The following is a 69,355-nucleotide window of genomic DNA, read 5'->3' as shown; positions in this document are numbered from 1 at the left end:
CCAAGAGCCTATTGCTTCCTTTCCTACACACAGGGTGAGGGTACCACAGCCTTCCCAGATCCGCTGCGCTTCGTTCCACATGCAGGTCTGCTGGGAAATACCTCCCTGCCTGACCACTGTGGCCTGTTAAATACATCCCCAGGAGGCTTCCTCCTAGCTCAAAAGCTGCAAAATGTGTGTGGGGGGGTATTTTCCTGCCCAAATAGAGATGCAGATACCTTTCACCCAAGCTCTCCTTCATCTCCTGCCCGCTGATGAGGATCGAGTGCCTTTCCTCCTCCATCTCTGTATGCACAGCCCAGGGTTAGCCTACTGCCTGCCCACCAAAAGCTGGTGCGTGCCACATTGTGCTTGTTTGCACACCTCAGGAGAGGCTCAGGGAGCGGTTCACTGGTGGCTTTTGAGCGGCAGACAGGCACTGCTCCTACCCCTTGGCAGGAGAGAAGGCTTTCACTCTTTGTCCTTTCATTTCTTGCATGTTCCCACAGACGCCCAGTGGCAGCTGTCTTGGTGCCTGCCCCCAGCCCGTGGTGTTTCCTTGCTGCACGTGCCACAGAGGTCACCTCTTCTTACCCATTTCTCATTTCTTCCTGCCTGTTACACCTTTCATGACTGAGACTTTCAACCCTTTTCCTTCCTGTGTCCTGCTGACACAGTCAGGTTAAACCTACCTTGGTTTTTTGCTCTGCCTTTTGAGTTTGCTTTGCTGAGAGTCCACCAGAGTCAAAAAGAAGCAGCCTGTGTGCTTCCTAGGGTGTGTGCAGGTCCCACGTTGGAGGCCACTGCTTTAAACTGCCTTTAATCTCTCTTTCCCAGTTGTACACACAATTTGGCCAGCCCAAGATCTATTCTAATGCTTCTAGAAGTCTCTTGCCTTCATTGTTTTCCTCACATGAGGTCCTTGGTTTGCCATCGCCGTGTGAGGAACATCTCAGTTGTGTTTACTCCTGCTTTCTCCCTGTGCTTCTGCCTGACATGAAGCTTTTCCTTTCCCCTTTTTTACCTCTTTATTTTGTTAATCCTTTGGCTGCCAAGCACACTGAGTTTTTTCCTGAGGTGGAGGTCACCTAATTCACCTCCTGAGGTGAATCCTGGTGCCTAGCTGCGTGTTTTCATCAACTAGCTGACGTGTTGTTTATCCTGTGTGGGGTATGCCTGCAGGCCCTGCCTGCTGACACCCTGGTGGGGAACGGCTTTTGGGTCCCAAACTGGCATTCAGGAGGTTTTTGGGGTGATTTGGAGTGTGGTGTGCTTTTCCTCTGCCATCATCGAGGCCTCTTACAGCAGCTTGACGTCTGCATCTAAAGCAGCTCCAAGGTGCCACGCACCTGGGAGACCTTGCCTGGGTTTAAGTGCATCTATTTAAGGAGATGGGGCTGAACAAGGTGTTAACCTGCTGGCTCCCAGCTCTGCCAGTATAAATGCCTCCATTGATGTAAAACTGTTTATACCAGAAAGCAGTTACAATGCTGCAAGTGTCCCTCCCGGGGACTACTTCTATTTAAACAGCTGGGTTTAATCCCAAACTTTAATTGGTGCGAGCACTCCAAGCGGTCCCTTTCCAGAGGAAGGGAATTTCCAGCCCTGCTTTAGCTTCCCCAGGTGGATGCTGTGTGGATGCTGCTGACTGGTCAGGAGGGAGGAGCGTGCTGCCTTTCCCACACTGAAGTTTTGGTGCTGGTTTTGTTGACAGGGTGAGAGAATTCCTCTTGTGACCGGGTGGTTTGGAGTGCTGGGGGGGGTGGGGGGGAGTGTCCTTATGTATTTGTTCTGCAGTACGTAAGAGAAGTAGTCAGGGAGTGAAACTGAATCCTTGCCATGTTTGTTGCAACAGGAGGTTAATCATAAACTCTGGCAACTTTTAAAAGGGGTGGTTTCCTTCTGTGGTGTCCTGCAGCAAATGTCTGCTGTTAGGAGGGTCTGGTCAGCTGTTGGCAGAGAGGATCAAAAGCAAACACCGCTTCCCCCATCCTGTGTGAAGTTAAACAAGCCTCCCAGCGTTCTCTTCAGTTGCATCCTGTGACTTGCTTGAAGGAGGCTTTTCATTTTGGTGTCCTCCTTTGTGGCTGGCCAGAGCTGTGAGGTGAATCAGTGGTGGTGGGACTGACGGGGAGAAAGGTTTGGGTGCTTTGGGCTCGTGTTGCTTGCTCCACCTCTGGTGTTTTGCTGGCGTTGTCTGTGACATCTGGTCAGCTCCTTTTTCAGTGGGCTTGGAGAAGGTGTGTGGGGTGTTCCTGTGAGAAGATCATAGTATCGTAGTATCTGTCAGGGTTGGAAGGGACCACAAGGATCAGCCAGTTCCAACCCCCCGTGCCATGGGCAGGGGACACCCCACACTAGATCAGGCTGGCCACAGCCTCATCCAGCCTGGGCTTAAACACCTCCAGGGACAGGGGCCCCCAACCACCTCCCTGCACAACCCATTCCAGGGCTTTCACCACTCTCATGGGGAAGAACTTCCTCCTCACCTCCAGCCTGAATCTCCCCACCTCCAGCTTCATTCCATTCCCCCCTAGTCCTATCACTACCTGAGATCCTGAGCAAGTCCCTCCCCAGCCTTCTTGTAGCCCCCTTCAGATACTGGAAGGCCACAATGAGGTCACCTGGGAGCCTTCTCTTCTCCAGACTGAACAGCCCCAACTCCTTCAGTCTGTCCTCACAGGAGAGGTGCTCCAGCCCTCTGCTCAGCCTCCTGGCCCTTCTCTGGACACCTTCCAGCACCTCCAGATCCCTCTTGTAATAGGGGCTCCAGAACTGGAGGCAGTACTCCAGGTGGGGGTCTCAGCAGAGCTGAGCAGAGGGGGAGAATCACCTCCCTTGCCCTGCTGGCCACACTTCTCCTGATGCAGCCCAGGATCTGATTGGCTTTCTGGGCTGCAAGGTGCACACTGAGAGCTCCTGTTGAGCTTCTCCTCCCCCAGCACCCCCAAGTCTCTCTCCTCAGGGGCTGCTCTCCAGCCAGTCCCTGCCCTGCTGCTGGGTGTAGCCTCACCCCTTGAAGGCAGGGTTACCCACTAGCTTCAAGGAGAAGACAGTCGCGCCGTGCCAGCAGCGATGCTCTGGCACGTGAGGAGGCAGGAGATGTCCCCTTGACGTAGCAGGGGTTGTCTGTTGACATTCTTCTCTCTCGCCTGCTTATAAGTAGGTTATTCCCTGCTCAAATTATGCAACTGTGCAGACAGCCAGACTTCAGGAATTCCAAATGCTTCAACGTGTCAAGTGCTGACTCCTAAATGCAGTGCTCCGGTTGCAGAGCGCCTGCCTTCACAGTCTGTCGCCTGAAAGATGACATCAGCCTTGGAATCGCGGGGGGCTGGAAAGGGGCAGCCACAAAAGGAACTGCTTGTTCCTTTGAAGAGGAAAAAAAAATATCCCCAGCCTTGGGGGAGGTTGCAGGGAGCAGAGCTGGGTGGGAGATGTTGCCTCTGCCTTGCAGCAGCTTTGTGTTTCGCAGCCGCTCTGAGGCAGGGGGGGAAAAGCAAACCGAAACCATCGATTGGCGTAAGAAGTTGAGGCGCCTGGCTCGTTGCAGCTGCTGCTGCTGCTGCTTTGAAAGGTGCATCTAGATTTAATTAAATAGTTGTATGCTTATTGCTGAGTAAACACAGGGCTCCATTACCCTTAACTTGCCTTGAAGATCAAATTGATTCTTCTAATGGTGTCACTGGATGAAAACAAATCTCTGGTCCCTCGCTTCGTGCGAGGCACCTGAATGAAATGGTGGTGGTAAAGGGGATGAACTGCCAGCCCCATCAAATGGCATTTGTGTGTGCAGGTTGGAAGGAGAGGAATTGGAGAGGCTCAGCATTTCATTTTAGTTCTTACATTCCATTTAATCAAGTTAAGGAAGTGACTCAAACTGTGCATTATTTGTGGATAGCCTGCCTTTAATGTATTCCGCTGTCGAGCCAGGGAATAATTATTTCACATGAACAGGTTGATCAGAGGGATGTGAAGGATGGGATAATAAGGACTGCAAAATGTCTGCTGGGCTCAGCATGTGGGCTGTGACAGTGGCCAGAAGTAAATCATTAGGGGAAAGAGGAAGAGCAGATGTGGACAGCGAGCGCGCTGATCGTTCCTCCACACAGCTACCAGCAGGGAGGGTTTGGAGGTGGCCTGAGCTGGAGGGCTTGTGCTGGCAGATGTATGTGACAGTGCCTGGTGGACCTGTTGCCTAGGGATGTGCCCAGGCCCTTTGAACAGCTTTGACCTGTAGCTTCTGCGCTGTGCTGTGCCGCGGCTCCCACAGCTGGGGCCAAAAGAATTCCTGGAGTTGGGATTATTTATGGGGTGGTTTTTTTTCACCCAACAAATGGTAATTTCATTGAGTGCCTCCTGGCTTTTTTTGTAGTATGAGAAAGAATCAAGTCTCTCTTTCCAGTCACCATCTCATTTGCAATTTTATAGATCTCTCTGTTCTCAGTTTTCTCTCTTCAGTTCCCCCCCCCCCCCCCCCTTTCTCAGTCTATTTAGTGCATCTGCCTCCTCAGGCTGTTCATCCTCCCTTTCTTTATCCCCTTTGAACTCTGCTGCATTGTTTTGAGGTGATCTGACCACATCATTTGTTTGCTTTCCTCAAGGCTGAGTAAGGGGCAGGTTTCTCAGAGCATCCAGAGGCCTTTCTAATAAAGGGACAACTTGTAGCTCGTCTGTGAGAGCATTACAAACACTTGTTGTGTGTAACAGGTGATATTTAAAGCACAAATGAACATAGGAGTTGTAGTGAGAGCTATTTTAGTGAGATACAGAGAAGGAGGTCTTGGGTTATAAATCTAGCTACAGATGGTAGCTGAGAACTGCAGTTTGCATTTGGCTATTACCAAGAGCACTTGGTAACACTCAATTATTGTCCTTGCTACAGTTAAGCCTTTTGGAAGCATGAAGATGCCATGATTTCCTTCCATGAGGGTGGTGGAACACTGGCACAGGTTGCCCAGGGATGTAGTTGAGGTCCCATCTGTGGAGATACTCAAGGTTAAGCTCAGCAAGGCTCTGAGCAACCTGCTCTAGTGGAGGATGCCCCTGCTGATTGCAGAGGGATTGAACTAGATGGCCTTTGGAGGGCCCTTCCAACCCAAACCCTTCTATGGCTCTATTAATGAAGGAGGCCCAAGAGCCCTGGAAATCACTGGGTGGGTTTGGGAATAGCTGATGGGTTAAGGGGCAAGCTGGTCCCACCTGGGCAGATGTTTGCACAGTGTTGCAGCTCTTCAGGCCTGGCAGCTCCTGTAGTTTTCTTTCAGTGTTTTGGGTTGAAGTGGATCAGTGTCCCTGTTAAGAAAGAGCTACCCCAAGGAGTTCCTGTGCAATGTTAGTCAAGATGCTAAAGGCTTGAAAACCTCAGAGCTCTCCTTTTTCCCCAGCCTGAGCTATGGATCTGATTCAGCAGTAAATTTGCAGATGACACCAAGCTGGGGGCAGGAGTTGATCTGCTGGAGGGCAGAGAGGCTCTGCAGAGGGACCTGGACAGGCTGGACAGATGGGCAGGAGATTGAACACATCCAAGTGCCAGGTGCTGCACATTGGCCACAACAACCCCATGCAGTGCTACAGGCTGGGGTCAGAGTGGCTGAGAGCAGCCAGGCAGAGAGGGACCTGGGGGTGCTGGTTGATAGTAGGCTGAACATGAGCCTGCAGTGTGCCCAGGCAGCCAAGAAGGCCAGTGGCATCCTGGCCTGCATCAGGAACAGTGTGGCCAGCAGGAGCAGGGAGGTCATTCTGCCCATGTGCTCTGCAGTGGTTAGGCCACACCTCGAGTCCTGTGTCCAGTTCTGGGCCCCTCAGTTTAGGAAGGAGGTTGACTTGCTGTAACGAGTCCAGAGAAGGGCAACAAAGTTGGTGAGGGGCTTGGAACACAGCCCTGTGAGGAGAGGCTGAGGGAGCTGGGGCTGCTCAGCCTGGAGAAGAGGAGGCTCAGGGGTGACCTTATTGCTCTCTACAACTACCTGAAGGGAGGTTGTAGCCAGGCAGAGGTTGGTCTCTTCTCCCAGGCAGCCAGCACCAGAACAAGAGGACACAGTCTCAGGCTGCGCCAGGGGAGGTTCAGGCTGGAGGTCAGGAGGAAGTTCTATACAGAGTGATTGCCCACTGGAATGGGCTGCCCAGGGAGGTGGTGGAGTCCCCATCACTGGAGGTGTTCAGGAGGAGACTTGACAGGGTGCTTGGTGCCATGGGTTAGTTGCTTAGGTGGTGTTGGATGATAGGTTGGACATGATGATCTTGAAGGTCCCTTCCAACCTGGTCTATTCTATTCTATTCTATTCTATTCTGCCAGTCCAGGCTTGGCTGTGCAAAGGCAGGCAGTTAGAAAGCCTCAGTAGTTCCTGCTCACCTGATAACGTGACTTGTGGGTAAACAGAAGGATTTTGAGCTTTTGGGGGCCCAGAATTGCTCCTTTTAGGCATTTATCTGCATCAGTGAGTCATGAGGAAAATAAAGGGTACACAGAGAGCTCCAAGGGTGATGACACAAGCACATTCCTGCTCTGCTTGAACTTGTTCAGGATTCTTCAGAGCTGCTTCCTTTGGAAAGGTGGCTGCTTGTTTGTGTCTGTGACACCTTGACTAGCTGGCCCCAGTCCAGGCTGTCTGGATCTGCCTTTTCACCCCTTCCAATGCTTAATGTGCATTTCATTAAGGTGTAGCTAATCTGGGATTAGAAAAAAGTAATGAAACAAAAATGAGGGAAGGAAAGCTCTGATCTGTGGTAGCCAACCTGGGCCCTTCCAGCAGCAACTGGGTTGACAGGTAGGCTTTGTGCCCAACTGGTGACAACCAGCACTTAGCCAAATTTGGCTGTGAGAGGCCTGGTGATGGTTGATGTGCTGTTACAGGCTTTTGTTTCTGGAAAATGAGGAGACAGTGACAAAAATTAGAGCCTGGTGCACAATACAGTGGGAGGTGCAGCTTGGGGGTGATAGCAGGGGGGTGAGGGGAGATAGAATAGAATAAACCAGGTTGGAAGAGACCTTCAAGATCATTGCATCCAACCCATCATCCAACACCATCTAAGCAACTGAACCATGGCACCAAGCACCCTATCAAGTCTCCTTCTGAACACCTCCAGTGATGGTGACTCCACCACCTCCCTGGGCAGCACATTCCAGTGGGCAATCTCTCTCTAGGAAGAATTTCTTCCTCCCCTCCAGTCTAAACCTCCCCTGGCACAGCTTGAGACTGTGTCCTCTTGTTCTGGTGCTGATTGCCTGGCAGAAGAGACCAACCCCCACCTGGCTACAACCTCCCTTCAGGTAGTTGTAGAGAGCAATGAGGTCTCCCATGAGCCTCCTCTTCTCCAGGCTAAGCAACCCCAGCTCCCTCAGCCTCTCCTCACAGGGCTGTGCTCGAGGCCTCTCCCCAGCCTCCTTGCCCTTCTCCCAAGCATCTCTAGGTTGTGCTTTCAGAGCAAACCACTGTTCAGCTGCCTGGCTCATAGTGCAGTCATGTGCTTTTTCAGAGGACTGGTGAAAAACAGCAATTGCAGGACAGTGAATCTGTTGAGAAACATCTCAATCCCCTCTGCCTGCTGAAGTCCACACGCTCATTTTTATTGGGAGCATAAATGTGGCTCACTAGGAGAGGACCTTTTAGCAGTTGCTGCTCATATTGTTCAATGAGCCTCACTTTTAAGCACTGTCAGAGGATTTGCAGTTCTGTGGAGCACTAACCTGAGATTCCAGCAGTGAAAAGTTCAAAGTGCTAGAGGCTGGGGAAAGCAGCCTGCCTCTGGTTTGCTCGTTCAACCATGCAGAAGCTATATTGGGCACATCAAGTTTATGCTTTGCACTGCAGCTTCAAAAAGGCAACAAGTTAAATCTGGGGCCTTTGAAGTTAGTTAGTGACTGGTAGCATTCAGGCCTCTGACAGAGCTGAGACTTAAATGGTCACAGCAAAACTGGAAGGACTCTGTGATGAGGAGGGGAAAACAAGACTTGAGGTGGGGAGGGGGAACAAAAGGCAGGCTGTGAAAATGAGAGGAGTTGCTTGCTTGTTGTGAGGAGTCAAGAGTAGCCAGGCTGTTGCACCTGACTGTTCCTGAAGGTCTTTGCTGGAATGGTGCAAAGGTGCTGGATGAAATTCTCCCCATGCAGATTCATAGAATGGTTTGGGTTGGAAAGGACCTTAAAGATCATCCAGTTCCAACTGCCCTGTCATGGGCAGGGATACCTGCTCAAGGCCTCACCCAATATGCCCTTGAACACCTCCAGGCAGGGGACACCCCCAACCTCCCTGGGCAACCTATTCCAGTGTCTCCCCACCCTCACTGTAACGAATTTCTTCCTGATCTCCAGTCTCAGTCTCCCCTCTTCCATCTTAAAGGCATTGCCTCTCATCCTATCACTGCAAGCCCTTGGGGAAAGTCCCTCCCCAGCTTTTCTGCAGCCCACTCCAGGTACTGGATCTTCAGTGTTCAGCTGAAGGAGGTTGGTGGAGCCAGTTGGGTGGAAAGGCACAGAGCCTTTGGGGACCATGAGATCTCTCTTCCTCTATCTATAAATGATTTCAAGAAACATCTTCTGGCCTTTCATGACAGCAGTCAGTGGCGTCAGCTCAGCCATTTCCATGCAGCATGGACTACTGTACTGCCCTGATTGTTGTAATCTCTTCTTTTAATTAGATCCTGAGATTAAGAGCTGCTGCCTTGCTGATCACTGCACTTAATGTGTGCCCTTTCACTTCCAGCTGCTACATGGTTTTTTTAGCTGAAAGGATGGCTGGTGCAGTCAGATGCTCTGAAGATTTAAGCAGAGTTTACTTCATGGACAGAGCTGCACAGAGAGGAAAAGCACCCCCCCAAAAAACACACCTAAAAGGCCTCTTGAGAAGCTTGCAGGAGGTTGAAATCACAGTCTCACAGTATAACTAAGGTTGGAAGAGACCTCGAGGATCATCGAGTCCAACCTATCACCACAGACCTCATGACTAAACCACGGCACCAAGTGCCACATCCAGTCCCCTCTTGAACACCTCCAGGGATGGGGACTCCACCACCTCCCTGGGCAGCACATTCCAATGACGAACGACTTCGCTTGGTGAAGAACTTCCTCCTCACCTCGAGTCTAAACCTCCCCTGGCGCAGCATGAGACTGTGTCCTCTTGTTCTGGTGCTGGTTGCCTGGGAGACCAACCCCTTCCTGGCTACAACCACCTTTCAGGTAGTTGTAGAGAGCAATGAGGTCATTCTTGAGCCTCCTCTTCTCCAGGCTAAGCAACCCCAGCTCCCTCAGCCTCTCCTCACAGGGCTGTGCTCCAGACCCCTCCCCAGCCTCCTTGCCCTTCTCTGGACACCTTCAAGTGTTTCGATGTCCTTCTTAAAACTGAGGGGCCCAGAACTGGACACAGGACTCAAGCTGTGGCCTAACCAGTGCAGAGCACAGGGCACAATGACTTCCCTGCTCCTGCTGGCCACACTATTTCTAATGCAGGCCAGGATGCCATTGGCCCTCTTGGCCACCTGGGCACACTGCTGGCTCATGTTCAGGCAGCTGCCAATCAGCACCCCCAGGTCCCTCTCTGTTTGGCAGCTCTCAGCCACCCCGACCCCAGCCTGTAGCTCTGCATGGGATTGCCATAGCCAAAGTGCAGCCCCTGGCACTTGGACTTGTTGAATGCCATCCTGTTGGCCTCTGCCCGTCTGTCCAGTGGGTCGAGGTCCCTCTGCAGAGCCTTTCTGCCCTCTAACTGACCAACATCTGTTCCTAACTTGGTGTCATCTGCAAACTTGCTGAGGATTGACTCAACCCCCTCATCCAGATCATCAATGAAGATGTTAAAGAGCTACTGAGAAGCAGATGCCCCAAAAATGAGGTACTAAGAGCCTGGCTGTTCTGTGGGCCTAGCAGTTTGCTGTTCCACTGAATTGAAGAGCGTGGAGATCTCCCTCCAAAGTCCCTCTTAACTAACGAGCTCCCAGATGATAGCTCCAGCCTGTTCCTAGCAGGTCAGAGGTTTCATTTCACACTGTTGGGTTTCCCATGGATTTGGTTCTTCCCAGGGCTCCAGTCCTCAGTCATTTGCCTTTTTTTTTCCCCATGTGTGGTGCTGACGAAACCTCCTCACCATTTCCTCAGCATTTCTGGAGCCGGTGTCTCTAGGGAAACACTCCAAGATCATTGCTGCAACAAGTCCCAGTGGCACTTCACAGGTAAATTCTTTAACCTGTTACTTCAAGTACATCAATTACTCCTTTTCAGCCAGCTCCTTGGGTGCAGCCTGGCTATTCATCTCCTCCTTTTCACTCCTAACTCCATGTGGCACGTTAGTCAAACACTTTAATGAAGTTCTCATTTCCTCTCTTGCATTCTCAAGTCAGTTTGCCAGCCTTAAGCTTCAGTAAACACAGGTGCTGTCTGCCCCATTTTCTGTTTGTTTTCTTCTTCTTCGGATTGTTTTCATTCAGGCAGATGCCTGCAAATGTGTACAAACACCTCTAATCATGTTATCTTTTGAGAGACCCAAACACCTCTTGTGTTTTCAAATCAGCCGAGCCTTCTGCGCTAAACATTGCAGCAACAAACTCGACCCCGTGGCAGCGCTGCCAGGCGTTCAGGCAGGTGTGCACCACCACATGGTGCCATAGGATCAGTCAGGGTTGGAAGGGACCACAAGGATCAGCTAGTTCCAACCCCCCTGCCATGGGCAGGGACACCTCACACTAGATCAGGCTGGCCAGAGCCTATTCAGTAACCTATTCAGTATTCCTAAGGTTGGAACTCATCCAACCTGGGCTTAAACACCTCCAGGGCTGGGGCCTCAACCACCTCCCTGGACAACCCATTCCAGGGCTTCACCACTCTCATGGGGAAGAACTTCCTCCTCACCTCCAGCCTGAATATCCCCACCTCCAGCTTCATTCCATTCCCCCTAGTCCTATCACTCCCTGAGATCCTGAGCAGTCCCTCCCCAGCCTTCCTGGAGCCCCCTTCAGATACTGGAAGGCCACAATGAGGTCACCTCGGAGCCTTCTCTTCTCCAGACTGAACAGCCCCAATTCCTTCAGTCTGTCCTCATAGGAGAGGTGCTCCAGCCCTCTGCTCATCCTCCTGGCCCTTCTCTGGACACCTTCCAGCACCTCCAGATCCCTCTTGTCATAGGGGCTCCAGAACTGGAGGCAGTACTCCAGGTGGGGTCTCCCCAGAGCTGAGTAGAGGGGGAGAATCACCTCCCTTGCCCTGCTGGCCACACTTCTCCTGCTGCAGCCCAGGATCTGATTGGCTTTCTGGGCTGGAAGTGCACACTGAGAGCTCCTGTTGAGCTTCTCCTCCACCAGCACCCCCAAGTCTCTCTCCTCAGGGCTGCTTTCCAGCCAGTCCCTGCCCAGCCTGGATTTGTGCCTGGGATTGCCTCCACCCCGCTGCAGGACCCTGCCCTTGGTCTTGTTGAGCCTCATGAGGTTGGCTTGTGCCCACCTCTCCAGCCTGTCCAGGTCCCTCTGGATGGATCCCTTCCCTCCAGCTGTCTGCTGCACCACACAGCTTGGTGTCATCAGCAACCCTGCTGAGGGTGCACTCAATGCCACTGTCCATGGCACCCACAAAGATGTTGAGCAAGCCTGGTCCCAGGACTGATCCCTGAGGGACTCACATGAGACAACCTTTGAGCAGTCCTGCCTCAGCTCCTGCTCCACCAGAACCTCTTCCTGAAGGATGAAAGTCCCACTTGGCATGTTTGCAGTCACAGCAGTGTCTTAATGGAAACAGTTCTAGATTGGGCTTCTAATGAGAGGAGTGGTAACGTGTTCTGCACACCTACAACCTGAGCTTTAATCTCCAGGTTTTATCTAGGCAAGGAGCTGTAGCTATGCTTTCATCTTCTTGCTGCCTTCATCTAGCATGCTTGGTGCCTGCACACACAGCTCCTGATGTGTCTGTCAGTGGCTCCCAAGCAGTTTTGGCTACAAGCTGTTGTCAGCTCTCAGCCTCTCCTGCCCCTCAGCAGGGCCTGCTGTTGGCCGTGGTGGTTTATGTTGTTGTGCAGACCAGCTTTCATTGCCCAGAAGCCAGTGGGACAGTTGAGCAGGGTGAATTTTGCTCTGATTTGAATTCCAGCTCTGTGACACTTCCACAGTTAATGATTCAGTGATTTGGCTGTGTGTTGGGTGATCTGCTGCAGAGCTGCCTCATGACAGCGCTGAGTTCATCCACGACCGAGACCACAGCCCTCATTTGTCTCTTGTTTGCCCAAGATGGGAGAGTGAGACCAAAGCCCTCATTTGTCTCTTGTTTGCCCAAGATGGGAGAGGTGTGCAGGTCCTGCCACAGCAATTAAGAGAGGTTTACAGTAGGATTAAATCCTTTTACAGGTTTGAGATCAGTCAGTAGAAAAGTCCCCCAGGCTGCTTCCTGTAGGCCATGATTCTATGTCTATGAGTTGATAAGGGACAAGAATCAAGTGTCATTTGCACAAGGAAATGATAAGCCAGAGTGTGCTGCAAGGATGTGTCTGCTGATGAAGTTAATGAATGTGGCCTTGGCATCTGTGATCTAATACAGACAGGCAGATGACTTCTTAATTCTGCCAGATGCAGGGCTTGGGAGAGCTCCTTTCTGAGTTCCAGGACACAGTTGAGAGGTTCAAACAGTCTGTAAAGGACATGCTGGAAGGGGTGTGGGGCCAAATAGATAGGTCCTGTGTCTTCTTGTATTCCATCACTGGGAAGTTTTTGGAGGTTTGTGGAGGCTTTGGTGTAGACAGATCCAGGTGCACTCATTTCATGGATTCAGAGAATGGTTTGGGTTGGAAGGGACCTTAAAAGATCATCTAGCTCCAATCTCCCCTGCTATGGGCAGGGACACTCCCACTAGCCCAGGTTGCTCAAGGCCTCCTCCAACCTGGCCTTGAACACCTCCAGAAAGCAGACATCCCTGACCTCCCTGGGCAGGCAGTTCCAGTGTCTCACCACCCTCACCATAAAGAATTTCTAACACCCAGCCTAAATCTCCCCTCTGTGCTGGGCTCTGAGCTCCTCTTTAGGCCGTGCTGCTTCATCCTTTCAGCCTGCAGCCAGGTTCTCTTTATCTCCCATCTCTTGCCACGCTGTCAGAACATGACTGCTGAGTTCTGACAGCCAACTTCTTCATTTCCATGCAAATGACTAATCAGGAAAACAAAGCAAGGAGAAGGAAAAAAATCCCTGAGACACGTTGTGCTGCATGTTCTGTGTAGGAACAGCAACTCCTGAAAGCCAGGGATGGTTTAACTAACGATTTACAGCTTTCCCTTTCTTATGACCTCACGCTGCAAGAGCAGCAGCTCTGTGATCTGGTTCATGTTGGTTTTAATAGCCTAGAATAAAGGTAGTAGAATAGAATAGAATAAACCAGGTTGGAAGAGACCTTCAAGATCATCCTGTCCAACCTATCACCCAACACCACCTAAGCAACTAACCCATGGCACCAAGCACCCTGTCAAGTCTCCTCCTGAACACCTCCAGTAACGGCGACTCCACCACCTCCCCGGGCAGTCCATTCCAATGGGCAATCACTCTCTCCGTGTAAAACTTCCTCCTGACCTCCAGCCTGAACTTCCCCTGGTGCAGCCTGAGACTGTGTCCTCTTGTTCTGGTGCTGGCTGCCTGGGAGAAGAGACCAACCTCTGCCTGTCTACAACCCCCCTTCAGGTAGTTGTAGAGAGCAATAAGGTCACCCCTGAGTCTCCTCCTCTCCAGGCTAAGCAGCCCCAGCTCCCTCAGCCTCTCCTCACAGGGCTGTGTTCCAGACCCCTCCCCAGCTTTTTTGCCCTTCTCTGGACACATTCCAGCAACTCAACATCTTTCCTAATCTGAGGGGCCCAGAACAGGACACAGGACTCAAGGTGTGGCCTAGCCAGTGCTGAGCACAGGGCAGAATGACTTCCCTGCTCCTGCTGGCCACACTGTTCTTAATGCAGGCCGGGATGGCATTGGCCCTCCTGGCCACCTGGGCACACTGCAGGCTCATGTTCAGCCTACCATCGACCAGCACCCCCAGGTCCCTCTCTGCCTGGCTGCTCTCAGCCACTCTGACCCCAGCCTGTAGCACTGCATGGGGTTGTTGTGGCCAATGTGCAGAACCCGGCGCTTGGATGTGTTCAATCTCATGCCGTTGGACTCTGCCCATCTGTCCAGCCTGCCCAGGTCTCTCTGCAAAGCCTCTCTACCCTCTAGCAGATCAACTCCTGTCCCCAGTAGACATGGTCTTTTTTTTTCCCCCCCCTTACAGTAGCTGTTTGGTTTCTCCATGTATCCAGCAAAACCAAAATCATCTTGCTTTCCTTTTCTGAGGCAGTTTGTAGCACAGGGAAGCCTGGGTAGCTCTGCATGTTGTACACTTTTTACCTGGAGCTTTCTAGTTTAGAACCAATCCAGCTGGAGGTGTTTGGAAGTAAACAAATATTGCTGAGCTGCTCTTGGTCTGCCTTGTTCTAACAGCAGGGGTTGTGCTGTTTGGGCTTGATAATCCATAGGGTACAAAAAAGTGCTCTGCAGAACCATGAGAGAGGATGGCAAACCAGGCCCTGGGCTCATCATGCTGAAAGCCAGGGGGAAAGCTGTGACTGGTTTTTTGGTATTTGCAGAGAAATGGGGAGCTCTTTCATCAGCCTCATACCTGCTGCATATTAGGTTCCTCTCCACTGAGTAAAGCACTTGTTCTGGCATGTGGAGAGCTGGAGTTTGCTGTGTTCAGCAGCAGCACTGGTTTTATAGATCACAGAATCACCAAGGTTGGAAGAGACCTCGAGGATCATCGAGTCCAACCTGTCACCACAGACCCCATGACTAGACCATGGCACCAAGTGCCACATACAATCCCCTCCTGAACACCTCCAGGGATGGGGACTCCACCACCTCCCTGGGCAGCATATTCCAATGACTCTCTCTGGGAAGAACTTTCTCCTCACCTCCAGCCTAAACTTCCCCTGGCACAGCTTGAGACTGTGTCCTCTTGTTCTGGTGCTGCTTGCCTGGGAGAAGAGACCAACCCCTTCCTGGCTACAACCACCGTTCAGGTAGTTGTAGAGGGCAATGAGGTCACCCCTGAGCCTCCTCTTCTCCAGGCTAAGCAACCCCAGCTCCCTCAGCCTCTCCTCACAGGGCTGTGCTCAAGGCCTCTCCCCAGCCATGAGCAGGGACACCTTCCACCAGCCCAGGTTGCTCAAGGCCTCATCCATCCTGGCCTTGAACACCTCCAGGGAGGGGGCATCCCCAGTCTCCCTGGGCAAGCTGTGCCAGTGTCTCCCCACCCTCACTCTCAAGAATTTCTTCCTCATCTCCAGTCTCAATCTCCCCTCTCCAAGCTTAAACCCATTCCCTTGCTGACCAAAGCTTGATGATCTCAAAGGTCTTTTCCAACCTGGTCTGGTCTAGTCTCTTCTAGTCTCTTCTAGTCTCTTCTCTATTCTATTCTACACTTTGATGCCAATAACAGTAAAAACTGAAAGCCAGAAGAGGTGAATCTTTGGATACCTGTGTGTCAGAATGCCCTTCAAGAAGCTCAGTTGCCAAAACCAGTCCCTAAGTTTTGAAAGATGAATTGCAGGGGAGAGAAGTGGCTGGGAGCCACAGCATCTCCAAGAGGAGGAGTATCACCTCCCTCTAAATTCAACACTCAGCTGAAGGTCCAGTCATGCAAGCCAGTTTAAGACAGCCTGGATCTTGCTGTGAGCCTGTTGATGTTGTTGCTGTAAAAATCACAGCCTGCACTTTCCCTTGAAATGTGGATAGGATAGAATAGAATTAACCAGGTTGGAAGAGACCTTTGAGATCATCCAGTCCAACCTATCACCCAACACCACCTAATCAACTAAACCATGGCACCAAGTGCCTCATCCAGGCTCTTCCTAAACACCTCCAGGGATGGTGACTCCACCACCTCCCTGGGCAGCACATTCCAATGGCCAATCTCTCTCTATGAAGAATTTCTTCCTAACATCCAACCTAAACCTCCCCTGGCACAGCTTGAGACTGTGTCCTCTTGTTCTGGTGCTGCTTGCCTGGGAGAAGAGACCAACCCCCACCTGGCTACAACCTCCCTTCATGTAGTTGTAGACAGCAAGAAGGTCTCCCCTGAGTCTCCTCTTCTCTTTTCTAATGTTACCCTTTCAGAAGGGCTCTGTAGTGCTCACCTGTCACTTCAATTCAGAGTAAACCCATTTTGGCCAACAGTTTGCTGCCTTTGGCCCCCCACTGCTTGTCCCCTTCAGCTCTGAGAATTAAAATGCTTCTACCAGATTTGCGTCACGCAGATCCCCTTTTCCATCATCTGAGCCCTCTTGCTGTCCCCATGAAAGATTAATCCTTCTCACTAGCAATGATGATGTGAGTCAGTGCTGGAACTGCCATCCAGCACTTTGCTGTGCCCTCACACATCATCCTTCATCCCCTGGCATGTTACATTTAAAGCTCTTGCGTTTTTAGTATTACTATTGGAGGAGATTGAATTTGGGGGAAAGCGACGAGATCTGTTAGGATCTGCCTGCCAGCCTTCTGCAGCAGCTCCTGCTGGGCTGCACCTCCAATTTGGGAAGATCTCCTTTTGAGAAGTCTCTTTGCCAGGTGTTTTTCACAAGGGGAAGGGCTGGCTGCTGGTGAAACGATTTGCCACCGCAGGATGCGGAGTACAAAGCAGCTAACAACTGCTTTTTGTGAGCCGTGCTGATGGCAGATGAAGTCAATGGCCTCAAAAGCTTTGGCATGTGAACTTGTCAAGGGTGGTGTGCCAAACCCCCAGTTCTTACAAAACAAATGGCCTTAGCTTGTCAAACACAGTGCTTCTGGAGTGCACAGGAAAAGCTCAGCACACTCTTTTATGAGCCTTCCACTGTGAGAGGGAATATTACTGCTAACAATCAAGAGATGGATTGTAGGAGTTTGGGTCTTCATCTTGCTTGGTGAAATTGCTCTGCCATTAAAGCTCCCAAGTGGAGTTCTCCAGGGCTGCTTATCTTGCTGTCAGTGATTCTTTTGGGGCAGACAGAGGTCTTCCCAGAGCCCTGTCCAAGGACAAAAACCCCCCCTCCAAACTCCTTCAAAGAGAAAACGTCTGAAGATTGTCCTTTTCCGTGGAGCTGGGAGGAAAGGGGCTCAGCAATTTCAGTGGAGAATAAAAGTGTGGGTCCTGAACCAGGTTAGCTCCAGCACTGAAAGCTCTGCTGGTTTTTTTCCTGTGGGTTTAGCATCGCATCAGCCTCTGTTTATAGACTGCAGCTCAGCGTCTATTTCAGGTTTGGCCATAGCAGCGTCCTGCCGCTCGCTTGACACTGGCTCCTTTGTGCACTTGCAGTTCGCAGCCTGCTGTCCTAGAGGAAATGGAAGTGCTGAAACTCTGCCTGTTTTATCTGGATGGCTCATTTCCCTGGGCCATTCACCCACTGCAGCTAAAGGTTACAGGTTTGCATTCCACAGATTCCAGTCCGCCGAAGAGAGCTGCTGCACTTCGACGTCATTTTGAGCACAGAACCCTTGTGTTTGCCCTCCCTTTTTCATAAACACCACCAGGCTTGGCAGGGGTGGGCTGAGTTCAGGCTAGGTTTACTGGCCTGACTTAAAATACCCTCTTAAACAAAGTTTAGAAGGTGCTGTTGAAAGGAGGACAGTTTGGCAGCTGCAGCCAGCAGTGCTGTCAAGTGATGCAAGTGAAGATTTATAGCTGGAGGTAGGACCTTTTATTAGGCCAGCTGCTGTAGGGGCAAACAGATCCCCATTTAGATATTCACATGTTTCAAGTCTGAAAGAGAAACAGCAAAGATGAAGTTAAGTACAGGCTAAGAGCAGTTCCCATGCAATCATAAATTTCCTTATACTAACAAGATGAGCATCTGGAGGGACAAAGGAGTGCTGATACCTGTGTAGCACAGGGGTAAGGTGATCCAGGTCATAGAATCATTAATGTTGGAAAAGACCTTTTAAGATCATCAAGTCCAACTCTAACCCAACTGCCCTGACCACTAAACTGTGTCCTGAAGCACCACATCTACAGCTTCTTGAACACCTCCAGGGATGGTGACTGAAACTCCTCTCATACTATGGATGAGAGGAGCCAGCCTCATGAGGTTCAATAAGAGCAAGTGCAGGGTCCTGCATCTGGGTTGAGGCAATCCCAGGCACAAATCCAGGCTGGGCAGGGACTGGCTGGAAAGCAGCCCTGAGGAGAGAGACTTGGGGGTGCTGGTGGACAAAAAGCTCACCAGGAGCTCTCAGTGTGCACTTGCAGCCCAGAAAGCCAATCAGATCCTGGGCTGCATCAGGAGAAGTGTGGCCAGCAGGTCAAGGGAGGTGATTCTCCCCCTCTGCTCAGCTCTGGGGAGACCCCACCTGGAGTACTGCCTCCAGTTCTGGAGCCCCTATGACAAGAGGGATGTGGAGGTGCTGGAAGGTGTCCAGAGAAGGGCCAGGAGGATGAGCAGAGGGCTGGAGCAGCTCTCCTGTGAGGACAGACTGAAGGAGTTGGGGCTGTTCAGTCTGGAGAATAGAAGGCTCTGAGGTGACCTCATTGTGGCCTTCCAGTATCTGAAGGGGGCTACAGGAAGGCTGGGGAGGGACTGCTCAGGATCTCAGGGAGTGATAGGACTAGGGGGAATGGAATGAAGCTGGAGGTGGGGAGATTCAGGCTGGATGTGAGGAGGAAGTTCTTCCCCATGAGAGTGGTGAAGCCCTGGAATGGGTTGTCCAGGGAGGTGGTTGAGGCCCCATCCCTGGAGGTGTTTAAGGCCAGGCTGGCTGAGGCTGTGGCCAGGCTGATCTAGTGTGGGGTGTCCCTGGCCATGGCAGGGGGGTTGGAACTAGCTGATCCTTGTGGTCCCTTCCAACCCTGACTGATACTGTGATACTATGACTACAAGGCCTTGTAAAAAGCCTCTCCCCAGCCTTCTTGTAGCTCCCTTCATGTACTGGAGAACAACTGAACAACTCTTCCAGCTCCAGCCCACTCACCACCTTACTTTATGTGTGCACATTGATCTCCCTCCCCCAAACACTGCCAAGGGGCCAGGTCTGCTGAGTTGTAGTTTATGGTTCTTTAATCACTCCTGAGCATATGCCCTGTACCTCACAGGCCAATGACTGTTGGCCTGGGCTATCAGCTAATCACTGAGGCATGACAAGATGCCCTTTAGAAACAGTGGTGATCCAAAGACCTCAGAGTTGAGGTGAGGCTGTAATTTTGCAGCCCTTTACCCCCTTTTCCTTGCTGTGACTTAGTGCCAGCCATAAAAGTGCCCTGTGCCACTGAGCAAAGAGAGCTGAACCGTTTTATAACCTGGCTGAGCTTTAGCACTCTCATCTTTTCATGTGGAAAATATTCTCATATTGTTTAAATTACCTTCTAAAAATATTTGATGTTTTTACAGCCTCATTAGCTGCAAAGCAGTGATGTTGTTTCCCCCCTCCCCCTTCCTCAGCCCACCCCTGCTGATTCCTCTGAAAGGAGCAGGCATGTGCATAGGCCCTTGGTGTGGGTAGGAGCCACTTGTTGGAGTGGTGGTGTCAGTGCAAGGAGAGGGGCAGGGCCTCTGACAGAAGCCACTCAGCAGAGCAGCATCTCCCTTTGGTGGCAGGCAGGCTGCTGCTGTAATACATTTCAGTCATCTTGTTGCACATCGCTGCCTTCCGCTGTTTGGTTTTACATTCTGCAACCAGATCAAGGTCAAGGAAGCAAAAGATGAAAGGAGAAAGGGGAAAGGGAGCCAGGAGAGGGGAGAGGCAGGCAGGAAGGGGGAAGCAGGGCCAGGAATGGTTCAGAGCACGGTTTGAAAGTGGTGAGCAGAGCTCTCACATGTAGGGACTGGAGGGATGAGTTCTGCTCTTCAGATGAGTAAAGAAGGAAAAATGGGTTAGTCACAGAGTGGTGGGGGTTGGAAGGGACCTCCAGAGATCACTGAGTCCAAACCCCACTGCCAAAGCAGGATCACCTAGGGTAGGAACAGATCCAGAAGGGTTTTGAAAGTCTTCAGGGAAGGAGACTCCACAACAAACTTGGGCAGCCTGCTCCAGGGCTCCAGCGCCCTCACAGTACAGGAGTGTCTCCTTATGTTGAGCTGGGATCTCCTGTGTTCTAACTTCACAGTATCACTAAGGTTGGAAGAGACCTCAAAGATCATCGAGTCCAACCTGTCACCACTGACCTCATGATCAAACCATGGCACCAAGTGCCACATCCAATCCCCTCCTGAACACCTCCAGGGATGGGGACTCCATCACCTTCCTGGGCAGCACGTTCCAATGGCCAATGACTCTCTCTGTGAAGAACTTTCTCCTCACCTGGAGCCCAAACCTCCTCTGGCACAGCTTGAGACTGTGTCCTCTTGTTCTGGTGCTGGTTGCCTGAGAGAAGAGACCAACCCCTTCCTGGCTACAACCACTTTTCAGGTAGTTGCAGAGGGCAATGAGGTCTCCCCTGAGCCTCCTCTTCTCCAGGCTAAGCAACCCCAGCTCCCTCAGCCTCTCCTCACAGGGCTGTGCTCAAGGCCTCTCCCCAGCCTCGTTGCCCCTCTCTGGACACCTTCAAGTGTCTCCATGTCCTTAAACTGAGGGGCCCAGAACTGGACACAGGACCTTGCACCTCTTGTTCCTTGTCCTATCACAGGACAGCACCAAAAAGAGCCTGGCCCCTTCTTCTTGACACTCCTCAAATATTTACAACCATCCATAAGATCCCCTCTCAGCCTGCTCCGAACAGCCCCAGGTCCCAGTCATTTTTCATAGGAGAGATGTTCAAGTACCCCAGTCTTTGGAGTGTCCAAGAATTGAAGGTGCTGCTTGCCTGCATCATTCTCCTTGTTTCTAGCCATGCATTGGTCCTGTCTCTAAAGCCCAAGCCCACTGCTGCCAGTCCTTGCCAGCGCAGAGCCCCTTCTGCAGGCGCTTGCTGAGCAGAAGCACTTTGGTCTTCTGATGTGCCAAGGAGCTGCTGCTGCCTCGACTGGGAATTCAGCAGGAAGGGTATCCCAAGGCCATTTTTGAATATGCTGTTACAAGCTTTTAGTGTAGATTTTTGGTCTGAGATCAATTAAATGTGCTTTTCATTAGATTGATGCTGGAGAACAAACAGTCTGGATCTTCAGATGCCTCTCGAGGTCGATGTGTTTTTCTTGCACTGAAGGGAGTGTTTTGCTTCTGCTTCACTTCTTCCTCTGCAGTAGTGTGAAATTTCATTTCAGATCCAAGTGGCCCTTACAGTTTCACTCAGACTTCAGATGTATGTTGGTAAGTGTTAGTTAATCTCTTCCCTCAGATGTTTCCCCTCTGTCTGCAAGGGTTTGCGGTATCAGAAGTGAAGTACTTGGGGGGGGAAAAAAGGAAGCTGAGTGTAAATGTCTGCAGAACCAGGTGGGCTCTGACAGCTGCCATTTAAACAGTGCTAAGCCTGCTGAGGTTTCACAGACTCACAGAATGCCAGGTTGGAAGAGACCCCAAGGATCTGTCTCCTCCAACCTTTCTAGGTGATGGTGGAGTTGAAATGAGCTGGCCCAGCACCCTGGCAGGCTGAGTCTTAAAACTCTCCAAAGGAGGGGACCCTACTGCTTCCCTTGGGAGAGGATTCCAGGCTCTGACTGTTCTCATGGGGGGAAAAACATGTCTTCCAGAGTCCAAAGGGGATCTCCCCAGCTGTAACTTAGAATGATAGAATCAACGAGGTTAGAAAAGACCTCAAAGATCATCAAGTCCAACCTGTCACCCAATACCTCATGGCTACTAGACCATGGCTCCAAGTGCCACATCCAATCCCCTCTTGAACACCTCCAGGGATGGGGAGGGACTCCACCACCTCCCTGGGCAGCACATTCCAATGGCTAACAACTCTCTCTGGGAAGAATTTTCTCCTCACCTCCAGCCTAAACTTCCCCTGGCACAGCTTGAGACTGTGTCCTCTCATTCTGGTGCTGCTTGCCTGGGAGAAGAGACCAACCCCCTCCTGGCTACAACCTCCCTTCAGGGAGTTGGAGAGAGCAAGAAGGTCTCCCCTGAGCCTCCTCTTCTTGTCCCCATCACCCCATGCCTTTTCCCTGGGACTCCTTGTAAAAAGGGAGTCTCCATCCTCCTGCTACCACTCTTTCTGTACTGGTCCATGGTGACAAGCTCTCCCTTCAGCCTCGTCTTCTCAAGGCTGACCAAACCCAGCTCTCTCAGCCTTTCTTCATGTGGCAGGTGGAGAGGTGTTGCAGATGTGCAGTGCTCATTGTATCTGGATGGCTCCAGATGACCAGCTTGCACAGCCCAGCGTGCTGCATTTGTGCACAGGGAAGGCAGAGGAGAGGGATGATGTGAGGAAGCCAGCTCCTGGACATAACCAAACCCAGTGGTGCAGTCGATGTTAACCCATCAGCTTTACCCAGGTGGTGTTTGTAGATTCTGTTCATTGGGTGAGTCATGTGCATCACAGAAGACTTTCCACAGAAGCTTGAGGTGGGGAAGGTCAAACATGGTGCCTTGTGTTCCCTTTACAGTGAAATCATTCAGAAGCAATTGAAGTGAGGCCTGCTCCCTCAGGACCTTGCACCAAACCCATCCATTTGCTCCACAGGTGGGAGACAGCCAGTCTCCAAGATGACAGTTTTGCTTCCAGAAGACCAAAGTTGCCTTCCTTATCACATCTATAACAGCAGTTTGCCTCTCTTGGATATAAATCTAAGCTTTCATTTGAGCTTTACAATCCATTGTGTTTTTGAAGGGATTTCCAGGAACTTCTCATCCTAGTCCAAAGCTGTTTATTCAAAGCAGCTTTAGTATCATAGTATCAGTCAGGGTTGGAAGGGACCACAAGGGTCAGCTAGTTCCAACCCCCATGCCATGGGCAGGGACACCTCACACTAGATCAGGCTGGCCAGAGCCTCATCCAGCTTGGCCTTAAACACCTCCAGGGATTGTGCCTCACCCACCTTCCTGGATAACCCATTCTAGGGCTTCACCACTCTGATGGGGAAGAACTTCCTCCTCACCTCCAGCCTGAATCTCTCCACCTCCAGCTTCATTCCATTCCCCCTAGTCCTATCACTCCCTGAGATCCTGAGCAGTCCCTCCCCAGCCTTCCTGTAGGCCCCCTTCAGATCCTGGAAGGCCACAATGAGGTCACCTGGGAGCCTTCTCTTTAGGCAATCAGTGCCTGCAGAACCGTTGGCAGCTGGTGGTTTATGTTCACTAGCTTGAACTCTGTTCTCTGAAAATCCATGCTGTAGTCTCTCCAAGGCTCATGAAGCCCTGGAATGGGTTGTCTAGGGAGGTGGTTGGGACCCTGTCCCTGGAGGTGTTTAAGCTCAGGCTGGATGAGGCTCTGGCCAGCCTGATCTAGTGTGGGGTGTCCCTGCCCATGGCAGGGGGTTGGGACTAGCTGATCCTTGTGGTCCCTTCCAACCCTGACTGATACTATGATCCTATGATCCTATGAAATCCCTTCTCTGGGAGATTTACTTCTTCCTGCACATGTGTAAGTGAACCCAAGCTAATGTCTTTCCCATTTAGAAGAAACATCCAACAAAGTCTGTGAGGTTTTAGAACTGGAAGCAACAGTTTCCTGGCCCCAGAAAACAAAAATGCAGGTGCTGGTTTCAAACCTGCTTTCTTTGGAGCACTGCAGGCGTTTGGGTCGCTCTAAAGCGCGCTAGGAATCGGGTGGGAGCGAGCAGTAGCAGCAATGTGGAAGGCATTGGTGATAGAGGGCAGAGAATTTGATCTGTGTAATGAAAACCACAAGTAGGTCATTGCACCTCTCTGGAGTTAGTGCCTGGCCCGGGCTGGATCCTAGAAAATCCTGGCCCTGGAGGATTCAGCTGGATTTGGTGCGCACGGAGGCGTGCGGCCGCGAAGCCAGCCGCGTTTCGCTCTCAGCGACGCGAATGACAGTGTTGCTCTTTGTTCCAGGCTCCCTGTGCTCTCTCGTATGTGGGAAGAACGCTAGCAGAAAGGTGAAAAGATGGGTGTGAAAACCTTCACTCATAACTCCCCTGCCCACAGTCAGGAGATGCTGGGGAAGCTGAACATGCTCCGCAACGACGGCCACTTCTGCGACATCACCATCCGCGTCCAGGACAAGATCTTCAGGGCGCACAAGGTGGTTTTGGCGGCTTGCAGCGACTTCTTCCGTTCCAAGCTCGTTGGGCAAGCGGAAGATGAGAGCAAGAGCGTGTTAGACCTCCACCACGTGACGGTGACGGGGTTCATCCCCCTCCTGGAGTACGCCTACACGGCCACGCTGTCCATCAACACCGAGAACATCATCGACGTCTTGGCTGCGGCCAGCTACATGCAGATGTTCAGTGTGGCCAGCACCTGCTCGGAGTTCATGAAGTCCAGCATTTTGTGGAATACCCCCAACAGCCAGCAGGAGAAGGTGCTGGAGGCCGGGCAGGAGAACAGCGCCAACTGCAACTTCGCCTCTCGAGACGGCAGCCTCTCTCCGGTCTCCTCCGAGTGCAGCGTGGTGGAACGAGCCATCCCCGTGTGCCGCGAGTCGCGCCGCAAGCGCAAGAGCTACATCGTCATGTCCCCCGAGAGCCCCCTCAAGTGCAACACGCAAACCAGCTCCCCCCAGGTGCTGAATCCTTCAGCCTCCTACCCAGAGTCCAGAAATCAGCCCGTGGACTCCTCCTTAGCTTTCCCCTGGACTTTTCCTTTCGGGATCGATCGAAGGCTCCAGTCGGAGAAGGTGAAGCAGGCGGAGAACTCTAGGACGTTGGAAATGCCTGGGCCCTCCGAGGCCAGCCGAAGAATCGCCGACTACGTGGCTTGTGAGAGCACCAAGGACAGCTCTCCCCTCGTCATCGAAGAGGACGTGCGCGTCAAGGTGGAGAGGCTGAGCGACGAGGAGGTGCACGAGGAGGTGTCCCAGCCCGTCAGCGCCTCCCAGAGCTCGCTGAGCGACCAGCAGACGGTCCCAGGAAGCGAGCAAGTGCAGGAAGATCTCCTGATCAGCCCACAGTCTTCCTCTATAGGTAGGCCTGTCCCTGGGGTTTGGTACCTCTACAGAAGAGGCTTGTGTATAGTGGGGGGAATCTGCTTGGTGGTGTTTGTGCTTTGCTTTAGGAAATGGTCTTCTTTTTCCACCCTCTTCTATGAAATGTTACCTGAAAACCTCGGTCTGGGGGTAGAAATTAGAGCTCTTAAAGTAACTCAGAGAGATTGGTGAATCTATTACAAGAGGGATCTGGAGGTGCTGGAAGGTGTCCAGAGAAGGGCCACAAGGATGAGCAGAGGGCTGGAGCACCTCTCCTGTGAGAACAGACTGAAGGAGCTGGGGCTGTTCAGTCTGGAGAAGAGAAGGCTCCCAGGTGACCTCATTGTGGCCTTCCAGGATCTGAAGGGGGCTACAGGAAGTCTGGGGAGGGACTGCTCAGGATCTCAGGTAATGATAGGACTAGGGGGAATGGAATGAAGCTGGAGGTGGGGAGATTGAGGCTGGAGGGGAGGAGGAAGTTCTTCCCCATGAGAGTGGTGAAGCCCTGGAATGGGTTGTGCAGGGAGGTGGTTGGGGCCCTGTCCCTGGAGGTGTTTAAGCCCAGGCTGGCTGAGGCTCTGGCCAGGCTGATGTAGTGTGGGGTGTCCCTGCCCATGGCAGGGGGGTTGGAACTAGCTGATCCTTGTGGTCCCTTCCAACCCTGACTGATACTATGATCCTATGATACTATGAATCTCCTTTCTCAGTAGTCCCCCTGACATGAGAAAGATACGGAGCTGCTGGACCAGGTCCAGAGAAGGGCCCTGAAGATGATCAGAGGGCTGGAGCACCTCCTCCCCTGTGAGGACAGGCTGAGAGACTTGGGGCTGTTCAGTCTGGAGAAGGCTCCAGGGAGACCTTAGAGCAGCCTCCCAGTACATCAAGGGGGCTCCAGGAGAGCTGGGGAGGGACATTTGACAAGGGTTTATAGTGATAGGATGGAGGACAATGGCTTTGAGCTGGAAGAGGGGAGATTGAGACTGGAGATGAGGAAGAAATTCTTTAGAGTGAGGGTTGTGAGACACTGGAGCAGATTGCCCAGGGAGTTTATGGATGCCTCCTCTCTGCAGGTGTTCAGGGCCTCATCCAGCCTGGCCTTGAACACCTCCAGGGAGGCGATGTCCACAACCTCCCTGGACAACCTGGTGAGACAGGGCCTTGAGTTCAAGCCAGAGCCTTGAGCAACCAGGGCTGGTGGGAGGTGTCCCTGCCCATGACAGGGGAGCTGTAACTGGATGATCTTTAAGGTCCCTCCCAACCCAAACCATTCTATGAACATGTGAACCCCCTTCCACCTCTACTCTCTTGACTGGGGAGAATAATTCTGCCTTTATTAGTCGGAAGGCATGGCCAGAGCTGAGCAGCAACCACAGATCTGAAAGCCACAGAGGGGTGGAATGGTGCTTTGCATCAGACACAAAACCTTGTGCAACTGTGACAGAGAGCCTTTGTGAGACTGTCCAAATGGGTGGTGGAACACTGCTCATCTTCATGCCCCAGACGAAAGGCAAACCACACAGCCATCTCACTGAGAATCCTGCCATGTCTGTGGGGTTTGGTTCTCAAGTTGCTGCTTCAAGTGCTGCCAGTTGCTGAGAGAAACCTTTCCCTTTTCCATGCAAGACAACTTGCAGCCAGTTTTTTGGCTGCTTCTTGCAGGCTCTTGTTTGTGAATAGGTAACACCTAAAGGTTACTATAACAATCCTCTTTGCCCAGGCTGCATTGAATGGCTGTCAGTAAGTCAGAAGATAGAAGTTTTGCAGGATTGCCACTTTCATCACCACCATTTTCCCCTCAGTCAGCTGTTTTTCTTTCAGTTAAGTGGCTTGACCTGCACTCAGCAGAGTTTATTTACTGAAAGACAGTTAATAAAGCCTGTTTTGTTTGAGGATGGTGAGAGTGGCAAATGTCCTGCTCTCCTTCATTCAGATGCTGCATGCTTCAGTTCATGAAATAAACTGCAATAAAGTAAATACTTGGAGCCCAGCAGCCTGCATTTGTTGTTTGGTTTGGGCAGCCTGAGGCTGGGCCTTTGGGTAAAAAAAATCCTGCCTGAATGGCCAGGCCCAAAGAGTGGTGGGGAGTGAAGATCACTTCAGATAGCAGGCAGGCTCAAGTGGTGTTCCCCAGGGCTCAGTGCTGGGACCATTTCTCTTTAGTGTCTTTATCAGTGGTCTGGATGAAGGGATTGAGGCACCCTCAGTAAGTTTGCAGGTGACACCAACCCCCACCTGGCTACAACCTCCCTTCAGGCAGTTGTAGACAGCAAGAAGGTCTGCCCTGAGCCTCCTCTTCTCCAGGCTAAGCAACCCCAGCTCCCTCAGCCTCTCCTCACAGGGCTGTGCTCCAGACCCCTCCCCAGCCTTGTTGCCCTTCTCTGGACACCTTCAAGTCTCTCAGTGTCCTTCTTAAATTGAGGAGCCCAGAACTGGACACAGGACTCAAGGTGTGGCCTAACCAGTGCTGAGTACAGGGCACAATGACCTGCCTGCTCCTGCTGGCCACACTGTTCCTGATGCAGGCCAGGATGCCCTTGGCCTTCTTGGCCAGCTGGGCACACTGCAGGCTCATGTTCAGCCTACCATCAACCACTACCCCCAGGTCCCTTTCTGCCTGGCTGCTCTCAGCCACTCTGCCCCCAGCCTGTAGCACTGCCTGGGGTTGCTGTGGCCAAAGTGCAGCACCTGGCACTTGGATGGTCTGAAGATCTTTTGTTTACTGAAGAGGAGGCTGTTTACCTTCCCTGAGAAGCAGACTCCAAGTGGAAATATAAATCTTTAAACACAGTTTACCAAACTAAGGCATAGTTTAAAAAACTCAGAGATAGCATTTCCTTGCTGGGCAGCTTCCCCAGGTGGCCCTTGTCCAGCACCAGGGTGAGCCTGACTCAGGTTTAATCTCATTGTAGTAGGAGCTTCAGGAAGGTCTCCCCACCACCATGTGATAAGAGATGCAGATTCTTTCCTCATCATAGTTGTACCATCACAGACAAAACAGAAGTAGAAATAATGATTAGGGGGAGTTTAAAATAGCATGGCAAGGGAAAGGAGGAAGTTTTACCTGCTATAAATATCATCCCCAAGCAGCTTAAAAGAGCAAACTGGGTCCCTGCCCGTGGCAGGGGGGTTGGAATGAGATCATAGTATCATAGTATCAGTCAGGGTTGGAAGGGACCACAAGGATCAGCTAGTTCCAACCCCCCTGCCATGGGCAGGGACACCCCACACCAGATCAGCCTGGCCACAGCCTCAGCCAGCCTGGGTTTAAATACCTCCAGGGATGGGGCCTCAACCACCTCCCTGGACAACCCATTCCAGGGCTTCACCACTCTCATGGGGAAGAACTTCCTCTTCACATCCAGCCTGAATCTCCCCACCTCCAGCTTCATTCCATTCCCCCTAGTCCTATCACTCCCTGAGATCCTGAGCAGTCCCTCCCCAGCCCTCCTGTAGCCCCCTTCAGATCCTGGAAGGCCACAATGAGGTCACCTGGGAGCCTTCTCTTCTCCAGACTGAACAGCCCCAACTCCTTCAGTCTGTCCTCATAGGAGAGGTGCTCCAGCCCTCTGCTCATCCTCATGGCCCTTCTCTGGACACCTTCCAGCACCTCCAGATCCCTCTTGTGCTAGGGGCTCCAGAACTGGAGGCAGTACTCCAGGTGGGGTCTCCCCAGAGCTGAGCAGAGGGGGAGAATCACCTCCCTTGCCCTGCTGGCCACACTTCTCCTGCTGCAGCCCAGGCTCTGGTTGGCTTTGTGGGCTGCAAGTGCACACTGAGAGCTCCTGTTGAGCTTTTTGTCCACCAGCACCCCCAAGTCTCTCTCCTCAGGGCTGCTTTCCAGCCAGTCCCTGCCCAGCCTGCATTTGTGCCTGGGATTGCCTCCACCCAGCTGCAGGACCCTGCCCTTGGTCTTGTTAACCTCCTGAGGCTGGCTTGTGCCCACCTCTCCAGCCTGTCCAGGTCCCTCTGGATGGATCCCTTCTGCTGCACCACACAGCTTGGTGCCATCAGCAAACCTGCTGAGGAGATGATCTTTAAGGTCCCTTCCAGCCTAAACCATTCTGTGAACCCATGAAGCCTTAAAACAGAGAGAAGAAAAACGTGCCAGGCCAAAGCCTTCAAAGTCCCAATCTGCTCTTTGGCTTTGGATTGATGTTGAGTTGCCTTTGCACCACTTCAGCTGGCCTCAGAGTCATGGGGATTCACACTTTGCCATGAAGAGAAGCAGCCCTCTTGGTTGTGGGTTGTTTTAGCACAGCTCACATCTACCTAAGGTATGACAAGGCACACTCTGGAGCTAGAAAGCTCTTTTTACCTCCCAGAGATGGATTTCCTTATGTAGTCATGGAAGAACAATAAGTGGAGACAGCAAAATATGTTCAAGCACAGCTTTCTCCTCCCTGAATGTATTTTCCTCCTATAATTGCATATATTTATCTCAGTGTTTTATAGTCCCTGTGTAAAAGCATTCCTGCCTCTCTTTCTGATCCTGCAAAAGCTCTTATTCACTCTTTGGGCAATTTGAGGAATTGTTCATTTGCAATTTATTATATTTGGAAGCACTTTGTGCTCCAGAAGGAGAGGGGGAAGCAGGGCCTGGATAAATAAGTCATTAGGGTTACAACAATAGCTGTGTCTGGGAGGAGGTTTTCATAACTCATTAACACTGCTTCCATTTGAGGGGTGAAGGCATGAAATTAAACCTAAGAGCAGCTGGGCTTAGGATCAGAGAATTGTTAGGGTTGGAAGGGCAGTCAGCAGCAGAACAAGAGGACACAGTCTCAAGCTGTGCAAGGGGAGGTTTAGGCTGGAGGTGAGGAGAAAGTTCTTCCCAGAGAGAGTTGTTAGCCATTGGAATGTGCTGCCCAGGGAGGTGGTGGAGGTGTTCAAGAGGGGATTGGATGTGGCACTTGGTGCTGTGGTCTAGTAGTCATGAGGTGTTGGGTGACAGCTTGGACTTGGTGATCTTTGAGGTCATTTCCAACCTTATTGATTCTATGATTCAGGGATCAGCCAGTTCTTTCTCAGCATGAATTTAAACACACATGAGAGAGTTGTTAGCCATTGGAATGTGCTGCCCAGGGAGGTGGTGGAGTCCCCATCCCTGGAGGTGTTCAAGAGGGGATTGGATGTGGCACTTGGTGCTGTGGTTTAGTAGTCAGGAGGTGTTTGGTGACATCTTGGACTTGGTGATCTTTGAGGTCATTTCCAACCTTATTGATTCTATGATTCAAGGATCAGCCAGTTCCACCCCACCTGCCATGGGCACCTCACACTAGATCAGGTTGCCTTGAGCCACATCCAGCCTGGCCTTAAAAACCCTCAGGGATGGAGGTTAAAACCCTCAGGGATGGAGGTTAAAACCCTCAGGGATGGGGCTTATTTTTCAGTCAGCTTTCAGTGGAGTGTTTGCTGCTGCATCCAGATGGGATGGACTCTGGTGATCTGGGAGATGGCAGGGTTGCTGGATTTTCCAAACTGAGTTTGTTATCTTGGAATAAAATGGGCAAGAAGAGTGGATTCTCTAGTGGTGTTTTCAAACTGCTGGAGGTGCAAGTTCCCTCCCATCACTGGCCCCTTAACCTAGAGTCATGTTAAGGCAGTCTTGCATTTCACTGAGGTTTGTTCTTTACAGGGACAGCCTTTATGGTTGGGTTTATTTTGTGGAGACAGGTTCTCACTGTGCCATTTTACTCTGGTGAGACCTCACCTGGAGCACTGCATCCAGCTCCTGAGCTCTCAGCACAGGAAGGACCTGGACCTGGTGGAGTGGGTCCAGAGGAGGCCATGAAGATGATCAGAGGGCTGGAGAACCTCCTCTATGGGGACAGGATGAGAAAGTTGGGGCTGTTCTGCCTGCAGAAGAGAAGGATCTAGGAAGACCTTAGAGCAGCCTTGCAGTACCTAAAGGGGGCTACAGAAGAGCTGGGGAGGGTTTTTATACAAGGGCTTGTAGTGATAGGGCAAGGGGCAATGGCTTTGAGCTGGAAGAGGGGAGATTGGGACTGGAGATTAGGAAGAAATTCCTTACCACTGGAGCAGGCTGCCCAGGGTGGTTGTGAATGACCCCTGGAGGTGTTCAAGGCCAGGTTAGATGAGGCCTTGAGCATCCTGGTCTAGTGGAAGGTGTCCCTGCCCATGGCAGAGGGGTTGGAACTGGATGATCTTGAAGGTCCCTTCCAACCCAAACTATTCTATGACTCTATGAATCTGGGCAGGGTTCAGTCATCACTTTTTATCATCTCCCATCAGAGGAGGGGGGAGTGTGAGGTGATCAGGTTGACCTCTGCCCTCAGCTTAAAGAGGGAACAAAAAGTTGTTTATCTGGAGGCTCACACCTAACCAAAGCAGAGGACTTTTTCATCAAGGGGTATGGCTGGCAGGGTGTGGGCATCACTTCTGTTTTAATCCTGCACTGCCCAATTCCCTCCCTGTTGTGGTGGCATCTGGCCAAAGTAACTCTGCTTGAGACACCTGGACAAGGGCTGAGCACCAAACTGCAAGCAGTGATTAAGGAAACCCATCTGAGCAGCAGCCACAGCAGGTGATGGAGGTTGTAGCTTTGGTTTAGTGCTGCATTTACCTGAAACTCTCTCACTCCAGCTGCATTTGTTTAAATGCTGCCATGCTGAGCAAAGCTCTGCCCTGGTTTTCTGTGCCTCTTTCCCGTTGCATTTCTGATTTCTCAGAGGGCACTTCCTGTCTCAGCATCTTATGAAGATATTATCAACAAATACAGGTAGATAGATGGATATGAAAGATGTGGAACACAGAAGCAATGTAGTGTGGCAGGATTTAAGTGTTTGTTGCTGGGGAAGTGTTGAAAATGGCTGAACCAGTCCCTTTAGGCAAAGGTAATATTTCCTGTGTTACTACTGGGTGCCTGTTCAAAGCTCTGCTTGCATTTAACAGATTCTTTCCATTTTCCAGGTGTGCCAATTCAGCCTGTACTCAGTTGTTGTCCTTTTAGCAGCTAATCTGTGCAGAGGAGAAGCTGAGTTGGAGAACTTCTGGCTTCTCCCAACCATTTCCCCAAGGCAGTTGCAGTGTCTCGGCAGCCAGAAAGCAGCATCTCTCATAGGAAGAGCATCTCTCTTAGGAAGGAGGTTGACTTGCTTGAAGGTGTCCAGAGAAGGGCAACAAAGCTGGGGAGGGACTTGGAGCACAGCCCTGTGAGGAGAGGCTGAGGGAGCTGGGGCTGCTTAGTCTGGAGAGGAGGAGGCTCAGGGGTGACCTTATTGCTGTCTAAAACTACCTGAAGGGAGCTTGTAGACAGGCAGAGGTTGGTCTCTTCTCCCAGGCAGCCAGCACCAGAACAAGAGGACACAGTCTCAGGCTGTGCCAGGGGAGGTTCAGGCTGGAGGTCAGGAGGAAGTTTTACACAGAGAGAGTGATTGCCCATTGGAATGTGCTGCCCAGGGAGGTGGTGGAGTCCCCATCACTGGAGGTGTTCAGGAGGAGACTTGACAGGGTGCTTGGTGCCATGGGTTAGTTGATTAGGTGGTGTTGGATGATAGGTTGGACATGATGATCCTGAAGGTCTCTTCCAACCTGGTTTGTTCTATTCTATTCTGTTCTGTTCTTTCTGTTCTGTTCTTTCTGTTCTGTTCTGTTCTATTCATTCTGTTCTGTTCTGTCCTATTCATTCTATTCTGTCCTATTCATTCTGTTCTGTTCTGTTCTATTCGTTCTGTTCTGTTCATTCTGTTCTGTTCTATTCTATTCCATTCTGTTCTGTTCTATTCTGTTCTATTCTATTCTTTTCTGAGATTTGGGGAAGCAAGCTTTCTGTGTCCTTGCCTGTCCCCTCTGCAGCCTTGATGAACATCCATTTACACTAAACTGCCCTTTTCTTCTTTGCCTAGGCTCTATAGATGAGGGAGTTACGGAGGGATTGCCCACACTCCAGAGTACCTCTGGCGCTAACGCTCATGCAGATGATGATGATCGGTACGTACCGCTGCAGCAAGTGCTGGGCTGCAATTAGCCCACCCAGCCTGAATGTTTAGCTCTCTGTACATCTCCTTCCCTGCCTTGATCAAAGTACAATCAGTGCCTGGAGGCTCAGATGCTCCAGAAGAATGTGGGTGATGAAAAGTCAGAATTTGCTTACTTGTTGCTGTTGCTTTCCTGTCGATTTCCAGGCAGCGCTGGTGAAGAAAGCTGCTCCTGGGTTTGCTCTTTCTTCATCACTGCTCTTTAGTAACTAATAATAATAATAAAATCTCTGCTGTGAAGCAGGTGTGGGGGTTGCATGCATGCTGAAGTTCACCTAAAGCCACCAAACAAATTCTTTCCAGTGAGGGTGTGGGGAGGCACTGGAACAGGTTGCCCAGGGAGGTTGTGGATGCCCTCTCCCTGGAGGTGTTCAAGGCCGGGTTAGATGAGGCCTTGAGCAACCTGATCTAGTGGGAGGTGTCCCTGCATGTGACAGGGGGTTGGAACTTGATGACCTTTAAGGTCCTTTCCAACCCCAAACCATTCCATGAACCTATGAAAAGCAACAGAACAGAAACAAGTGCCTGGTCTTGGCTTCACCAGACCTTGCTAGTGCCATAAAGCACCCAGCAAGCCTTAAATCTTTTCTCCCAAACCTTCTGTGTGTAGCTTATTACCAAGATGCTGTGTGTCTCTTACTGTAAATATTTAGCAGCCTTTTGCTGTGCTGAGATGAGTGATTTATTAAGAGAATCCCTTATAAGGGAAGGCTGGAGGAGAAGGCTGAGCTAAAATGGGTCTGTTTGGTCAAAGACACATTGCAGTTCTGTTGGAGCAAAGTGCCCTACCTGCAAGTGGCACAGGAGGGTGCACAGAGCTGGGTTGACTTTGATTTCTTTGCTTTTGTGGTGTCTGTAAGTATTGACAAGGTCACTTTTGCACAGCTTTCTGTCAGACAAGTGGGTCCAAGGAGAAGTGGGAACCTTTGGGAGTTGCTCCAGAAACTGTGTCAAGTGAAAAATCCCCTATGGAGATAACTATGGAGAGCTGCACTCTTGATAGCTCACAAAATCTTCCCTGCCATTTCCCTCTCAAACCTGCCCTGTTGTAGGATTAAATCTGAAGGGAAAATAACTACCTAGATAAAACTTTCTTCCCTTCTTTCCCCTCCCCCCCCCCCCCCCCCCCAGTATGACAGCAGAATATTTGCTCTTTCTGTTAACAAACCTCAGTATAAAAAGAAATAACCCAACCCTTCAGGTGTGAGTTGGCAGTAGGAGCACGTTAGAACCAACCCAAGCTTTTAAAGGGATAGCTCTAAAATCCAGTGGCATTCTTCTTTTCAGCAGTGAAGCATGGGAGGAGTGCAGAGCTTCAGCACCCAGCTGCAGCAGGGAAGCTTCAAAACACAGAGAAATCCATTAAAGAGCCTGAAAACTCCCATCAAAAGATCTGCCCCCTGCAACAGAAGGAAAGAATTTGCCTTAGTTTATGCTCAGGTTGGAAAATAATTGGTCTCAGAGTAACAGGATTTGCACATTTGTTTATATAGCAATAAGGGAGCTGACAGTTAGGGGAATTTATGACAGTTTTAGGCTTCCAGAGCTAAAATTTTCTACCAAGTGATTTATCAATTCAAATGAAAGTGCCAAGGCTGCTTGAATCACTTCCTTGTATCAAATGGTGCTTGCAAGTGCTGAGAAGCTTCCTTTGACACACTTGATGTGTGTGTGCCTGTCAGGATGGGGCAGCTCTGACATGCTCTGACAGCCCTTCAAGCCCTGGAGTTTTAAATCCTCATTTCAAGCACAGGCTGGGCACTTCAGCAAGTCAATATGGCTTGTCACTCCCTGGGGGCATACAGGCTTTGGGTGATAGGTTTTGGATGATAGGTTGGACACAATGATCTTGAAGGGCTCTTCCAACCTGGTCTGGTCTCTTCCCCCTTCTCCTCTTCCCCCTTCTCCTCTTCCCCCTTCCCCTCTTCCCCCTTCCCCTCTTCCCCCTTCCCCTCTTCCCCCTTCCCCTCTTCCCCCTTCCCCTCTTCCCCCTTCCCCTCTTCCCCCCTTCCCCTCTTCCCCCTTCCCCTCTTCCCCCTTCCCCTCTTCCCCCTTCCCCTCTTCCCCCATACAGAATTATTTACCAAATGAAGCATTAAGACATGAGACACTACAACAGGTTGCCCAGGGAGGTTTTGGATGCCCCCTCCCTGGAGGTGCTCAGGGTCTTGAGCAACCTGGGCTAGCACAAGGTGTCCCTGCCCATGGAAGGGGGGTTGGAACTGAATGATCTGTAAGGTCCCTTCCAACCCAAACCATTCTATGAGTCTATGAATCATTACTTTATCCTTCTCCATAATCAGTGCTTCATAACCAGCAGGTTGTGTGTCATTTTTGTCAGCTTAATAGGCCCCCAGGAATCTGTTGAGGGTTAAAAGTACTGCTTCAGAGCAAAGCCTGATCTCTCTTTTCTCTGCTGTTTCACACTTGGGCTGGAGCACAGTTTTGTAGCCTAGATCTGTAATTCAGCCATGGCTCAGTTTGTGGCTGCACTAAAAAAACAAAGGAGCAGTAAAGGCTCTGCTGTAAAAGATCTCTCTGATCCCCCTTTCTAAAACAACAGTTATTTACAAAGAGAGAACAAAACTGAGCAGCCTGGCATCCCCATTTGTCAGTTCAGTTCTACACAGTTAACCATGAATATAATCATGATGAAGAGAAGGGAAAATTGCTAGGAGAATGTTTTCAGTGCTCCTGTGAAAACATTTTAAACCTCTCTCTTTATCTGGCTGTTAGAGAAATTCCCTGAGATGTTAGACAGATCTCAACTGTTAAATGCCACATTTAGCCCAAACTGCAAGTCATGAAAAACAGAGTGTGTGTGTGAGGGGGAAAAAGGAAGCAGGGCAGAGAAAAGAGGATTGTGTTTCAAGTGGGATTTCCTCCCTGTGCTCAGGGTCACACAGTTATGTCACCACTAGGTATTTCAGCTGGCTTGTGCTGGAAGGATGGAGAAAACCAGGGTAGTCACCTGAAGCTGGAGAGCTCTTGATCTCCTTTTCATTTGCTCTAAGCAGCCTTTCTCATCATGAAGATGTTATGTAGGGGAAAAACAAACCCAATTTCTTCTAGGAAGGTTTGTCCCCAGCACACTTCTTTCTGTTGCAGCTTCAGAGAAGCTTTCACCAGGAAAGGCTTAGAGGATTGAGCTGGCCTGAGACAGCTGGAAACAAAAGGAGAGCTGTGGCTCCACATTTCTCCCCTAGCTTCAGTGTCTCCTTAGACAGTTCTAGGAGCACAATGCACTTTTGCCTCTTTACAGTCTCTTAATGCAGGAATGAGGGAGGAAGGACTTAAGAAGTGTGTTGCCAGAAGGTTCTTGGAAAGAAATTCTCTACTGTGAGGGTGGGAGGAGTCTGGAACAGGTTGCCCAAGGAGGTTGTGGATGCCTTCTCCAAAGCCAGCTTGGATGAGGCCTTGAGCAAGCTGAGCTGGTGGGAGGTGTCCCTCTCCATGGCAGGGGGCTTGGAGCTAGATGATGTTCAAGATCCCTTCCAACCCAACCCATCCTATGAATCTATGAATGAGGGGGAGTTCTCCATAAAGCAAGTTAAATGTTGCAACCCCCAAATGTCCTCCTTGTTTGAGCCCACCACATGTGGGTGTCTTTATGGCCATCTACATTCATTTATTTGTTGGCTAACAGGCCCAGCTGTTAGTCTCTGTTGATGGAGTTTTCATTGGTGAAGTGGAAAGTGTTATGGCCACACCACCTCCAGAGGCAACACCACAAGAGTTTCCACATCCAGCTAGGCCAAAAATCTGTTCTTTCTCTGCTCAGAAAGAGGAACAGGAGTTGCCAGAGACTGGCAGAAATTTGGTTAGGCAGATCAGAACTTGTCTTTAAAAGCACCTTTGTTTATTTCAAGTGCATTTGGTGAGCCAGCTCATGGCTTTTTTTAGACCCATAAATGGCAGTGAGCTGCCAGGGCCAGGATATGAGCTGATAACTTCCCTCTTGCAAATATTCCCTTCAGCAAAGATCAACAAGCCTGTCTGCATCTGATTTTTTTTCCACAGCTCTCTGGGACCCCACTGTGTATAAAAAGATGTGAAGGACAATAAAATTTCTTCCTTAGAGGAAATATTATTGCAGTTCCATGTGAGGCCAGAGATCATTCTGTGTTTTGGAGGCAGGAGTGATGCTAAACTCCTGCAGGGAACTCCTGTATCTTATGTCTGTTGAGGGATACCTGGTGCTTTCTCTCCAGATAACATCTTACAAGTGGAACTTGGGCCAGCAAGGCCCTCAGCATCCAGGTACTCAGTGCTCACAGTTGTACTGACATCCATTTCCAGGGCAGCTCAAGACAGTTAAGGTATCTGAGTTAAGGAGATGGTCCTAGTTCTCGACCTCCTGTGCTCTGGATAGTTGTATGGTGCATAGGCAAGTCAATTTGTGCAGAGTGCTTGTTTCAAGGGAGTGTTTGAAGCCCACAAACTCAGCCTAACCTTGAAACCAGCAATGTGGGCTGAAGGCAGAAGCAGGCCTGCAGCAGGATTTGTTCAGTTCAGGAGGCTTCCTGCCTGTCTGCAGCCAGGAGCCATTGTTCTGCTTTATTTTTCAGCACATCTCAGACGTGGCAGTTTAGCAGAACTAAAGTTGCATTGTCCTGGCTGTGGAGTGTTCAGGGTCAGAGCAGTTCCCTGCTGCCAGTGAGGGCTGATCTGCCACCAGGCTGTGAGCAAGCTGAAATGTCTTATTTCAACCCAAAATACAGCTCTTAATGCTGAGGGAAGGGAAACCCCAGGTGAGACCAAACTCCTGCTGTTGTTATGTTTGTACCAGCAGATTTGTTTTTCTTTCACTGTGCCCTTTAGTGAAGCGAGTTCCTTGCCAGAGGACTTGGATTATAACACTGTGGTTCCCTTAAAGAGTTTGCAGCTAGAGGCTATGGAGGAGCAATTAGTCACTTGAAAATAAATCACTTTGGAAGTGAAATTGTGCCTTTATTATAGGCTGTGTGCTGCTTTTGAGCACAGCTGTTCTCATCGAGGTGACTGGCTCAGGCAAGGAGCAAATACTGAGTAATTAGATTAATACTTTAAATGTAGAAATGTGTAATTGTGGATCCTGATGTTTGTTCATGGAACCTGGGTTGAAGTGAAAATGAATCAGCTTTAATTTCGTTCCTAAATACCACTGAAGCTGCAAAATGCTCCGCTCCTTTCCTTTCCAATTTGCTCAGTTCTTTAAGTCTTTCCTCAAGGGGCTGTTTGCTGGTTGTAAATCACTGCTGGGCTCGAGAAAATGCCTGTGCTCTGCAGCTGCTGTGCTCAGACCAGGAACCAGGCTGCCCAGGGAGGTGGTTGAATCTTCTTCCATGCAGGTGCTCAAAAGAGGCAGAGATGTGGTGCCGAGGGACATGGTTTAGCAACAGCCTTGGCAGAGCTAGAGAGTGGTTTAGCATGATGATCTTAAAAGTCTTTTCCAACCAAAATGGTTCTGGGATTCTATTACTTGTTGCTCACAGAACCAGAAGTGCCTGGAGACATTCAGGATCAGACTCCATGGGGCCCTGGGCAGCTTGATCTCGGTGGATGTGTCCCTGCTGGCTGAAGCAGAGTTGGACAAGGTGACCTTTGAGGGTCCTTTCCAATCCAGTGCAGTCTGTGACTGTTATTCTCTGCTTCTGTGCAATGTCAGTGACTAGGAGCCTCCAGATGCCAGGCCAGGGGCGCTGCTCTGGAGGCAGAGCTCACAGGACGCAGCAGGTTTGATACCAATGTGCTCAAGGTTGAGGCTTCCAAGGACAAGGCTTGGTGCTTTTGGTTCCCTCTAGCTTGCTTGTAAATCAGTGAATCTTTTCTTTGTAGTTTGGAGAACGTTCAGTATCCCTACCAACTCTACATTGCTCCTTCTACCAGCAGCACAGAGAGACCCAGCCCAAACGGTCCAGACAGACCTTTTCAGTGTCCAACCTGCGGGGTCCGCTTCACTCGCATTCAGAACCTAAAACAACACATGCTTATCCACTCAGGTAAGAGCCAGTCCTCCTTCCAGGAATTAACTCCTCCATGGGCTCCCAGCTCGCTGTGCAGCAGCTAGAATAATGCACTTCTGTTTCTTAATCACCTGCCAAGCACTTGAGAATTGATTTCAGAAAGCTTGGGTTAGAGCTGTGTCTCGCTGAAGGCTTGTTTTGATACATCAGACCTGACTGATAGCTCTGCTCATGGATGATTAGGGTTTGTGTGGACTGCAAAATAGCTGATTGCCTAGAGCTCATCAGAATAATTCATTTTCAGGAGAAAGAGTTGAGATGAAGTCAAGCCTGCTCTGCTTTGTTATTGTACTGAAGAAGTGATGTAGACTGAAATCCTTCCTCTCACCTGTTGTAGTTGTCTGCTGTGTTTTAGGGGCTTGCAGCCATCAGCGGCTGTGCTTTATCTTCTGTCCTTGCATGGAAGAATGTTACATGCCTTTGGATCTCAATTTCAGGAGGGATGGCAGGACAACTGAATTGCTTTGATAATCAATTTAGGTAGCACAGGTAGCAAAAGGTTTATGCAAATGCCTCCTCTGAGACTTCATCCCCAAATCATTGCATTCATTTTGATTTCTGACCAAAGAATGAGCTCCTAATGTCTTTGCTGTCAGTGTTTATCAAGACTTGTCAGCATTATCTGGCCCAGCATTGACATTTTAGTGAGTGAAGGGAATATTAAAAGGTTGATCACTTGCCTGATGCTTCAACAACTCCTGGTTTGCCTGATGGTTTGGCATAAGCAGGACATAGAGCTGTTGAAGCGAGTCTAGAGGAGGCTCACAAAGATGATCCAAAGGCTGGAACACCTCTGCTATGAGGATAGGATGAGGGAGTTGGGGGAGAAGACACCAGGGGAACTTTAGAGCTGCCTTGAAGGGATCCTACAGGAAGGCTGGAGGGGGACTTTCCATACGGGTGTCTAGCAACAGGACAAGGGGGAATGGTTTGAAGCTGAGGGAGAGTGGTGTTAGACTGGATCTTTGGCAGAAGCTCTTCAGGGTTAGGATGGTGAGACCCTGGAATGGTTTGCCCAGGGAGGTTGTGGATGCCCCCTCCCTGAAGGTTGGATGAGGCCTTGAGCAACCAATTCTAGTGGAGAGGTGTCCCTGCCCATGGCAGGGAGGTTGGAGTAGATGATCTCTGCGATCCCTTCCAACCTAAGCCATTCTGTGATCCTATAATCTCCTGGTTTGAGCTCACCTCTTACCTGCACAGAGCTGCTGCACCATTTTGGGACAGAGCAGACCACAGCTGGCAAGGTGTCATTTGTTTTTCTCACTGTCAGCACTTAGTTGTCAAATCCCTTCAAGCAAAATGACCACAATGTGTTTAGGCCAGCAGTCATAAAGATGAGCTTAATACTTTTAAAACAACAAACTTTGTGGGCATATCAGGTGTGAAATGATCCCAAGCTGGTGCTTAAAAGTCTTCACTGACAGCAGCCAGACAGGCTTCAGCGAAGCAGCTCTGGCCAAGCTGTCAACAGGCAACCCCTGGGCAGAATTGGGAGAGGTCTGAATAGCTGGTTTGGAGTAATTAGCATGCAAAAGGAACTCCCCAACCTTGTCAGCGTTGGAAGTGTTTTCCAATAAGCAAAATGACTGAAGAGATTTTCCTCAAACTATCAGAGGAAATGGATGCCCTTGAACAGCACAAAAGCAGGAGCAGTCTGAGCTCCCCAAGACAATATTCCAGGATATTAACTTGTTTTCACATGCTTAACGAGGAGTTTTGGTGTCACCTTAACTACAGCTTGCTCTGCATAAAAGCCCCAATTAAAAGTTCAGCTCCTGCTTTGAACTTAAGGAAAGCAGAGTGGAATTAACAGCCTGGGCTGATGAACATTCAGCCTTTAGGGGGGAGGAAGGCCAGAAAAAAAGCCTTCTTTTTCTATTCCCTGACAGCCCTCTTATGAATGGGGCTCCAGATTCCAGAGTCTTGGCCTCCTCTTTGGATTTTCCACACTCCTCTGCAGCTCAGGCTTTTTTATTAGATCTTAACTTTTTAGTGAGTCACATTTTTTTTATGTTGGAGTAGTTCTCTTTGGGTGTGATTCCCTGCTCTCAGCCACTCCAACACATTGCACAGTTTTAGGGGTTTTTTTGTGGCTCCCTGCACTCCAACACATTGCAAAGTTGGTGGTTTAGGGTTTTTTTTTGTGGCTCCCTACTCTCAGCCATTCCCAGCACGTTGCAAAGGTAGTGTTTGAAGGGGGTTGTGTGATTCCCTACTCTCAGGCACTCCAACACATTGCAGAGGTAGTGTTTGAAGGGGGTTGTGTGATTCCCTACTCTCAGGCTCTCCAACACATTGCAGAGTTGGTGGGTTAGGGTTTTTTTGTGGCTCACTACTCTCAGGCACTCCAACACATTGCAGAGGTAGTGTTTGAAGGGGTTTTTGGTGATTCCCTACTCTCAGGCTCTCCAACACATTGCAGAGTTGGTGGGTTAGGGTTTTTTTGTGGTTCCCTACTCTCAGGCACTCCAACACATTGCAGAGGTAGTGTTTGAAGGGGTCTGTGTGATTCCCTACTCTCAGGCACTCCAACACATTGCAGAGTTGGTGTTTTAGGGTTTTTTTGTGGTTCCCTACTCTCAGGCACTCCAACACATTGCAGAGGTAGTGTTTGAAGGGGTTTGTGTGATTCCCTACTCTCAGCTACTCCAACATGTTGCAGAGGTAGTGTTTGAAGGGGGTTGTGTGATTCCCTACTCTCAGCTACTCCAACATGTTGCAGAGGTAGTGTTTGAAGGGGTTTGTGTGATTCCCTACTCTCAGGCACTCCAACACGTTGCAGGGGTAGTGTTTGAAGAGGGTTGTGTGATTCCCTACTCTCAGGCACTCCAACACGTTGCAGAGGTAGTGTTTGAAGGGGGTTGTGTGATTCCCTACTCTCAGGCACTCCAACACGTTGCAGAGTTGATGTTTTAGGGTTTTTTTGTGGTTCCCTACTCTCAGCCACTCCAACATGTTGCAAAGGTAGTGTTTGAAGGGGGTTGTGTGATTCCCTACTCTCAGGCTCTCCAACATATTGCAAAGTTGGTGGTTTAGGGTTTTTTTGTGGCTCCCTGCTCTCAGCCACTCCAACACGTTGCAGAGTTGGTGTTTTAGGGTTCTTTTGTGGTTCCCTACTCTCAGGCACCCCCAGCACATTGCAGAGGTAGTGTTTGAAGGGGTTTGTGTGATTCCCTACTCTCAGCTACTCCAACATGTTGCAGAGGTAGTGTTTGAAGGGGGTTGTGTGATTCCCTACTCTCAGCCACTCCAACACATTGCAGAGGTAGTGTTTGAAGGGGGTTGTGTGATTCCCTACTCTCAGGCACTCCAACACATTGCAGAGGTAGTGTTTGAAGGGGTTTGTGTGATTCCCTACTCTCAGGCTCTCCAACACATTGCAAAGTTGGTGGTTTAGGGTGTTTTTTTTGTGGTTCCCTACTCTCAGGCACTCCAACACATTGCAGAGTTGGTGTTTTAGGGTTTTTTTGTGGCTCCCTACTCTCAGGCACTCCAACACATTGCAAAGGTAGTTTTTAAGGGGTTTTTCGTGGTTCCCTACTCTCAGGCACTCCCAACACGTTGCAAAGTTGGTGTTTTGAGGGATTTTTAGTGCCTGCAAGAAGTCAAAAACTGGGCTGGGATGTGAAATTTGGAATTAAAGAGAGAAAAGAAAGGCGAGGCATGGAGCTAAAGTGTCTGAGAGAGCTGCCAGCCATGCAGAGCTGCTGAAGATTCTTGTAAAGCAAGGTTCCCACGCGATATAAAGGCTGCTGCTTCACCCTTTTATCACCACTCCTGCTGCATTACAGGGGCGTCCTTGTGCTCACAGTCCCCCTGCCAGAACCCTTCTCAGAGGCCAAAAGCAGCCAGCTAAAGACGTTGCAATTAAGGGCAGGCTGATAATTGCATTGTTGGGAGCCAGTCTGGCACAAGAATTTGCAGAGATCAAAAGAGTTCAAAGATGGGTTGAGATCATGGCTGCATTGGATACTGTTTGGCTGTGGCTCAGGATCTTAAGCCGTGGTGTAATCCACAGAGGCCTGTGTTGGGGTTTTTAAGCTGTGGGGAGACGATGTTGTAAGCCTTACAGACAGGTTGTGTTATGGAATCTGCTGGCAGTCACTTCTGTGTAGCTCTCTTCTAATTGTTTAGTAGGGGTGGGATCATGGGGTCGTAGAATTGGGGCAGCTAGAACACCCCCCTAAGATCATGGAGTCCCACATAACACCACCATGGCCAATAAACCATGTTCCCCAAGTGCCATGGCCACAGGTTTCTTGAACACCTCCAGGGATGGGGACTCCACCCTCTCCCTGGGCAGCCTGTTCCAATCCCTGACCACTCTTGCAGCAAAGAAATCCTTCCTCATCTCCAACCTAAACCTCCCCTGGCACAATTTCTGGCCGTTTCCTCTCCTCCTGACTGTAGGGAGAAGAGACCAACTCCAGCCTCCTTTCAGGGAGTTGTAGAGAGCACTGAGGCCTCCCCTCAGCCTGCTCTAAATTGTGAGCTATGGGTGAGCAGTTGAACTTGATGATCTCAAAGGTCTCTTCCAACCTCAACAGCTCTTGAAGGGCAATGGCTTTGAGATGGAAGAGGGGAGATTTAGACTGGAGATGAGGAAGAAATTCTTTCCAGTGAGGGTGGGGAGACACTGGCACAGGTTGTCCAGGGAGGCTGTGGATGCCCCCTCCCTGGAGGTGTTGAAGGCCAGGTTGGATGAAGCCATGATCCACCTGGGCCAGTGAGAGGTGTCCCTGCCCATGGCGTGGGGGTTGGAACTGGATGATCTTTAAGATCCCTTCCAACCCAAACCATTCTCCCAATTCTCTGAACCTCAACAGGTCTCTTGCTTCTCTTCGTGCCATTTTAAAGCTAAGCAGAGAATCCCCTCCTTGCCCCCTCGGCGGAGCATCCCCTCCTTGCCCCCTCGGCGGAGCATCCCCTCCTTGCCCCCTCGGCGGAGGGTCCCCTCCTTGCCCCCTCAGCGGAGCATCCCCTCCTTGCCCCCTTGGCGGAGGGTGCCCTCCTTGCCCCCTCGGCGGAGCATCCCCTCCTAATCCAGCGCCTCCCTCTGCCTGCCCACACCTCCTCTCTCCCTCCATCAGACCCCGGGCAGGCGTTTTCCATCGCCCCGCCGCCTTCCCGCTCCAACCCCTGTCACATTTCTCTCTTTGGGGTGGGGGATGGGGGTGGGGGGTGGGAGGTGGGGGTGGGAGGTTGTATTTTACCTTCTTTGTTTGTTTGTTTGTTTGTGTATGTGTGTGTGTGGTTTTTTTTGGGGGTGGTTTTTTTTTCCCCCCGCTCTCTTTCCTGCAGGCATTAAACCATTTCAGTGTGACCGCTGCGGGAAAAAGTTCACCCGAGCTTACTCCCTCAAGATGCACCGCCTGAAGCACGAAGGTAAACGCTGTTTCCGATGCCAGATATGTAGTGCCACTTTCACTTCCTTCGGGGAATATAAACACCACATGCGGGTTTCCCGGCACATTATCCGCAAGCCTCGGATTTACGAGTGCAAAACATGCGGCGCCATGTTCACCAACTCTGGGAATTTAATCGTGCACCTGAGGAGCTTGAACCATGAAGCGTCAGAGCTAGCAAACTACTTCCAGAGCAGGTGAGGTGCACAGCAAAAACCTACCAGGGAAACCTGCTTGTTTTTCCCCCCTTTCTTGTTTTGTTCCATTTTTCCCTTTTAGGTTTTTTCCATTTTCCCTTCTAGTTTTTCCTTTTCCCCTTTTATTTTTCTCCCTTTTCCCCTTTCATTTTTCTCCCTTTTCCCCTTTCATTTTTCTCCCTTTTCCCCTTTCATTTTTCTCCCTTTTCCCCTTTCATTTTTCTCCCTTTTCCCCTTTCATTTTTCTCCCTTTTCCCCTTTCATTTTTCTCCCTTTTCCCCCTTTTTTTTCCCTTTTTCCTTTTCTCCCTGTTCCCTTTTTCCTTTTCTCCTTTTCTCCCCGTTCCCCCTTCCTTTTCTCCCCTGTTCCCCCTTCCTTTTCTCCCCTTTGCCCCCTTCCTTTTCTCCCCTTTGCCCCCTTCCTTCTCTCCCCTGTGCCCCCTTCCTTTTCTGCCTGTGCCCCCTTCCTTTTCTGCCTGTGCCCCCTTCCTTTTCTCCCCTGTGCCCCCTTCCTTTTCTCCCCTGTGCCCCCTTCCTTTTCTCCCCTGTGCCCCCTTCCTTTTCTCCCTTTGCCCTCTTTCCTTTTCTCCCTTTGCCCTCTTTCCTTTTCTCCCTTTGCCCTCTTTCCTTTTCTCCCCTTTGCCCTCTTTCCTTTTCTCCCCTTTGCCCTCTTTCCTTTTCTCCCCTTTGCCCTCTTTCCTTTTCTCCCCTTTGCCCTCTTTCCTTTTCTCCCCTTTGCCCTCTTTCCTTTTCTCCCCTTTGCCCTCTTTCCTTTTCTCCCCTTTTTCCTTTTCTCCCCTTTTTCCTTTTCTCCCCTTTTTCCTTTTCTCCCCTTTTTCCTTTTCTCCCCTTTTTCCACCCCCTTCCTCCCCTTTTTGATTTTTTCCTTTTTTATTTTCCTTTTTTCTGCTTTTTCATTTTCTTCCCTTTTTAATTTTTGCCTTTCCTCCCTTCATTTCCTTTATTTTTTTTCCTTTTCCCCACTTCTCTCCCCCCTCTTTTTTCACCCTTTTTTCCTTCCTCCCCACCCCTTTTTTTTCCCCAACCTTTTTTTCCTTTCTTTTTTCCCTTTCTTTTTTCCCTTTTCTTTTTCCTTTTTGTCATCTTTTCCTGCTTTCAGGGCAGCCTGCTGTGCCTCTCATCAGGTTGCCAGCTAATTCCAGTTCAAAATTCATTCATTCTTGAGCCACACTCTGTTTTATTCTTTACTCTCTCTGTTCTGTTCTTTACAGTGAGGGTGGTGAGACACTGGAACAGGGAGGTCCTGGATGTCCCCTCCCTGGAGGTGTTCAAGGCCAGCTTGGATGAGGCCTTGAGCAACCTGGGCTAGTAGAAGGTGTCCCTGCTCATGGCAGGGGGGTGGAACTGGCTGATCTTTAAGGTCCCTTCCAACCCAAACCATTCTATGAATGTCACTAAAGGGCTATTAGAAGGCTTCTGAGGCAGGAGACCAAAGCTGTTTTCTCATACTGAAAGAAATGTTTGTAACCACTGGAATTTGAGCTAGAAAAAGAGGAAAAAGGATGAGGGAAATTGGAGGAAGATAGATCTCCCAGCTCTTAAATCTGTAGAGAGGGTGCAGCTTGGTGCAAATCATCTGTCTCCAGTGCAAAACCCAATGTATTGTAGATGTTCCAGCATCTACAATCCCATCCCTCCTGCTTTGTAGACATTGTGCTCTTTCCCCTTTACAAAACAGTTCAGCAGCTTCTCTTTGGTGGTCTCAGGAGTGATGCAGGCTAGGGGGAGGGGAGGATAAATAAACAAACAAACTGCAAAACAGAGCAGGAAAACCAGCCCCAGCTTTTCCAAGGCAAAATTGTTTCGTAGTACCAAGTTCTTGGTGCTTGTGCCAAAACTTGAGTGAAAACTCTTAAGGGATGGTGCCATGGTTGTGCTAAGCATTTAGTTGTCAAATTAAAGGATGTGATTTCAGTTGCCTGTAGGATTTGTGTGTGAATTTCAAACAGCAGCCGAGTTGGTGATGAGTTTGGGTTTGAGGCAGTGAATGCTGCTTGTCACTTCCAGGAGCTGCTTTGAAATGGATTAGCACAAAGCACACAAACGTGCCTCTGTGTGATCTATGCCTGCTCGCCTCAAGTGCAAACTTAAAATGTCTGGTGCTGCAAATGTGCAAGACATTTGATGTGGGTTGTGGGCTGATGCTGCTGAGGAGTTTGGTAGATGTTGTTTGGATAGACTCAGCCATCAGTTGGTAAGAGTTAAGGTCAGGCACGGACTGAAATGGGAAGGAAATTCAATTCCTTTCTTTCCACGGTAGCGTGAGGCCTGTCAGCGTCCCCAAACACCACTGTGCTTTCAGCAGAGCCCTTGCTCCCTCACCTCACACTTGTGTTCACAGCCTGTCCACCCTGTCAGGAGTGCTGCTGCTGTGCTTTGGGTGGATTTTATCTCAGGCCTGGCACAGACCCACATCTCTGCCAGTGCTGAACTCATTTTTGTGTCTATTTATAAAGGCTGAGCGTTCCCTCTTTTTCAATGAGGTTGTCAGTGCCATCTGATGTTCCAGCCATTAACTTTCCTTCTCATCAAGGTGCTAACAATCAAAACAATCAGAGGTTGCTGTGTAGGAAATATGGATGCACAACCATGTGAAACGAGATGCCTTGGAATAAATTCCCCGTGCCTTTCAGCACGAGCAGGTTGCAGTCTGTAGTGGTTTGAGCCTTAACTGGGAGTTAAAAGCCCAAATGGGGAAAAGGCTGAGAATCTCTTCCCCACTCCCCCACCCTCCAAACAGAGAGGGGGGAAAAAAAAAGGGTAAGGAGCAAATCCACTAAGCAACAATCTGGAGTTGGCTTGGAAGTAGAGAGGCAAAAAATTTTTCTTTAAACTATATATGACAATAACAGGAAAAGTTCACAAGGGCAAGGAACAAGAATGGATGGAAGGGGGACAGAAAAAAAGAACAATACAAAACCAGTCTCTCTCTGAGGAGGTGCAGAGGCAGCAGGGAAAAGGATCAGGTCCGGCCACGTGGCTGAGGAGCAGGAGGGCCGCCGCAGTAGCTCTCATCCAGCAGAGCCAGGAGCCAAAAGGAGATCCAACAGCTATGATGTCCTGCTTTTTATACCCTAGCTGGGCAGGGAGGGGGGAGTAGAACAGACTCAGCTTTCCCAGGGGAAATGCCCTGCAGGGGGAGGGTAAAGTACCCTCAAGCCCTCCCCCCTGCTTGCTTTGTTTTGTTTTCAGAAAAGGGCGTTAAGCCACCACACAGTCCTAGGTGATGAGCTTCAGGGCCACGTGGAATGAGTCTCTCTGTGCATGGCGGGGGGGTTGGAACTAGATGATCCGTGTGGTCCCTTCCAACCCTGAATGAAACTATGAAACTATAATACAGTTTGTGTGATGAAACTGCTGTCACTGATGCTTGTGTGAGAAATGACATTTCTCTTCTGTCCTTTGCCCCTCTTCTAGTGACTTCCTAGTACCGGACTACTTAAACCAGGAACAAGAAGAGACCCTCGGGCAGTATGAGCTAGGGGAGCATGGCTTTGAGAGCAACTCTTCTGTCCAAATGCCTGTCATTTCACAGGTGTCGTCAACTCAGAATTGTGAAAGCACTTTCCCCTTGGGGTCTCTGGGTGGGTTGGCAGAGAAGGAAGAAGATGTGCCAGAGCAGCCAAAGACTAACACCGCTGCCGAGGCGGCCGCAGGTGACCCTCCCAAAACGGAGCTGTCGTCTATCACTATCGAATAATCCGTGGGTTTGGTTGCATTGATCATTTTTAATGGGGGATGGGGATGGGGGTGGGGGGGTTTGTTTTGTTTTTTTTTCTGTTCTTTGGAAAGTGCCTGTGTTTGGTCCTGTACATTTTAATTTAAGGTTTTTTTTATTATTATTATTATTAACAAAAAAACAACAACAAAAAGAGGAAAAAAAAAACAACAAAAGAACAAACCTGAAAGCGGGGAGGAATTTCTTTTTTTGTGTTTTGCCCTTCTCACTTTGTCAGCTAAGGCTTTAAAGAGGAAACTGCAACAGATGTTAGGTTATTTTTTCTGTGACTGAATGCTCAAACTTCTGTGAAAATGTTGAAGACTGAATGCACAAAACCCCCCACCAAGATCTCGTCAGGACGTCGCGGAAGCTGCGATGGCGCTTCTGGAGAAGGACAGCCGACGTAGCTCTCTGCTGCTGCTTCTTCTTCGTCTTCTTCTTCTTCTTCCACAGTTAAAGCAGCTCAAGGGGTGGTTTGTTGTTTTTTTTCCTTCTCTTGCTTCTGCAGCCCCCTCTGGTTAAGGGAAAGGAATCAGAGGGAACCTCTTGGGAAAGGACAAAACAAAAGGAGGTGTTTGGGAATCGGTGTCGAACGGTTTCGAACGGGTTTGAGTGGATGCTTTAATCTTCTGCATATAAAAATACCCCCCTCTACCCTCCCTTCTCCTCTCTCCCTCCCCCCAGAAAAAAGACACTGTGTGCCTGTTGGTTTGCAAAGTGCTTACTGTCACCCTTTGCTTGGAAGTGGTAAGCATGTGTGGAATGAGCAGCCACACTGTGTTTGAAAAACACGTTGTCCCTTTTCATCTCGGATGAATCCATTTGGACAGCCCAAGTGAGGGCAAGCCAGGTACTCCTCGATCTTATGTTCCAGTCCTGTTCAGCAGATAGCGTTGTCTAGGTTTGCCCATCTGAGGTCCCAAATTTGCCCTTCTAAGATGTCAGATTTGATCATCTCTGATTCCAGATTTACTCTTTTTGAGGTTCCAGGTTTGCCTTTCTAAGCTTCCAGATTTGCCCATCTCTGGCTGCAGCTTTGCCCTTCTGAGCTCCTGGATTTGCCCTTCTAAGAGTCAACATTTGACCATCTAAAGTTCCAGATTTACCCTTGTGAGGTTCCACATTTGCCCTTCTGAGATTCCAGGCTTGGCCTTCTCAGGTTTCAGATTTGCCCTTCTAAGGTTCCAGGTTTTACCATTTATGGTTCCAGATTTGCCCTTCTAAGGTTCCAGGTTTGGCCTTCTAAGGTTCTGGGTTTGGCCTTCTAAGGTTCTGGGTTTGGCCTTCTAAGGTTCCAGGTTTGGCCTTCTAAGGTTCCAGGTTTGGCCTTCTAAGGTTCCGGGTTTGGCCTTCTAAGGTTCTGGGTTTGGCCTTCTAAGGTTCTGGGTTTGGCCTTCTAAGGTTCCAGGTTTGGCCTTGTAAGGTTCCAGGTTTGGCCTTTTAAGGTTTCAGATTTGCCCTTCTAAGGTTCCAGATTTTACCATTTAAGATTCCAAATTTGCCCTCCTAAGGTTCCAGGTTTGCCTTTCTGAAGTTCCAGGTTTCCCTTCCTGAAGTTCCAGGTTTGCCCACCTAAGGTTAGGTGTGGAAATACCACAGTCAGGAAGAGTCTACTGGCACATAGTGAATTGAGGATACATCTCCATGCAAGCCTGGCAGATATCTCATGGCTTTGTCTTTCTCTAGGTGGAAAACCATGGAATAAAAGGCAGGTTTTCCCCAGCTGAAGTTCATGGCCACATCCTTTGCAGCTCTGGTCACTTCCCCTCTCATCTCTCCTGCATTTCCCCCAATCTCTAGAGGCAGTTTACAGCTGGACAGAAAGGAACACTTGTCTGCATCATTGCACTTGGGGGTTGGTCTGTTTGTTTGTTTCTACACATCTGAGATTTTTATTAGCCTGGTTTGGACAAAACAAGCAATTTATTGTCCTCAGAGGCCAACTTTCTAACCCACCAGGGGGTTGTTTACCCAAAAAAAAAAAAGCCTATAGAGCAATGATGAATTGTTCCTGTTTCCACACATTTTCAGTCCTTGCCAACTCACTTTATTAAAGGCTCCACACACACACACACAGAGTTCAAGTAAGCAATAAATGAGAAGAGTTGCAATTTCAGTTTTCCATATTTAGAGGGGATAAAAAAAAAGGGGGGAAAAAAAAAGCTGCAAATTGAGGGTGTGGGATTTTTACTCTTTGGTTTTTGAGCCTTGTCTTGTGGAGGCTGTTTGGGCTATGGAAGCCTGAGTCAGGAAATCCACGAGGAGGTTTGGGAGTCTTTTCCTTTCTTGCTTCTGAAGTTAACTCAGTGTTTGGTGCCAGATGCTTATGGCACACTGAGTGAGTAGGTACTACACCCAACTTAGTATTCCTAAGGCATGATGCACTCCCTTAGTTTTGAATCTTGCTGGTTTCAGATCATTGTTTTCTGTCCAGATTTACTTTATGCAGACATGAGGAGGAAATGAAACCAACAGAGAGAGAGGTTGCTGCTGAAGAAACAGAAGACAAAAGTTGTATTCTCTTGCAAGATCAATTTGTATTCAGTTAGCTTAGGCAGCTCTGATGCTCTCTAGGTCTTGAGTTGCTTCTATTAATAACCAACTCTGTAAGGAGGGGGGGGGGGGGAAAAAGAGTTTACTGCCCTCTGGAAAGAGCTTGGAGGGTTTCAGTGACTTGCTCAGTTTTTCTCTGCTGTGTTTTAGGTGAGACCCACACAGTTCTGTAGAGTGAGAACAGTTGGGATTTAAGTCCTTTCCAAATTCCTGGAATGAAGTTTCTCCACCAGATCCAAAATGGTGTTCTAGAAACATGCTGCAAAGAAGTTCTCTGCTGCAATTCACTCTTGTATGTCTACCTTTGTAAGTCTTTCTTAAAAGGGCTTGAAGGAGAAGTTCTCTTTTTGGGGTGCTGTACTGGGAGTTACAGTCCAGTGCCTGTTGATGGGCTGCATTTAAAGACCAGTTCTCTTCCACTTCTGGTTTCTGCATCTGAGAAACCAGAGGGACAGGACAATACCTTTTGCTGGCTTTCATCCTGAATTACAGAGCTGTGACACTGAACTCAAATGGATTATTGTCCTCTTCTTTTTTGCTGTTGTTTCTGTTCTGAGAAGTGTTAGCCCACGTTGCAGGTATGTGAGGATCCTTTGTGATTCAGGAGCACATTTCCAGAGGGTCCAGATGTGATAATCAAAGGTGGTCAGGAGTAGATAGAGATAATCTGTTAGAATCTGATCATTTTTCACCCATTGGATATTTTCCTAACCAGTGTATCAGTGAGCTGTGCAGAGACAGAAGAGCTCTATCTGGATATTGTATTTTAAGAGCTAAAATCCTTTGTCAGAGGGCAAACTGCTTCCTGAGCAGCAAAGAGGAGGGGGTGAAAAAAAAGAAGTTGAAAAGCCTTGGTAGCTCTTAAGCTTTTTCTTCCTTGAAGGGTAGCACTAATGGTTAACAGCTTGGTACAAGGCAACACATGGGTTTAGTGCTCATTGCACTGATCTCTGTGCAACCCTGTAATCTCTCTGCAGCATCTTAATGTAGTTCTCACTTTTCCATCTAACTCAGCTGCAGGAACAATGGAGCTCGTGGAGGATTTGGTTGCTTTGTTTGTTTTAGGGTTGGGTTTACTCCTTTGTTTTCCTGTTTGTGATGGTTTCTTGTCAATGTCTCTTTCCTCTGTAGGAGTAAGCACAGATTAAATTACAAACACCATTTTAATTTCTCCTCCCTCATTTAGTGGAAGTGGTTAGTTCTTTGAAGTGCTGGTGTTCTTCACAGGAGAGATGCAAAAACATAGGACATCCTCAACAGTCTGTGTTGCTGGTATGCTTAGATTCCAAATTGAGTGAGATAGATACCTAGCTAAGCTAGAGGAAACCTGCCTTAAACTACACTTGGGATTAAACCTAAAGCATCAGTTTCTTTCAAGACATCAGAGAGGTTTGAACTCTGGACTGCATTTTCTTCTTGCCCTCTTTTGTTTATTTTTTTCCCCCCACTTATCTTTATCTCCTTTCCCCCCCAGGCCCCATCATTTGCCATGCATTTCTATTTCTGTTTGACTGGGGTCACAGAATAATTGAGGTTGGAAGGGTCTCTGGAGCTGACCTTGTTCAACCCCCGTGCTCAAAGTAAGAGAGCAGGTTGCTCAGTCCATCCTGATTTTTAATACCCAAATAGGTGGAGACTCTTCCAGCAGGGAAATCTGTCCCAGTCTTTGGCCATCCTCACCACATAGAAGTTTTTAGTATGCTGAGATGGGCTTTCTGGTGTTTCAGTTCCTGCCCCCTGCAGGAAGGGCTGGCTCCATCTTTGCCCCCTTCTGTCCCATAGCTTTACACGTCAGGGAGACCACCCTGAGCCTTCTCCAGACAAATCAGCCCCATCACTTTCAGCCTGTGACACAGATGCTGTCATCCCTTCATCATCTTTGCAGCTCTTGGGAGTTGTTTTGGAATTTCTTCCAAGTAGCTACACACACACACAACCCACTGCAGCGGCTTCTGTCCGTGGGTAGACTCCAAAGCCACTCACAGGGTGATTTATGTCTCGCTTTAGCATCTCCTCCTCCCATGTGGCACCACTCTTTGCACTCAGTGGAAAAACCTTTCCTCCCCCATTTCTTTTGCAAGCAGAGTGCCTTCACTACCACAGAACCAGCAAGGTTCTGCCACATGCCAGGCTTCTCGGGGGGTCTGTGCAGGGTCTTTGCTCCTTGTGTAGAGCAGAACGTCTGATGGGAACGACGGGAGAGGAAGGGAGAGAGGGGTTTTCTTCCCTGATTTATGTGGTGTTTTGGGAGAAGGGGGGTGGGGGGAATCAAAAGCTTTCTGTTCCCCCACAAAGAGTGGATGAAAAAAGAAGGGAGTTTTTAACTGTGAGAGAGATTTGGCCAGGTCATGAGGGTCTGTTTTATTTCTGGATGCAGACACATAGCACAACTTCCCTGGAAATCCATGGGGATTGCCCACACGTGGAGCAGACAAAGCTCCCCACCAGGAGCTGTTCTTAAACACCACATGGGAAAAAGAAAGAAAGAAAAAGATGTGTGTTCCTGATGATTTCTCTGTCTTACTCCAGTTTGAGTTCAGTTGTCAGGCTCACAGATACTGTGGTCAAGTCTCTCATACTGAGAGATTAGTAGACTAGGTTATTGCAAAGGGTTCTGGGTTCAGGTGTATCTTGAGTCTAAAAGGTGTGAATTTAAACTTTGTAAAGAAAAAGTAATAGCTGCCAATGCAGTCAGATATATTTTATAAGACTATGATGATCCCTATATGTCCCTTAAGGGATGAAATGTTACTGTTTTTAAGCTATGGTTTAAAAGTTTTTATATGAGGGCTTCAGTTGCTTCTTGGTCGCTGGGCTTTTCCCCTCCAGCCCCCAGGATGTGAGAGCACTGAGACTATTGCTGGTCTCTCTCTTGAGAGGAACCATGAAGCATTTTATATGCAAATAGAAGGGGAGCTTTGTGCGCCCTGCAGGGATGGAGCAGGTGCAGGCCTTGGGAGCACCCGGTGCTCCTGCATCCCCTGCCACTTCCACGCCCACCAGAGTATGGAAAGTAGCTAATTTTCATTCCAATCGATTCAGTTCGAGTTTTGCTCACCAGGTGGAACCCAGTTTTGGAGGGTTCTCATCTCCAGTTATGGACATAATCTAAAACTCCATAGCATCTTGCTGACAGCTAAGAGGGTTCAAGGCCAGGTGGTGCCTCAGCCCCATCAGAGGTCCCTAGGAAATAAGAGTCAGTTCCAAGCATTTGTGGACATGTACCATAGAAGAGCACCCAAATGGGAATGGTTTGGAATGCAGCAGTGCTTACTGCTCTGGGTTCTTGTTCGCTCGCTGTGTGCCAGCACAGCGAGCCAGTGCCCGCCCAGGTCCCAGCTACAAATCTGGGTGCACTCCAAAGAGCTGAATGAGTTTTGCGGTGCTGCCCAGCCCAGTGTGGCAACTCTTACCTACAGTCTTCCTGAGGGTTGCTGAAGTCCCCAGAGGAGTGATTTTGTTCGACCATCCGTTTAGCTGATGCATGCTTTCGATATCCTGCCCTACAACCAGCTTCTTGGACAGCTTCTTTGCCCCGTTCCTTGCAGTGCCTTCGCTCTGGGTGCTGCCCCTATGGTGGAAACCCCCCCTCCCACCCCCTGCAAAAGGGCCAAGAGCAAGCTGAGAGGAAAACAAGCAAACAGAAATGTGAATCAAATGATTGTTGGGCTTCTTTGTGCAGTTTTAGTAGCAGTGAATCCCCCTGAACTGTGCCAGTCTCCAAGGTCACCAGCCGTCTATTCCAGCCCCTCATCTCATCCACACACACACACACACAGAGCTTCTCTTGTTGCTGCTGGCCCCACAGCTCGCTTTACCTTGGCATGTTTGTCGACCCTAACACGATTGGGGTTGAGGTTTGTTTGGGGTGGGGGGTTTATTGTGTTGTTGTTTTGGGTTGGGGGGTTTTGTTGGGAGGTTGGTTTGTCTGTTGCTTTGGTTTGGTTTAGTTGTTGGGTTGGTTTAGTTGTTGGGTTGATTTGTCTGTTGGTTTGTCTGTTGGGTTGGTTTAGTTGTTGGGTTGGGTTGGTTTGTCTGCTGGGTTGGTTTGTCTGTTGCTTTGGTTTGGTTTAGTTGTTGGGTTGGTTTGTCTGTTGGTTTGGTTTAGTTGTTGGTTTGGGTTGGTTTGTCTGCTGGGTTGGTTTGGTTTAGTTGTTGGGTTGGTTTGTCTGCTGCTTTGGTTTGTCTGCTGCTTTGGTTTGTCTGCTGGGTTGGTTTGTCTGCTGCTTTGGTTTGGTTTAGTTGTTGGGTTGGTCTGTTGGGTTGGGTTGGTCTGTTGGGTTGGTTTGTCTGTTGGGTTGGTTTGGTTTAGTTATTGGGTTGGTTTGTCTGTTGGGTTGGTTTGTCTGTTGGGTTGGTTTGTCTGTTGGGTTGGTTTGGTTTAGTTGTTGGGTTGGTTTGTCTGCTGGGTTGGTTTGTCTGTTGGGTTGGTTTGTCTGTTGCTTTGGTTTGTCTGTTGCTTTGGTTTGGTTTAGTTGTTGGGTTGGTTTGTTGGGTTGCTTTGGTTTAATTGTTGCTTTGGTTTGTCTGTTGCTTTGGTTTGGTTTAGTTGTTGGGTTGGTTTGTTGGGTTGCTTTGGTTTAATTGTTGCTTTGGTTTGTCTGTTGCTTTGGTTTTTGGTGGGGGGGAGGGTTTAATGTATCCAATGTTTAAAAGCTACACTTCACAGTGGGGTTTTTTTCTCCCTATAACAACTCTCCTGGCTATTAGGTATTTTTCAGGACCCATAGTTCTTGGTGGCTATTTCTCTCTCTCTCTATCTCTATATATATATATATATCTATATTTTTTGTGACTTTTTTCTGTTTGTAAACTCCAAGTGCCCGTTTCAACAACCATTTTTAGAGGTTTCCTTGTACTCAATGTGAATTCTCCTCCTTGGGTTCTCTCGACTCTGTTCTGAGCCTGTAGTGTTTGCTTTTTTGGTGATCAATCTGTGTCCTGTATATAATTCTGTATAGTTACATTGTATTGACCTACTAGCTTGTTTGATATAAGACAGGAAAACCAGAACAAAACAAAAGAAGTTATGTATTGGGTACCTTTTTTTTTTGCTAGCCTGGTTGTTTAATCTTTAAAAAAAAAAAGCTCTAAAATACACTTAAAAAGGCAAAAAAAAACAACTCTCCAAACTGGTCCCATGAATAGGTCAAAATGAAAGGGGGGGGGGGGAATAAAGAAGAGGGAAAAAGAAAACACAAAAGCAACCTAGTTTTGAGTGTCTTTGGATAGAAACATGAAGCTAAGATTTTTTCATTAAAATATTAATGTTTTATGGAGGATATCTGTGCTTGGTGTGGTTCTTAGCAGAGCAAAGCTGACATTTCCCACTGCTCTAAAAACCATTTCCATAAGATCATAGGATCACAGGATCAGGCAGGGTTGGAAGGGACCACAAGGATCAGCTAGTTCCAACCCCCCTGCCATGGCCAGGGACACCCCACACTAGATCAGCCTGGCCAGAGCCTCAGCCAGCCTGGGCTTAAACACCTCCAGGGCTGGGGCCCCAACCACCTCCCTGCACAACCCATTCCAGGGCTTCACCACTCTCATGGGGAAGAACTTCCTCCTCACCTCCAGCCTCAATCTCCCCACCTCCAGCTTCATTCCATTCTCCCTAGTCCTATCACTCCCTGAGATCCTGAGCAGTCCCTCCCCAGCCTTCCTGTAGCCCCCTTCAGATCCTGGAAGGCCACAATGAGGTCACCTGGGAGCCTTCTCTTCTCCAGACTGCACAGCCCCAACTCCTTCAGTCTGTCCTCATAGGAGAGGTGCTCCAGCCCTCTGCTCATCCTCCTGGCCCTGCTCTGGACACCTTCCAGCACCTCCACATCCCTCTTGTAATAGGGGCTCCAGAACTGGAGGCAGTACTCCAGGTGGGGTCTCAGCAGAGCTGAGCAGAGGGGGAGAATCACCTCCCTTGCCCTGCTGGCCACACTTCTCCTGATGCAGCCCAGGATCTGGTTGGCTTTCTGGGCTGCAAGTGCACACTGAGAGCTCCTGGTGAGCTTCTCCTCCCCCAGCACCCCCAAGGCTCTCTCCTCAGGGCTGCTTTCCAGCCAGTCCCTGCCCAGCCTGCATTTGTGCCTGGGATTGCCTCCACCCAGCTGCAGGACCCTGCCCTTGGTCTTGTTGAACCTCCTGAGGTTGGCCTGTGCCCACCTCTCCAGCCTGTCCAGGTCCCTCTGGATGGATCCCTTCCCTCCAGCTGTCTGCTGCACCACACAGCTTGGTGTCATCAGCAAACCTGCTGAGGCTGCACTCAATGCCACTGTCCATGGCACCCACAGAGATGTTGAACAAGCCTGGTCCCTGGACTGATCCCTGAGGGACTCTGCTTGTCCCTGGCCTCCACTGGGACATGGAGCCATTGACAGCCACTCTTTGAGTGCGGCCATCAAGCCAGTTCCTTATCCATCTAGTGGTCACCCATCACACCCATGTGTCACCAGCCTGGAGCCCAGGATGTGGTGCGGGACAGTGTCGAAGGCTTTGCTCAGCTCCAGGTAAATGACAGCAGTTGCTCGCCCCTCAGCTATTGATGTTGTCACCTGCTCATAGAAGGCTACCAGGTTGGTCAGGCAGGATTTGCCCTTGGCAAAGCCATGCTGACTGTTCCAAATCACCTCTTCACTATTCTTCTGAGCCAGTAGTGCCTCCAGGAGGATCTGCTCCATGATCTTTCCAGGCACAGAGGTGAGACTGACTTGAGCCAGAGCAGGCTGTTGTCTTCTAGGCCAAAAGAGCAGCTTTGGCCCTTCTCTTCCGAGGTGCAGCCCTCCAGAGCTAAGTTCTCGCCAGCTTGTTGCTTTGTAGCTGCTCTCCGAGCAGTGGAGTGGGAGGAGAAGTCGACCATGGCTGGAGCTGTCACTGGGAGGAGGTGAGTTTAAAAGGAGGGAAGTGGAGTGGGGCTAGAGGAGGCCATGAAGATGGTCAGAGGGCTGGAGAACCTCCCCTGTGGGGACAGGCTGGGAGAGTTGGGGCTGTTCAGCCTGGAGAAGGCTCTGGGGAGGTCTTAGAGCAGCCTCTCAGTACCTGAAGGGGCTACAGCAGAGCTGGGGAGGGACTTTGGACAAGGGCTGGGAGTGACAGGATGAGGGGCACGGGATTGAAGCTTGAAGAGGGGAGATGGGGACTGGAGATTAGGAAGAAATTCTTTAGCGTGAGGGTGGGGAGCCACTGGAACAGGCTGCCCAGGAAGGTTGGGATGCTCCCTCTCTGGAGGTGTTCAAGGCCAGGTTGGATGAGGCCTTGAGCAAGCTGGGCTGGTGGGAGGTGTCCCTGCCCATGGCAGGGGGGTTGGGACTGGATGAGCTTTAAGACCCTTTTTAAACCCAAACCGTTCTCTGAATCTCTGGTGAGGGCTTTGGAGGGCATGAAGGTGGAGGTGCAAAGGCTTTGTCTCAGCCTCCCATAAAAGCAAGAACTGTGTTTCTTTGAAGACAGGCAGAGCCTGTTAGGAGCAGGCAGTGATGCTGAGCAGACCAGCACAAACCCAAAGCCTCTCTGCCTGCATCTGAACATCGTAAAGCTCAGACAGGACTGCTGAAGCCCTTACCTTTGATGGATGGTGAGGTCCAGCCTTGGAACTCGAGCAGACTTCTGCAAAGCACAACCATATGTTAGCATGAAAAGTCTTTTAACATCCTTTACAAAGCAAGTGCTGCACTACTGGAGTCCTTCTGTGGCTTCCTTCTGGCGTTTCAGCATTCCACTCCTGTCAGGGATGAAGCACTGTTTCTGCTGTACAGAGGAGAGCAGCTGAAATGAGGTTGAACTCATAGCTACCAAGAGTAGTAGAGCAGGGAAAGGTTCCTGAATGTCTTGGGGAAAATGAAGCTGCTAAAGGAGACCTGGGTTGTGGATAACCCCAGGCAGTGCTACAGGCTGGGGTCAGAGTGGCTGGAGAGCGGCCAGGCAGAGAGGGACCTGGGGGTGCTGGTTGATGGTAGGCTGAACATGAGCCTGCAGTGTGCCCAGGCAGCCAAGAGGGCCAATGGCATCCTGGCCTGCATCAGGAACAGTGTGGCCAGCAGGAGCAGGGAGGTCATTCTGCCCCTGTGCTCAGCACTGGTTAGGCCACACCTTGAGTCCTGTGTCCAGTTCTGGGTCCCTCAGTTTAGGAAGGAGGTTGACTTGCTGGAAGGTGTCCAGAGAAGGGCAAGAAAGTTGGTGAGGGGTCTGGAACACAGCCCTGTGAGGAGAGGCTGAGGGAGCTGGGGCTGCTTAGCCTGGAGAGGAGGAGACTCAGGGGAGACCTTATTGCTCTCTACAACTACCTGGAGGGAGGTTGTAAACAGGCAGAGGTTGATCTCTTCTCCCAGGCACCCAGCACCAGAACAAGAGGACACAGTCTCAAGCTGTGCCAGGGGAGGTTTAGGTTGGATGTTAGGAAGAAGTTCTTCACAGAGAGAGTGATTGCCCATTGGAATGGGCTGCCTGGGGAGGTGGTGGAGTCACCATCACTGGAGGTGTTCAGGAGGAGACTTGACAGGGTGCTTGGTGCCATGGGTTAGTTGTTTAGGTGGTGTTGGATTGGTTGAAGGGTTGGACACAATGATCTCGAAGGTCTCTTCCAACCTGGTCTATTCTATATTCTATAAAGAGCCTTTCACAAGCTGCTCCTGCAGGCTGCATCTCCAGGGTGCTGAGTGCAACTCTGTCATCACCATTCCTGGAGCAGAGGTTGCTGTGAGCAAGCAGAGCAGGGGCAAGTGTGGACACTTCAGAGCTCAGAGATAGGAGTTTCAGGCCTCATCTGGGGCTGCTGTTCACACTTTCTGCACGGGAGGCCAGCACCCTGGAACAGCAGATTAGTATTTCCTGATAATGGCCTTGATTTTTCCTGGTTGCCTTTCAGAGCTCCTTTAGAAATGAGCCACAGGCACCCAGAGTGGCAAATGTCTGTTTAAAAACCATTCCAAAGGCTTGAGCTAACTGCTGCTGATCGTGCCTTGCCTTTGCCTCAGTCACAAGGCCCCGGGGTGAAGATTAGAGAGCAGCTCCTGGGGCATCTATTTGTGTGTCTCCCTTGAACCTTTACCTCTGGTGGTGAAATCTGAGCTCCTCTGTCCGCATTTTGAGGTTAGGGAAGCTGCTTTTGCTCAGCTGTATGTGAAATGGTGTGGCTGTGCCACTGTCCCAGACTCCTGGACGCCACCCCACGTCTCAAACACGAGCCCTTGGCTTTCTGTGGGAGTATCTTTGGGAATGCATCTGGCTGAGCTGCATTCCCAGTCTGCCATCAAGCTGCAAGCTCAAGCCCTGTGTTTTGTAATGCTCCCATCACTTGGAAGGTAACAGTTTTTCCTCACCCAGCACTGCCTGTTCCCCTCCACATGCACGCAGGCAGGCTCCATGTGCTCACTCAGAAGGAATTTTCAGCAGTGACCATAAAAAACAACATGGACTGACCAACTCTTGCCTTGCTGCTTCCCTCAGGAGCAGCTGGGTCTGGTGGCTTCCTCTTGGTTCATTCCCATGAAGATGGTCATGGGGTTGGAGCATCTTGGCTATGGGGACAGGCTGAGAGAGCTGAGGCTGTTCAGCCTGGAGAAGTGAAGGCTCCAAGGAATGGAATGGAATGGAATTAGAAGTAGAATAGAATTAACCAGGTTGGAAGAGACCTTTGAGATCATCAAGTCCAACCTATCACCCAACACCATCTGATCAGCTAAACCATGGCACCAAGTGCCACATCCAATCCCTTCTTGGACACCTCCAGGGATGGGGACTCCACCACCTCCCTGGGCAGCACATCCCAATGGCTAACAACTCTCTCTGGGACGAACTTTCTCCTCATCTCCAGCCTGAACTTCCCCTGGTGCAGCTTGAGACTGTGTCCTCTTGTTCTGGTGTTGGGTGCCTGGGAGAAGAGACCAACCCCCACCTGGCTACAACCTCCCTTCAGGGAGTTGTAGAGAGCAAGAAGGTCTCCCCTGAGCCTCCTCTTCTCCAGGCTAAGCAACCCCAGCTCCCTCAGCCTCTCCTCACAGGGCTGTGCTCCAGACCCCTCCCCAACTTTGTTGCCTTTCTCTGGACACCTTCCAGCAAGTCAACATCTTTCCTAAGCTGAGGGGAGACCTTAGAGCAGCCTTCCAGTACCTGAAGGGGGCTATGGCAGAGCTGGGGAGAGACTCTTGCCAGGGTCTGGGAGTGATAGGACAAGAAGGAATAGATTGAAGCTTGAGGAGGGGAGATTTAAACTGGTGAGTAGGAAGAAATTCTTTCCAGTGAGGGTGGGGAGACACTGGAACAGGTTGCCCAGGGAAGTTGTGGATGTCCCCTCCCTGGAGGTGTTCAAGGCCAGCTTGGATGAGGCCTTGAGCAACCTGGGCTGGTGGGAGGTGTCCCTGCCAACGGCAAGGGGTTGGAACCAACCCAAACCATTCTATGAATCTATGGCAGGAGCAAGGAAACCATGATGTGGTTATGGGCTGGTGGAGGGGGTGGCTCTCAATTCCAGGATCATTTTTCTCTGAGTGAAGGCATTGTGACACACACACAGAAGGAGAGAGGATCCCTCAGGGTTGGAGTGTGCATCACTGAAGGATACCAGGCTGTGGAGGAGCAAGGTGAATTACAGTCCCAGTCCACTGAGGCATTTGAAGGGTCTGCCTTTCCAGAACAGTGTTTAAATCTCTCCTGAAGAGCTTATCCACTTGGTGATCTCTCCTGCCTCGGCAGGGTGTATTTTACAGCCTGTGTATTGAGGGGGGGGGTGCACAGAACTGCTTTTAGAAGAGTTCCCTGTCCACAAACAGAGCTCTGCGCCGGGTGAGACACAACAGGCGAGAGAAGACACCGAGGCGCGGGGGCTAACAGGCAACAGAGCTCAGCAAAGCAAAACATTTCTGCAGGGTAGGGCTTCAGCTTCCCCACAATTTCAGGGAGGAAAAAATAACCCAAAAAAAAAAAAAAGACCCAACCAAACCCAACAATTCCTAACAAATTCCTTTTTACATAACTGCAGGGTCGCAGCCGTCAGCCTCAGCGCTGACGTGACAGCAATTACAAGCAGGAGTTATGCAACAGCCTCCTTGATTGAATTGAAATTAATACAGAGGGAAGAGGGGGAAAAAAAAACCAGGAGCCAAACAGAAAGAAATGGCTTTGGGTTGGCTTCTCCTGTTTGGAATACATAAAAAAAAAACCCCACCCTGCTGAGCCTCCTTTTTCCTCTCTTCTGGAGGTTTGGAGTGGAAGCGTGGCGAAGGCAGCGCTGCAAAGGGTGAGGAACAAGCAGGGAATGGGTTGGGTTGGAAGGGACCCCCTCTGCCATGGGCAGGGACACCTCCCACCAGCCCAGCTTGCTCAAGGCCTCATCTAAGCTGGCTTTGAACACCTCCATGGATCCACAGTGCATCCACAGCCTCCCTTGAATCATAGAATCATAGGATCAATAAGGTTGGAAAAGACCTCAGAGATCAAGTCCAACCTGTCACCAAACACCTCATGACTACTAAACCATGGCACCAAGTGCCACATCCAATCCCTTCTTGAACACCTCCAGGGATGGGGACTCCACCACCTCCCTGGGCAGCACATTCCAATGGCCAACAACTCTCTCTGGGAAGAACTTTCTCCTCACCTCCAGCCTAAACTTCCCCTGGCACAGCTTGAGACTGTGTCCTCTTGTTCTGGTGCTGCTTGCCTGGGAGAAGAGACCAACCCCCACCTGGCTACAACCTCCCTTCAGGTAGTTATAGACAGCAATAAGGTCTCCCCTGAGTCTCCTCTTCTCTCCTCTTCTGGTGTTGATTGCCCTTCCAACCCTAACAATTCTATGATTCTAAGCCCAGCTGCTCTTAGGTTTAGTTTTCTGCCTTCCCCCCTGGGCCACCCTCACTGGAAAGAATTTCTTCCTAGTCTCCAGTGTGAATCTGCCCTCCTCAACAGAAGAGAAGGCTTCAGGGGGAGCTTAGAGCAGCCTTCCAGTATTTGAAGGTGACTTCAGGGGGAGCTTAGAGCAGCCTTCCAGTATATGAAGGGGGCTACAGGAGAGCAGGAGAGGAACTGCTTAAAAAGGCATGTAGTGAGAGGGCCATGGGTGATGGCTTCAAAGTGGAAGAAGCTGGGTTTAGAACAGAAATGATCAGGAAATTTTCCCCCATGAGGGTGGTGAGGCCTTCGTCCTCCTGGTACCACCCTTTAAGTACTGGTCCCTGGTGATAAGGTCTCCCCTAAGCCTTCTTAAGCCCAGCTCTCTGGGCTTTCCTTCATAGCTGCCTGCTCAGCTGTGATGGATTGGTGCTGGATTCCCTGGTTTGCCACCAGCAGACATTGGACAAGTGGCTCCAGCCCCAGCAGCCTTCTTGTTGAGGGGTAGAAGCTGATCCTGCCTTAGCTGTGGAGTTTCCTGAGGCATTCTCATTTACACTTGGCTTTCCTGGGCCAGTAACTCAGTGTTGTGTGTTACCCTAGGCTGCTGTTAGGTGACTTGATGATCTTTGAGGTCTTTTCCAACCTTATTGATTGATTCTATGGCATGAAGAGTGGGGTGTGTGCAGCCATCTCATTGTCCTCGCTTGCCTTCCCTGCTTCCTTCCATCTCTGGCTGTGGATTCTGAAGGAGCAAGGGATAAAGGCAAAGCTCACATGGCCTCTGACATCTCTCCAAGCCAGAAATAAAGTGCTGGGAGGTTAAATTTTATGTTTTACTTAGCCTTCCCCTCTGGAGACATGAAAAGAATTACAGGAGCTTGATCTATAGCGTGGCTAGGCAGCTGTGATGGGTGCTTTATTAAAGTCTCCAGTAATCAGGCTAACACAAACCAGAACCTTTCCCTGTAGCTTTATAACCCTTTAAAAAGTGATGGATGTTTTGCAGGAGGAGTTGGGGGAGGGAGGGAAGCAGTAGGTGAGGTCAAACTGCACAATGTGATAACCAGGACAATTAATAGCACTTAATGGGAACTAGCAAGCTCTTGGCTCCTCAAATATGAGAGAGTTCATAATCCAGAGCAGATTGCCTTACAAGCATGGCTCTCATCAAGAGAGTGGCTACAGAGGCCTCAGGACAACAAAGCTGCTCCATGGAGATGAAGCTTTTTGCTGCCTGTGGTGTTCTGAGTAGTGTTTTGCTACTGTTTTGCCCCTCTTTGTCTCAGTGCAGAGGAGCAGTGCAGCTCTGGGGGGAGGGAGCTGGGTTCCTTTCTTTGCAGAGCTGGCAGCTGGGCTCTGGTGGCATCGCTGCCTTTTCCCCATCAGCTGCCATTTGTGCCAGTTCAGTGAATCAGCTGCAGAGCTGTAACTGGGCACGACCTGGTTTTGTCTTTATTGCTGGGTGATGATGCCAGAAAGCCTGCAGCTTGAATTCCCATCTCAAAGTGGGTGTGCAGGACCCATGCTCTGGAAAAGCCTCTCTTTTGTTTGCTGTCCAACACAGACGCTCTGGGCTGGATCTTGGAGAGACAAAGAGCCTAACAGCACAGAGTGTGACTTGCTTGACACAGCAGGGCACGTTTTCCTCTGCTTCAGCACCTTGGCTGTTTTGATGCCTTCATTAACCTGGGACATTCCATCTCCTAGGTGCCTGCGAGCAGGCCAGGCTGCTACTCGGATCGGTCTTCTTTCCTAAAGCCAGAGCAGGAACCACACCTCAGCAGGGAGAGGGAAGAATCAAACTCCAGCAGGAGGAATCAAAGGGGCAACTCCTGCTGAGCAAACCTCACTCTTAGCAGGAGATGAAACCCCAACCTCCTGGATCTCTTTGCCATCTCAATCTGTGCAGGCACTACAGGCATCGAGTCTACTCTCCATCTCCTCACGGAGCAATTTGACTGCGGCTCTGTCCCACACAGGGGCCAGCCGCATCATTTCAGGGTTTCTGATGCTGTGAGGTTGGCACAGAAGTGTTCTAGAGCACTCAGAGGCTGAGCTCTTCATGCCTGCAATCATTTCTAAGCACAGAATTCCTCGCTGTGGCTTTTCTTTTCGGTCAGAGCTGTCAAGTGCATTCTCCTCTCCCGTTAGAGCTAACTTTAGCCTTAAACTCCTGAAGGGGGCTCAGGAGAAGGAAGGAGTGGAGTTGGGGTTGGCTGCAAAGTGTCTCAGAAAGGGAATGAGTGGATTACTGTAATTATCCCCAGAGCAAGACTTTGGAAGCCACAGAATTGGGAACAAATTTTTCCTGCAGCTTTCTCATTTCCCAAGTAAGTTGTGTTCCGAGCCGGCGATTCGGAGACAGACTCCTGGAGGAGGGGGGAAGGGTGGCAGAATATGGCTTGCAAATCACCTCCTGAAAATGTCTCTGCTTGGGGTTTTTTTTTGGTCCACGATACACCTTGCTGTCAAAGGGTTTTCTTCCTGCCTTGGAAGCCCCTCAAGGTGATTACAAAAGCCTTAATGTTTCCCAAAGAGGGTGCAGCTGCTTGCAGGACTCTGGCTTAGCCCTTTTGGCAGGCTGGGGGAAGGCAGCACTCCCTTGCTGGCAGTCAAACCATGTTTGGCAGTTTGGCTTTGGGGCAGAGGGGTTTTGTCACAGCTTTGGAGGCTGGAAAACAAACCCTTCGTTCCCCATGGGAGAAACTGACTGCGCTGGAAGATAGCAGCCCACCGTCAAAGTGCATCGAGAGGGGCAGGTCTTTGCAACCCCCACCTCCCCAACAAGGTGTAGTCCTGTATCATAGTATCAGTCAGGGTTGGAAGGGACCACAAGGATCAGCTAGTTCCAACCCCCCTGCCATGGGCAGGGACACCCCACACTAGATCAGCCTGGCCACAGCCTCAGCCAGCCTGGGCTTAAACACCTCCAGGGACAGGGCCTCGACCACCTCCCTGGACAACCCATTCCAGGGCTTCACCACTCTCCTGGGGAAGAACCTCCTCCTCACATCCAGCCTGAATCTCCCCACCTCCAGCTTCATTCCATTCCCCCTAGTCCTATCACTACCTGAGATCCTGAGCAGTCTTCCTGTAGCCCCCTTCAGATCCTGGAAGGCCACAATGAGGTCACCTGGGAGCCTTCTCTTCTGCAGACTGAACAGCCCCAACTCCTTCAGTCTGTCCTCACAGGATAGGTGCTCCAGCCCTCTGCTCATCCTCCTGGCCCTTCTCTGGACACCTTCCAGCACCTCCAGATCCCTCTTGTAATAGGGGCTCCAGGGCCATAACCAGGGAGCACAATGCTTCCCCTCCCTGGTTCTATTTATAGGAAACAAATGGAATAACATCAGAGCAGGAGTGAAGCTGGACAAGGTAAGTAGCATTAGCATATTGGCAGAGTTTAGATTCCTGTCCTGGAAGAGTGTCCATAGCTAACCAATCCCCTTCACTACACAGCTTGAGGCTGTGTCCTCTTGTTCTGGTAGTGGTTGCTTCTCCCAGCAAGCAGCACCAGAACAAGAGGACACAGTCTCAAGCTGTGCCAAGGGAAGTTTAGGCTCCAGGGGAGGAGAAAGTTCTTCCCAGAAAGAGGAATTGGCCATTGGAATGTGCTGTCCAGGGAGGTGGTGGAGTCACCATCCCTGGAGGTGTTCAAAAGAGGATTGGATGTGGCACTTGGAGCCATGGTTTAGTTAGTCATGAGGTGCTGGGTGACAGGTTGCACTTGATGATCTCTGAGGTCTTTTCCAACCCTATTGATTCTATGATTACCCTGGGGTCCAGCAGCCCTGAGTGAGAAAAGGCACAAACCAGTTGTGCTGTCACCTCCCCAGCCCACTGCCCTGAAACAAAGCAGCCACATTTCTGCCTGACCTTGTGGTGAATGAACTTCAGGCCTCTCAGCCCAGGCTGAATTTAGCCTGGGTTTGGGTTGTTTTTTATCTCTCCAGAGGTGTTTCATTAGCTCAATTACAAGTGACATGTTCCACTGTGTGCTGCTGACTGAAACGAAAAGCCACCTCAGCCAGCCTAAATCCCTCTCCAAATAGAATCCAATTAACCTCAGGCTCCCCCTTCCTTTAATCCCCCATGCCTCATGACTTCTTCACAGCCACACCTTTTAAAGAGGACCAAGGTGAACCACCTGAGGTAAGTACATGCTTACCAGCTGAGATGCTTGTGCTGGATTCTTTGGGTTGGTTGGCCTTGGGTGGATGCTGTTGTTCAAAAAGCAAGAGCCTGTGTTTGATGTGAGAGTGTCCAGGGGCAGTTCTCCAGCAGCTGGGCACGAGGCTGTCCCTGGATTTGCCATTCTAGGCTCTTCCTCTACCTCACTGCTGTCTGTTAAAGACAGGCAGTGATCCTCAGTGAGATGTTGTGATGGGATGAGAGGGAATGGATTGAAGCTTGAGGAGGGGAGATTTAGACTGGAGGTTAGGAAGAAATCTTGACAGTGAGGGTGGGGAGATGCTGGAACAGGTTGTGGATGCCCCCTCCCCAGAGGTATTCAGTATTCCTAAGGTTGGAAGGGGCCTCAAAGATCATCAAGTCCAACCTGTCACCCCAGACCTCATGACTAGAGTAGGGAGGACACTACTGCCCACTGCAGGCTTTGAACTCACAACCTTCCCATTAAGGGTCTGATGCACTACCAACTGAGCCACTCAAGGCCAGGTTGGATGAGTCCTTGAGCAGCTTGGGCTGGTGGGAGGTGTCCCTACCCATGGCAGAGAGGTTGGAACTGGATGATCTCTGAGGTCCCTTCCAACCCAACCCATCCTATGAACCTGTGTGGAAAGGTTGACCGTGTCGGCTGCAGGCTGTGGACCTGCAGAGACCACCCAAGGGCATCAGCTGTTGTTGGGAACGTGCTTGCTAGTGAATCATTTTGCTCATGTGAGCTTGGACTGCTGGTTGAGCATTGTTTTGGAGGTGCTTGAGGTGCCTGGGTGTTGCAGTGGCTCCCTGCTCGGGGCTGAGCTCTGCCCTAGATCCATTAATGTTTTGGCAGCGGTGCTTCCTCGGTGCTGTTGTCAAGACAGATGCTGAAGTCATCAGGAAGATACACAGCCCTGAATGGATGGCTTGGATCACTGACCTACTTTAACACAAGTGTCTTGCACAAGTCTGACCTTCTCCCCACAATCCCAAGCAGCATTGTCTTGGCATGTGTTGAGGTCTTCCTGGCACAGCAGTGAGTCCACCAGCTGGGGCCAGGGTTTGGAAACCCTGAGAGCAGCCCCTGCTAAGTTCTCATTTTCTCCTTTGGGTTTCCCCCCCCCCCACCCTGTTACAGAATCACAGAACCAACCAGGTTGGAAAAGACCTCAGGGATCATCAAGTCCAACCCATTACCTAATACCTAACACCTCCTGGCAACTAAAGCATGGCTCCAAGTGCCACATCCAGTCCTTTTGTGAACACCTCCAGGGATGGGGACTCCACCACCTCCCTGTGTCCACAGTCCATGTCCTGAAGCACTTGATCCCCCTCTGAATTAGTGGTGGGATTATGGCTGGAATTTTGTCTGCTTGCATGCTCAAAGAAGCTCTGGACCTGGGTTGAGATTTAGGCTGCAGCCACTCAGTGGAATAAATGTTGAGGACCAAACTGATCAGCACAAGTTCATAGATCCATGGATTCATGGAACGGTTTGGATTGGAAGGGACCTTAAAGATTATCTAGGTCCAACCCCCCTGCCATGGGTAGGGACACCTCCCACCAGCCCAGGGTGCTCAAGGCCTCATCCAACCTGGCTTTGAACACCTCCAGGGAGGGGACATCCACAGCCTCCCTGGGCAACCTGTCCCAGTGTCTCCCCACCCTCACTGAAAAGAATTTCTTCTTCATCTGCAGTCTAAATCTCCCCTCCTCAAGCTTCATTCCATTGCCCCTCATCCTATCACTCAAACCCTTTGTCCAAAGACCCTCCCCTAACTCTCCTGTAGCCCTCTTCAGGTACTGGAAGGCTGCTCTAAGGTCCCCCTGGAGCCTTCCCAGCCTGGGGTATGGGCTTACACCCCATAAACTGAGGAACACAGTAAAAGTCCTGCAGAAAGCCTCAGTCTCTTCCAGTCAGGATGCTCTGTGTGTTTTGTGGGTCTTGGATCAGCCTGATCCAACTCAGCTTTCCAGCCAAAGCCAGTTTTGGAAGCGTTGCTCCAAAGCAGCACCATAAAACTTGTTTGGTTTCACTTTTTATTCCTGTAGGGCTTGAGCAGCCTGAAGAGTGCTTCCCAAGAGCCTGCTGGGTGGACTCACACATTTCCTGCCCCAAAGGAGGGAGTTTGCTGCGTGGGACAGACCAGAAGCACAGGCATCTGTCCTGGGAAGGCTGGCAGGCTCTGGATGGGGTTGGGATGAGACCTTCCAGACTGGTGTGTGTCTGGGTTCGATTCCTGCCTGCATCTGGGCAGCTTGCTGAGTGCTGCAGCAGGATGAGTGCCCTGTAACTTGAGCCTGTGCTTCACTGCAAGGAGAACTAGTCTGGTCAGGCTTGCTCAGACAATTATGCAGCTCCTCTCTTCCTACAGCATCTCTCTTAATCCCTTTTTTGGCCTTTTTTAGCTGTAGTTTTTTCTTCCTCCCCTGTGCTGAGCATCCATCTCTCCTATCCTTATCACCAGTGGTCCCAGCAGCCTTCAGACCAAGCTGACACCTCCTTGTCATTCATAACAACCTTCTCCTCCCAGCTCTCTCAGCTGCTGGCTGAGCTCAGGCAGTTTCT

At 50.2% G+C, this 69,355-nt stretch overlaps 1 protein-coding gene across 5 annotated transcripts; it reads left to right on the top strand.

Annotated features, from left to right (window-relative positions):
• The first annotated feature begins 19,516 nt into the window (after positions 1-19,516).
• Positions 19,517-56,084, top strand: ZBTB44 (zinc finger and BTB domain containing 44). Of its 5 annotated transcripts, XM_068160040.1 has the most exons (7): positions 19,517-20,343; positions 21,004-21,180; positions 23,833-24,902; positions 32,770-32,854; positions 38,719-38,882; positions 44,208-44,508; positions 47,946-56,084. In XM_068160040.1, the coding sequence occupies exons 3-7, from the start codon at positions 23,885-23,887 to the stop codon at positions 48,226-48,228; spliced, it is 1,851 nt and encodes a 616-aa protein (XP_068016141.1). In that variant the 5' UTR covers positions 19,517-20,343; positions 21,004-21,180; positions 23,833-23,884; the 3' UTR covers positions 48,229-56,084. The 5 variants fall into 5 exon arrangements, with proteins under 5 accessions (XP_068016141.1, XP_068016143.1, XP_068016142.1 ...); XM_068160042.1 differs by lacking the exons at positions 19,517-20,343; positions 21,004-21,180 and adding an exon at positions 22,123-22,337 and having other exon boundaries at positions 38,773-38,882; XM_068160041.1 differs by lacking the exons at positions 19,517-20,343; positions 21,004-21,180 and adding an exon at positions 22,123-22,337 and having other exon boundaries at positions 38,770-38,882.
• Positions 56,085-69,355: the final 13,271 nt, after the last annotated feature.

Source organism: Melanerpes formicivorus, unplaced genomic scaffold, assembly GCF_026170545.1.
Source record: "Melanerpes formicivorus ecotype bairdi unplaced genomic scaffold, bMelFor1.0.p_v2 SCAF_47, whole genome shotgun sequence".
NCBI lineage: Eukaryota > Metazoa > Chordata > Aves > Piciformes > Picidae > Melanerpes > Melanerpes formicivorus.
This window is presented reverse-complemented; position numbering and strand designations above follow the sequence as displayed.

Excerpts from the sequence above, each read along its gene's own strand:
- ZBTB44 (XM_068160040.1), top strand. The coding sequence starts at position 23,885 with ATGGGTGTGAAAACCTTCACTCATAACTCCCCTGCCCACAGTCAGGAG. Across the intron at positions 24,903-32,769 it reads CCCACAGTCTTCCTCTATAG|GCTCTATAGATGAGGGAGTT; the intron begins GTAGGCCTGTCC and ends TTCTTTGCCTAG. Across the intron at positions 44,509-47,945 it reads GCAAACTACTTCCAGAGCAG|TGACTTCCTAGTACCGGACT; the intron begins GTGAGGTGCACA and ends CCCCTCTTCTAG.